The sequence below is a fragment of the Notamacropus eugenii genome, chromosome 6 (assembly GCF_028372415.1).
Source record: "Notamacropus eugenii isolate mMacEug1 chromosome 6, mMacEug1.pri_v2, whole genome shotgun sequence".
Taxonomy (NCBI): domain Eukaryota; kingdom Metazoa; phylum Chordata; class Mammalia; order Diprotodontia; family Macropodidae; genus Notamacropus; species Notamacropus eugenii.
Genome location: NC_092877.1, coordinates 82,140,205 through 82,212,293, shown reverse-complemented (window position 1 = coordinate 82,212,293; position 72,089 = coordinate 82,140,205).

The following is a 72,089-nucleotide window of genomic DNA, read 5'->3' as shown; positions in this document are numbered from 1 at the left end:
AGAAAATTGCAATTATGGTCACAAAGAATCAGACATGACTGAAATGACTGAACAAAAACAACAATAGCATTTTATGGGACACTTTTTTCTCATCTGTAAAATGGGGATAATAATATGTTTACTACCATCCTCTCAGGGTTGTTGTAAGGAAAGAACTTTGTAAACATTTAAAAAATATTTCTAAATATAAATATTGTTTTTCTTAGTTTTAATGCCAAGAATAGTAAAATAACTGAGTTAGAAATAGTGATTTATTTTATTAAACAAGAATAATTACATAACAGTTATAAAAGTAGTAGTAGAATTGATAATTGGATTCATTGAAATGTCATCTTAAATTTAAAGAGATAATGAGAAACACTATCCAGTGTAAACCTCCATCCAACAAATTTGCATGAAGTTGTTAAAGGTTCCCATCTATCACAATAGTAATATGATTAATCTGAAGCAATTATAAAGTGGTATTCTATATTTATTCATTCAGCATCCATATATTATAAACTTAGTTACTGGTATTCTCCCTCCTCACATAATCATACTTTTGCTTATTTCTTTGCATCACGTATAATCCAATAGAATATAAGAATCTTGAAAGAAGGAACTATTTGTTTAATTTTTGTCTTTGTCTCCACAGTGATTAGTATAGTATATTTGCCTAGGAAATGTTTAGGAAATATGTAAGGAAATGTTAGACCTTCTGTGTACAGAACAGCACACTAAGCACTGTTTAGCTCAGATGTGATACTGCCTTTACAGGGTCTGTAGTCTAGGAGAGGAATAAGATACAATTAATGACTAACTCTAATATAGAACACTGAATGGCAAGCTCATTAGAAATTTGCCCCACTCACCCATCCCCCAAGTGATCTATTTGGGTTTTTAAGTGTTCAATTAGTTACATTTTACATTTATTATGTAATATGCTGTAAGATGGTCAGATATTAATTTGCAATGTTAAGTTTCATTTGAAATGAAAACAATGAATATTTCGAAAGCCATAATAGTGAAGATATACAAAGCCATTAGGTAGCTCACGATTTGGCACGGCATGTAAATGACTAACAAAATAGGTTTTATTAGCTATAACATAAAAGACTTAGTGGCACCTTCAACCCTTAGCCACTCTAAACTAACCACTATCTGTGCACTGTCATTGTTGACCCAATTAATCATAATCACCTAACATTTATTAAAAGCTACTGTTGTGTCAGGAACAGTCCTAAATAGTAGAGATATAAATGCAATAAATAAAAGAATCCTTACTCTCCACCAAAAAAAAAGTCAGCTGCTAATAAAGTCTTTGCTTAAACAGCTCTAGTAACTAAGCATTCATTACCTCTTAAATACAGAATTACAAAAGTGGAAGGAACCTCAGAGATCTTTTACTACAATCACTATGTGATCAAGAATCCCCTTTATATCAGCACAATGTGTAATATTAATCATGGAGGCTTTCTTGAAATGAAAATATATTGCTATATATTTTGAATCCTCTCATATGTTCCGCTGTGCACATTACATGCTTTTTTTCTTTTCTTACATTATATTTAATTTTCAACATTTAAGTTAATAATATTTCTTTTTCTTTACCCTATTATTTATTTAAGTTCTGGTGTTTGAGTCTAAAATAAAAATGATAATAATAAAAGAAAAGTCAAGAGAGAAAAATTTAGACCCCTTCGTCCGAGGTGGGACTCACCATACAAATAGGAAATAAAAAGAATCCACTTTATAGCATATCTGGCAATAATTAGAAGATGAATTAGAATATTTATACGTACTTTAAGGTTTGCAAAGCACTTTACATGTGTTAACTCATTTAATTCCCACAACAACATCTCTGTGAGGCAGGTGCTATTACCAACTCTATTGTACAGATGAGAAAACTAAAGCACAAAGAGCTGAAGTTTAGTGACTTTCAGAGGGTCAGCTAGGAAACACTAAGGTCTTCCTGATTCTAAGTCCCATGCTCTCTCCACTTAGTCTCCTAGCTGTAAAATGGTCATTCAGACATTGCTTGAAGACCCAAGGAAACCCATTCCACTTTTGGATACCTCCAATTCTTAGTATCTTTTTCTTACATTCTTTTTTCTTTTTGTAATTGTACTCATTGCTCCTAGATCTGCCTTCTGAAGACAAGAAGAACAATTCCAATCTTTCTTACTTTCTCAAACAACCCTGTACATTCTTAAAGACTGCTATTATATGCCCTCTTCCTCTTGGGTTTTCTCTTGCCTGTTGCCCAGTTCTTTCAAGCAGTCCTGCTATGGTAAGATCCACAGTCTATTTCATGTTTCTGATCATCCTTCTCCAGAGCTGTTTATTGATGTCCATCCTTAGATTAATTGCTCAAATTGACATAATACTCTGGTTTTTTTTTTTTAAGAATAGAAAATAGTGAAACATCATTTCCCTGCCACAGTTTCCTTTCACACTATTTACTTATTAATTCAGCCCAAGATTCCATAGCCATATTTATCATATTTGATATATAATCTGTTAAATTCTAGTCTTTTTCACATAAACTTTCCTTTAACCATATCTACTTTTATAGCTGAATTTTTGAAGCAGTAGTATAAGATCTCAAGTACTTTTCCTAATCCTCTTCCCTCTCGTTTTATCCCAAGAATTAGTGGTCATATGATACTTCTTTCTTTGTCCTCCTTATTGTGTTTATTAGTACCAGTTTCAAGTTATTTTTCTTCATGGATAGAGTGTGGTGTAATGAAAAGGACACATACTTTGAAGCTAGAGGAGATTAGTGCAAAATTTAGCTCCAAATAGAATACCAACCCTGCCACTTATGACCAGAATAGTATTGGGTAATTTTTTTAAAATCATTGTTGACCTCTAATTCTTTATCTATAACCTATGAAAGATGAATCAGATGACCTCTAAACTCCTTTTCAGATTCTCCCTCTTCCTCACATTGCACTGTAAAATCTTCTTGATCACATTATCATCACCTTTTATATATGTCTTTCTTTTTCTAAGGCATACTTTGTACTTCAGTAAGTCCTTCATAAACCATGGTACAGAAAAATAAGCTGTGCTTCTTGACACCATCTACATTACCTACTTCTTTCATTCTGTAGTTTCCTTCCTATATCCCCTTTATTCTCTTTGAAAGTGACAATTTTCACACTAATTACTAAGTGAAATCATTATCCTACTTTCCCCAGGCCTTTAGTTATCTTATTCGTTACCCCAAAGAAACTCAAAATATATTAAGATTCTTTTAATTGTATCATTTGTTCACATGAGCAGTGATCAATGGTTAATGACTTCAGTAGGTTTGATGAATCTTTGCAGATTTTCCATCGTGTCTCAGAAGCCAGAATATCTACTTATGAGGTCACATCGTACCTTTCATGAGGGAGCCACTTGTCTTTAAAACATGTCTTTCATTCATGTGGACAGGAATAGGATTATTTTATTTTACCTTATCTTATCTTTCTATTATATATCTCTTTTAGCATCCCATTGAGGATGGGTTACTGATGCTTGTTCAGAAGACTGGAACTTACCTTTTATGTGTAATAGAGCAATTTCTTCTCATCTTTCCCTTTCTTTGTAGTCTCATTCCTCCATTTTTCAACTGCCTCACATTGGATTTAATTTTTCTCACCCTTGAGTCTTTTCGTTCTTGGCATCCTTCCCATATTATTATGTTTTCTTCTAGCCTGACTAGGAACATTTCATTCCTCTCTAATAAACTGAAAGGTAGAAACTGGTTTTTCAAACCCTTCACAGTAATAAGCAATACATGTTGTTCACTTGTCTTCAAGTGAACTTTTGGTTCAAAATATTATACTGCAATAAAACGGTTCATTGTTTTGATATCTATTTCATATAAGACAAAATATTTTAGACAGTGCTAGATCATGATAACACTGTACTATTTTATATTTTCTCAGTGATTTTTTTTCATTCTGCCCATCAGTATCTCATTTTATATGCTACATTCCCCAAGGAGATATTTATAAAGATAAAATTTTAATGTTCATTTAAAAAGCAACGTTTATAAGCATTCTTGTTACTTTCTGGAGTTATTCTCTATTTTTTAGTTGTTGTTAAAATCAATTAGAGTTTCAAGATTATCTGCTCAGAAATGACAGACCTGGATAGTTCATGAGTAGTGCTTTGTACTAGATGGTAGTACCATCTTGGTTACCAAAAATGCATTTTGTTAGGAAATCTATGATCTTGTACACATTCATAAAGAAAGAAGAAAAGATAATCAAGAAAGAACAGCTTGAAAGTGACTTTACAGTTACCAGTATGGAGGGGAGATACTATTCATCCTTGACTCCTAATCCTCTCTAGAGATAATGACTGTGCTATTTTGGCTTAATTTTTCCTTTCTCAGCAATCAGCTTTTACAAGTCCTTTGTGTGAGTTGCCTAAGAATAGGGGGAAAAAAATCATAGGCTCAATTATACTCCTTGAGTTAGATTTGGTAAAGAAAAAGAAAAAAAAAACAAAAACATAAATTATTCAGTATATTTTCTACCCAGTCTCAGAAAATCTAACAGCCTCTCCCTCAAAGAGGAGGGCTTTCAAATCCATTCAAAAAAAGTATATGTATCCCAGTTAATGCTATGAATTTCACATTGGTAAAAATCTCTCTGTAGCCAAAATTTGGTAAGTTTGGGCCTGAGATGAACTTATGACTCTTTAACAGTTTACATCAAAACATAGTAATTATGCTCGATATTATCCCAGGAGCAAGTCTCCTCCTCTGTTTTCTGTGTATCCTTTCAATAAACCTCATCTTCCATTTATAAACCACAATTCTTTCTCCTGTAATAATTTCCCATTCTCCAGATCAAAATCAGAGAGCTAACTAATGTATCTGGAAAAATTTAATCCATAATTAATTATGATTATCATCAATTATTATCCCTCTTAAAATATTAAGAGAAGCAGTTTCAAATCTACTTTATCTACACTGAGGCAATAAGAAACACACTCAAGCTAGAATTTTAATTTCAGTGGTTTGCACTATCTGAAGCAGATTAGGAAGTCACAGTCACTGAGAGTATAAGCTTCTTGATGGCAGGGACAACGTTTATTTATATCATTATATCAACAGCTTTTAGGTGTCAATCTGCATTGCTTAGTGGATTTTTTTTTCTTTCTAAAAGGTTTCCTTAATGCTCATGAAAACTGCAGATCTAGTCCAAGGAAAAGGACTAAAAGATTAATTTATTCTATGACTTTAAATATGTAAATTAATACGTAATGAAATTAATTGAAAAAATATAATTTGTCATCAGAAGATCATTTTCCAACCTCTCCGTAATATTTCATTTCTATATACGTATACGTGTGTATCTGTTTTATGTATGTATGTATTGGTTAGTCAGGATACAGAATCTACATCCTGAAGGCCACTTGTGACCTTCTAGGTTCTTGGGTGCAGCCTTTTGACAGAGTCCAAGTTTTGCAGAACAGATCCTTTTACTGAGGGGATATGTTCTAGGAAGTTTGAATTCAGTCATAGCCCACACTTGAGAACCTAGAGGCTACATGTGGCCTCAAGTCATCAGGTTCCCCACCTCTGATCAAAGTTGTAAGTTGAACCCACTTCAATAGTTCAGTTGTTTTAGAAATAAACTGTATCTTTCTTTGAAGTACAGACTTTCTCTACCCAATACCACTAGAAAAAAGAGAAATTTATTTTTATTATGTGTATTGAATCCAGTTGAGTTAAGGTTGTGATTGTTATTTCACTATCTGTCTGTACAGGTAAAATTAAATGAAAATCAGTCAATCAACAAATATTTTCTTCCATGTAGATAGCAAACTGTACAGTCCCATACAAAATTATCACATTTTCCATAAGAGAGCTTTTGAGCATATGATAACAGTTCTTTATTTTACTTTTCTTCCATACAACTAGCAGTGAAGACCTCCATGTCCTTCCCTGGGACCCCATACTCTTGATTTCTGAGAATTTACCAGTTCAGTTTTTGTGATTCAGTTGCTTTCACTCTTGTCTATCTCTTTGTGACCCATTTTGAGGTTTTCTTAGCAAAGATATTACAGTGGTTTCCCATTTCCTTCTTCAGCTTATTTTACAAATAAGGAAACTGATGCAACAAGAATTAAGAGATTTGCCCAGGGTGACACATAAAATCTGAAGCCATATCTGAACTCAAGAATATCAGTCTTTCTGACTCCCGAACTGGCACTCTATCCTTTGCATCACCTAGCTGTCCTTAACTGGTCCCTAATGCAACATGGGTATACTCATCATCTTTCAGTCTTCAACATTTCACCCTTAGCCTCTGACTGGGCACTCCAGCTCCCCTCAAGCATTCACTCATGTTGGCAAGAATATAGAATGTTTAGCAGGTGTAGCCTCACGACACTATACTACTTCCACCTTATTTTTGACATGATTCTGATGCATATACATTGGCAGCCTCTCTCCCTGCTGTTGCTCTAGAAATAGTAATCATATTAAATTGCCCTTCCTAGAAAGGGCATGCTAGTACATTTTCCTGTGACTCCCTTGACCATTTCTGAAATCCTTGACATAAACACCTCACACTGACCACTACTCTCCAGTATGTATCTTCTTTCCTGAGTTACTTTTTTCTCGCAGAATATAAGTTCCTTGATGCCAAAGACAATGTTGTTGTCTATATTGATGTTGCCAGAGCTTATCACTGTGATTAACAAGTAGTATGAATTTAATCAATGATTTTTTCACTTATTCAATATTAAGAAGGCCTTCCTTACATTTGAAATAATGCATTATTCATACCTTAGGTAGTATCCCCTCAAGGACTTAAACTCTTGGGTCAGGGCCACAATGGGCAGCTACTACTATATCTCCAAATAGTGCCAATTGACCCTGAAGATTATGGTATCCACTATTGTCATCCAAAGGTCCACACTGGTGTTTTCTATTAATTATCAACCGATAGCCTCAATTAGCATTTTAAGTCAGCTCATCCTCTCCCTTCTGTCTCCTCCTCCCCTTCCTTCTCTTCTCCAAAGGAAGGTAAATTTGGATGGCCAGAGGATGCCCAGTTAACTTGGGGTTTACTGCCTAGATTTCTTTCTTTCTCTCTTTCTTTCTTTTCTTTCCCAAAACCTTAAACCCAGTGCACTCTGAAGTCCATAGATTGGACAACAATGGGTCCCTAACCAAACTCCACTTAATGGCTGTTTTCTGGACCCTCCTGACTTGAGTGATTATCAATAATAACTGTTGCCCTTTATCTTCCAGCTTGGTTTAGTTATATTTTTTTGCTCATTAAAGGGGCCATTCCCTGACTACTTCTTAAAGAAGTTTGTTCACTCTGAGTCCCTGAATAAGCCTTAGCTAAAAAGGACCAAACTCTCCCATTGAATTCTGGGATGTCTCCAGTCATCCTGATGAATAGCTGGTCAATGGAGCCAGATGGCTCAGGAGAAAAAAGTGAGGCTGGTAAGCTTGCACAGCCCTCCCTCACTCAAAACAAAATCAAGTACAAGTCATGTCATCATTTCTCTGAGGTCCTGATCTTCTTTGAAAATGAAGGATGAACACAATAATTAGCATTTAGAAAAGGGCATTTATTCAGGTAGTTGTCTAAGTAGATCTGGAACAAAGTATTTCCCCCAAAACAGGAATATGTTATTTTCCTATATACTTGGGGAGAATAGTCTTAAACTGAAAGACCAAATGTAGTGATACTCCATTCAGTTCTTGAATCTTCTTTCTATGTGGAGTCTTCATGAAGTTATCTTTAGGTGTAAATTCTGTTTTCAGACACTTTCTAGAACAAATAACTTGCATTCTCTCTGCTATGGGAAGAGGGGGAGAATGCTGTATGTCTTGAAATTGCTTCCTCACTCAGGATGCTATTTTTGCAGTTTGTCTTCTCTGTCTTAGTCTCCCTGTGTCTGTCTGTCTCTATCTGTCTTGCTCTAGTTGCTTTATCTCTTCATTGATATTGTTGTTGTGTTTGTCCTTCATTTTCAAAGAGGACCACGACATCAAGATGATGACATGACTTGCAGTTGACTTTGATTTGAATGAGGGAGGGCTGGGTAAAGTCACCAGCCTCATTTTCTTCTCCTAAACCATATGGGTCCAAGGGCAAGATATTCATCAGGACAACTGGAGATGGCCCAGGATGCAATGTGAGACCCTGGCCCTTTCAGGCTAAGGTTTTTTTTTTGTTGTTGTTGTTGTTTTTTGTTTTTTGTTTTTTTTTTTTTACATTCTCATTTTGAGGAGATACACCCATTCAATGAATGGGCTTCTTTAAGTTACTCAAGGGATGGCCCCTTTAATCAAAATCGGACTGGGAGGGGAAGACCCTCAGGGTTCCCGGGTAAAAAGAGAAACAATTACTATTTAGTAATAACTAATAACAAGAGAGATTGGAGAGGGAAACAATGATTCCAATACTAGTTTTTTCTTCCCCTCTTAATCCTCACATTAAGTTTAACCTTGAGAGGAGAATCAAGTGATCCATGTAATGACCTCTAGGCAGAAGAGACTGGGCTCCCATCCCACTTCTGACATTTATCAAACTTGTGAATTTGGACAAGCCAATTAACCTCTGGAAACCCTGGTTTCTTCATCAGCAAAACATACTTAACAATCAGTATGTAATAGTACCTACCTCCCAGGGAGATCGTATGTGTAATGCAACCTGAAAGCAATCCAGAAGTGGCAGTTAGCCTTCAAACAATGGACTATGTTCTCTCTTAATTTCCTTTGTCTTTTTTCAGTGCATTTATCTCCAGGGGATGTACTAGGCATGATACCCACAAGCTTGAAGCATGTTAACACTATGCTGGCATTAACAGCTGCTCCATCTTCCCATTGACACCTTTCAAAGAAGATGAAGTTCAATCAGCCTGTCGATAAACAACTATTAAATGGCTAGTATGGACCAGGCACTGGGGTGCTAGGGAGACAGAAAGGCAGAAGCTAGGGCCTGCCTGCCAGGCAGCTGAGATGCTAGTCATTGATGTGGTCAAGAAAGTGAGTAATAGGGGAGAAAAATAAACTTTCTTCTTTGGAAAAGCAACTCCTTCTCAGGGTCTTGGCTAAAATTAGAATACTAAACATTCAACTACTAGGCAATATCCTTTTGGACAAGGTAAATCCCAAATTCACTGTGTTATCTGAGACTCTCAGAGGGCTAGTTACTTTGTTTCATTAGTAATTCATACGTTTTCTCTTTGGCAACCCGAAATAAAGAGGGCTACCAGAGGAGCAACAACTGGAGTATTTAATTGAGGTAAAGGATTGCAATTTTGGGTCCATGGAACCACAAAGTACTGGAGTGCCTATGAAGTGCCAGAAGGGTTAGTGCTTAAATACATTTCAACAAGGTGGGAGTCTCTTGGAAAGCATAGCCTAGAGAAACAGTTGCATAAGTAGTCTTGTATTACACAAAGATTATAGAGTAGGTTAGGAAAGTTGGGGAGTGGTGACATCTGGTCAGCCTAGCAGCTTCTAAGTGCAGTAACCAGGAGTTTCCATAGATTTCACCAGACTGACTCCAATGGGTTTGGACCTGCTCCAACCATGGAGTTAGGGTCAGATAGCCTTCTGATAGTTGTGTTCAATATCTTCTTGACTCAAGAGATTCATTCATCAGAGTGTAGGCAATCTTTTTTAACTATTATGTCAACTGACTGATTTGTGACTTGATTAAAGGGACACTTTGACCTGATAATATACCATGGGATAGGCATTTTGTTAACTGAGGTATGGGTTAGGTGTAATTTCAATCTTCGTAATTCTAATATTGCTTAAAATAAAGTCAAAATTAACCTAAAAGGTGCATTTATTTTTTTGAACAAACAAGAAAAAATAATTCTAGTTATTTTAAATAAAGTGAAAATGAATCATTAATCTCATTTTAAAGGGATTACAAATCTCTCACAGAACCAATTTATTGTAGTGATGTGGCACTCTAGCTAGATAGATATCTACTTCATCCAAATGCAAAGCAAAAAGAAAAAAAAAAACCTGACTTTCATTATAATTTCATCTAACAAACTTTAAAGTCTATATACTTGTTAGTATTGTTACATATATGTTTGATATTATAATATTTCATTATTTATTCAATTAAATTTTTTTAACAGGAACCTGTTACAAAAAATGAGGTAAACTTGTTTAAATGCTACTAAAGATTTACCTTGTTAATGGTTATAGGTTGTTTTTTTTTTCCTTTAAAAAATGTGTCTGGATAGGGCCCTATGAATTTATATCAAAATAGATGAATATGTTTTACATAGAGGGATATCATAACTAAATTTGACACATGGAAAAAATATACCTGTCATATCTATAAATAATGGAACAATGTATGACCAAATAAAAGATAGAGAGGATCACATGAAGTAAAATGAATAATTTTATTAGAGGAAATTTACAAAGGAAAAGTTTTTCACAAGCAAAACTAATGCACCCAATATTAGAAGGAAAACTATCAACTGGAAAAATATAGCAAACTGCTCTTACAAAGATCTCATTTCTCAAATACAAAGGAGACAATCAAATTTATAATAATAAGCACCATTCTGCAGTTGATAAATGATCAAAGGATATGAATAAGCAGTTTTCAGAAGGAAAAAATCAAAGCTCTCAACAGTCAAATGAAATGCTCTAAATTACTATTGATTAGAAAAATGCAAATTGAAACAACTCTGAGAAACCACCTCATACCTACCATATTAACTAATATGTCAGAAAAGGAAAATGACAAATACTGGAAGGGATGTGGAAAAATAGGGATACTAAGTCACTATTGGTAGAGTTGTCAACTTCTCCAAACATTCTGAAAAATACTTTGGAATTGTGCACAAAGGGCTATAAAATTGTACATACCTTTTGACTTAGCAACATAGAAATATCACCCAAAGAAATCAAAGGAAAGGGAAAACCACATATTTGTACAAAGAATAGTAGTTCCTTTTGTGGTGGCAAAGAATTTTAAATCAAACAGATGGCCATCATTTGGAAAATGACTAACCAAGTTTCACTATATTATTGTGATGGGATAGTATTGTCTATAAGAAATGACAAGATGGACCAGTTCAAAAAAGACTGGGAAGGCATATGAAGTCATGCAAAGTGAGCTTAGGAGACACAGGAGAAGTGTGTATGTATACCATAACTATAGTATTATAAGGATCATCAACTGTGAAAGAAGCAGAAGCTACTCTGATCATGGCAATGATTCAATACAATTCCAACGGACTCATGATGAAAAATTCTATCTCTTTCCAGAGAGAAAGAAAGAACAGATGAATTTTGAGTACACATTGAAGCAGACTTTATTTTTTTCCCTTGTCTTTTGTGTGTGCATTTCCTTTTGCAACATAGCTAATATGAAAGTGTTTTGCGTGAATTCAGATGAATAATCAGTATTATATTCCCTGACTTTTCAAAGGATGGATGACAAGAGAGCATTTGGAACTCAAAATTCTAAAGAATAAATGTTAGTGTTTTGCACGTAATTGGGAAATTATATCAAATACATTTAGATTTTTTTTAATGTACTGGAAACAATATGGCATCTATATATTCATGAAAACTTCTTATTTCAATGTGAGTAACTATGAGTATTTTAAATCTTTAATTATTAAAGATAGTAAAGGAATACTTTTCCAAGTCAAAAGAGGTATAATTAATATTAAATGATAATTTGACAGAAAATGAAAATTCTCTTTTATTATAGAATGATAACCTAATGAAAAAGTATGGAATCTGTAAAGATTGTAAAATTAAAACTAATTAAGGATTAGGACTTAACAACTGTGTTGTTTATATTAAAACAATTAATCTAAAGTATCTACATCACAATAATTTGAAATGTAAAAATCTGGTTTCTTGACAAGCTGCTTATCAATGCCAAGGGAAATCAAATTTCTGACAGCTATGGAATCTTATGTTGTACTGTTAGACATTTTAAAACATCAATTCATTTTCTAAAAATGCTGACAGTTACAGAGGTACACAGAAAAAGGCACATCTTCGATGCTTGCTCAGAATGGTACACTTATATCTCAGTGTCACCACTGATTTAAGTAAGTTGAGTAAAAAAATAAATGAAAAAATTGACTAGGTGATATAGGCCAAGGTAGTAGTGGTAAAAATGACATTTTTTTTTTTTTGCAAAGAAGTTCATTTAATAAAATCACAACAAAATAGAAATCAGAGAAGTAATTCAAAAGAAAACATCATAGAATGTAGGTGTTTTCTTTTTTTAATTATATATATATTTTTTATTTTTAATGTTCTACAATCACTACCATAAAACTTAGATTTTTCACCCCTACCTGCTCCCCAACCCCCTCCCTCCCCAACACGGCACACAATTGTATATAGGATCAACACATACTTTCCTATTGAATACATTTTCACTATAGTCATGTTGTGTAGATGAACTAAAAAAATAATGGAAGAAACCATATAACAAATCAAAACATAATAAACATATATACACACATACACACACACACACACACACACATGATCTGCTACATTCTGCGAATGAATTTCCTATTTCTTTCTCTGAGTGTGGAAGACATTTTGCCTTACAAAACCATTGGATTTTTTTTTTTTTAAGTTCTTGCACTATTACAAAGTTCCAACTCTACCAGAAAAAACTCTTACACACTGTAGTCATTGCTGTTCTTCTGGTTCTGCTCCTTTCACTCAGCATCAGATCATATAAGTCCTTCCAGGCCTCTCTGAAGTCTTCTTGTTCATCATTTCTTATGGCGCAATAGTACTCCATTACATTCATATACCATAATTTATTCAGCTATTCCCCAATTGATGGGCATCTCCTTGATTTCTATTTTTTGGCAACTACAAAGAGTGCTGCTATAAATATTTTTCTACATGTGGGACCCTTTCCCATTTTTATGATTTTTGGCGGAATATAGTCCTAGAAGTGATATTGCTGGGTCAAAGGTATGCACATTTTTGTAGCCCTTTGGGCATAGTTCTAAACTGCTCTCCAGAATGGTTGGATGAGCTCACAGCTCCACCAACAATGAATTAGTGTTCCAACTCTCCCACATCCTTTCCAACACTTATCATTTTCCCATTCTGTCATGTTTGCCAATCTAATAGGTGTGATATGGTACCTCAGAGTTGCTTTGATTTGCATCTCTCTAATCAAAAGTGATTTAGAGCATTTTTTTGTATGATTATAGATATCTTTAATTTCTTCCTCTGAAAATTCCCTGTTCAAATCCTTTGACCATTTATCAATTGCAGAATGACTTTAGTTGTTGTACATTTGGCTCAGTTCTCTATATATTCTAGAAATGAGGCCTTTATCCCCGAGATTAGCTGTAAAAAATATTTTCCAATTTATTACATCCCTCCTAATTTTGGTTGCATTGGGTATGGTTGTGCAAAAACTTTTTAGTTTAATGCAATTAAAATTATCCATCTTGCATTTCATAATGCTTTCTATCTCTTCTGTAGTCAAAACTTCTTTCCTTCTTTGTAGATCTGATAAATACACTATTTCTTGCTCTTCCAGTTTGTCCGTGGTATTAACCTTTATACCTAAATCGTGTACCCATTTGGACTTTATTCTTGTGTACAGTGTTAGGCATGGGTCTATGCCTAGTTTCCTCCACACTGTTATCCAGTTTTCCCAGCAATTTTTGTCCAACAGTGAGTTCTTATCCTAGAAGCTGGGGTCCTTGGGTTTATCTAACAGGAGGTTGCTATATTCCTTGCCTACTGTGCCTTGAGTGCCTAGTCTATTCCATGTGTCTACCCTTCTGTTTCTTAGCCAGTACCAAGTAGTTTTGATAATTGTTGCTTTATAATACAATTTGAGATCTGGTAGCACTGGGTCACCTTCCCTAGCATTTCTTTTCATTAGTCTCTTTGATATTCTGGGCCTTTTTTCCTTCCACATGAATTTTGATATTATTTTATCCAGCTCTAGAAAATAATTATCTGATAATTTAATTGGTATGGCACTGAATAAGTAAATTAATTTGGGTAGAATTGTCATTTTTATTATATTAACACGGCCTACCTATGAGCAATTGATATTTTTCCACTTAATTAGATGTGACTTTATTTGTTCAAAAAAATGTCTTGTAATTGTGTTCATATAGTTCCTGGGTTTGTTTTAGCAGGTTAATTCCCAAGTATTTTATAGTGTCTACCCTAGCTTTAAATGGGATTTCTCTTTCTATCTCTTGCTGTTGGACTTTATTGCTAATATATAGGAATGCAGAAGATTTCTGTGGGTTTATTTTGTAACCTGCAACTTTGCCAAAGTTGTCTATTATTTCAAATAGCTTTTTCCTTAAATATCTGGGATTCTCTAAGTGTATCATCATATCATCTGTAAAGAGTGATAACTTAGTTTCTTCTTTGCCTATTCTTATTCCTTCAATTTCTTTATCTTGTCTAATTGCTACAGCTAACATTTCTAGTACCATATTGAATAATAGTGGTGGTAATGCACATCCTTGTTTCACCTTTGATCTTATTGGAAATGCATCTACCTTATCTCCATTGCATATAATGCTTGCTAAATGTTTTAGGTAGATACTGCTTATTATTTTACGGAAACTTCCCTTTATTCCTATGTACTCCAGCATTTTTAATACGAATGGGTGGTGCATTTTGTTGAAAGCTTTTTCTACATCTATTGAGATAATCATGTGGATTTTGTTAGTTTTGTTGTTGATATGACCAATAATACTAATAGTTTTCCTAATAATGAACCAGCCCTGCATTCCTGGTGTGAATCCTACCTGATAATAATGTATTATTCTTGTGATAGGATGCTGTATTCGTTTTGCTAAAATCTTACTTAAAAGTTTTGCATCTATATTCATTAGAGAAATTGGTCTATAATTTTCTTTCTCTGTTTTGTCTCTTCCTGGTTTAGGTATCAAAACCATATTTGTATCATAGAAAGAATTTTGGAGAACTCCTCCTTCCCCAATTTTCAAAAATAGTCTATATAGTATTGGAATTAACTGTTCTTTAGATGTTTGATAGAATTCACTTGCAAATCCATCTGGCCCTGGGGATTTTTCCCTAGGGAGTTCATTGATGGCTTGTTCAATTTCTTTTTCTGAGATGGGGTTGTTTAAGTATTCAACTTCCTCTTCCGTTAATTTGGGCAATTTGCATTTTTTACAATACTCATCCATCTTATTTACATTATTGAATTTGTGGGCATAAAATTGGGCAAAATAATTTCTAATTATTGTTTTAATTTCCTTTAAATTTGAGTTGAGTTCACCCCTTTCATTTTTAATATTAGTAATTTGATTTTCTTCTTTCTTTTTGTTTAATCAGATTGACCAAAGGTTTATCAATTTTATTAGTTTTTTCATAAAACCAACTATTGGTTTTATTTATTAATTCAATAGTTTTCTTAATTTCAATTTTATTAGTCTCTCCTTTGGTTTTCAGTATTTCTAATATGGTATTTATTTGAGGATTTTCAATTTGTTCTTTTTCTAGCTTTTTCAGCTGCATACCCAAGTCATTGATCTCCTCCTCTATTTTATTTATACAGGCATTTAAAGATATAAAACTTCCCCTGAGAACTGTTTTTGCAGTATCCCATAAGATTTGATAGGTTATTGTTGTCATTATTGACATTCTCTTGAATGAAGTTGTTGATTGTTTCTATGATTTCTTCTTTAACCCACTTCTTCTTTAGGATCAGATTATTTAGTTTCCAGTTGATTTTTGGTTTATCTTTCCATGGCCTTTTATTACATATAATTTTTATTGCATTATGATCTGAGAAGGATGCATTGATTATCTCTACCTTTCTGCACTGGTTGGTGAGGTTTTTACGTCCCAGTACATGGTCAATTTTTGTAAATGTGCCATGTACCACTGAGAAAAAAGGTATATTCCTTTCTATTCCCATTCAATTTTCTCCAGAGATCTATCATATCTACCTTATTCCAGAGTTTTATTTACTTCCTTAACCTCTTTCTTGTTTATTTCATGTGTTTGATATACATGTGTTTTTTCCCCCCATTTACCTTTTTGTGCCTCCCTTGAGACCTGCATTTGAAGATCGAATTTTCTGTTAAGTTCTGATGTTTTTGTCAGGAAGATCTCGAAATCCCTTATTTCATTGAATGACCATCTCCTTGCCAGAAATGTTATGGTGAACTTTGCTGGGTAGTTGATCCTTGGTGGTAGTCCCAACTCCTTTGCCTTATGGAATATTGGATTCCAATTCCTTCAATCTTTTAATGTAGAAGCAGCAAGGTCCTGCACGATCCTGACTGTAGTTCCTTGATATTTGAATGGTTTCTTTCTGGCTGCCTGTAGTATTTTCCCCTTCTCTTGATAGTTCTGGAATTTGGCAACGATATGTCTTGGGGATTTGAGTTTGAGATCTCTTTCGGGAGGTGAATGGTGGAGTCTTTCAATGACTATTTTGCCTTCTAAATCTTGCACTTCTGGGTAGTTTTCCTTGATGACTTCCTGGAAGATGTTGTCCAGACTCTTTCTTCAGCTTTTCCAGGAGAGCTGTTTGTGCATGCTAGCAGTTCATATTCCCTTCTGAAGTTTCAGATGGAAGTACAGTCTCACCACTGACCTCCTTGGTATTTGTGTTTTGGTCTTTGTCCCCATAGAAAGAGTGTATGTTTTTTTCATCCTTCTTTTGCTTTTTCTTGTTCATGATAGTGAATGTGTGTTGTGGCTTCTGGTTCTTTCAGTTAGAAGCTGCAGAACTTGGTGTTGAGCTGATTTGTGTGAAAAACCTAAGAACAGGTTTTTGTTTTGTGTTTCCCCTATCAGCCCTGGGGTTAACTTGTTAAGTGTGGTGGAAAGTCTGGTCATGGGAGATCTCCTCAGCTAAACTGAGGCAAAGGTAAGCTCAGGGGATGGTGATTCAAACTGCCCTATTGTCTTCCCATCTCCCCTGGAGTTCTGAGGCACACCTAGATCCTAGTGTGAGTTTCCACTCCTTGGGCTCCTCTCCTGATGCTGAGGCTTGTCTGGATCCTAGTGCAAGTTTTTCCACCCTGGGTCCCCTTTCCTTCTGGTTTGCCTCCATTACAGTAGGAGGAATCCCCCTTAATTATTTTCCTAGTCTCAGGTGTTATGAGACTATTTGCCCCCTCTGGTATTCCCACTGACCCAGGATTTTTCTGGGGAAATATTTTGTGGTTCTTTCAAGGTCATCAAGGTGGGAGGAGAGAGCATTTTCTGATCACTCTGCTGTCCTGGCTCCTGGAAGTTCAAGTAGGTGACTTACAGACTTTTCATCTGCAGGCTGAAAGTCTCAGGAGCTGTGCTGATATCAGGTGCTCAGCAGCTGTCTCTGGCTCAGCTCTGCTGGTCTCTCATCCTGGGCTAGGGCTCTGCCTGTTCTCCCTGCTGTTGTCTCAGATTTGTGGGGGCCCTCCTGCTCCGCTGTGCTGGATGCACTGTGCTGTGCACTGTGGGCTCACCCCCGCAGAACAGTTCCTTCCTGTGGACCTTCCAGTCTATCCTAGGCTTTGAATCTGCCACAGTCTGTTTCCTATTGGACTCTGCACCTCCAAAATTTGGTCAGATTCTCCTTTTTTCTCTCTTCTTATCTGAAGGAGTTTGTCTAAGAGCTTAGGTGAGTCATTGCTCTCACTGTGCCATCTTGGCTTCACCCCTAAAAATGACATTTTTAAGGTAGTAAATAAGCTAGAAAATGATCTCCATTTCACAGTGAAACTTCAGAATTACTTTTTATTATTACAAATGAAACAAGAGGACCAATGTTACTGTTTCTGAGTATGGCAGTACAACATCTAATGCTCAGGGATATAACTAGGCTATGGGATGGAAAGAATTATACCATTATCCAAGATCTATTTAGCCTATGACATGATAAATATATCAGCGGGCTTCTTCAATGAATGTAGTTTGAAAACTCATTTGCAATTTGTCATCTCAGAGAACTGCCTGGGGTATATGTTAAGAGTATGCAAAGACTGCTCATTTTTTCAGTTAGATGATGTAATATTGATTACCACTTCTGCCACTTATTATATGGGGAACCTTGAAAGGCACTTACAATTTCTGAATCTCAATTTCTTCTTCTATAAAATGAATGTTTTGGGATAGAATAGCTTCATAATTTTTTCCATATCCAAAACTATATTCTATCTATCCTAGGATCTATGAATCTATGTCAGAGGAAAGATTTTAACATAGGTATTTGTGACTCCATGGCCTTTCCCTCACCTATTACTGTCTCTGATATTGCCTCTGCTATCTGTTATACTATGTTTTACTTGGTTGTTTTTATTTTTCTAGCCATAAAGTCAAAGTCATAGTTCAACGATTAAAATTATTAAACAATTCAAACATCCAAACTCTTCCTCCTTTCAAGGTATTTTGAAGGATGTATTTTGAACTGATGTAATTAACCTGAAAATTTTCAGGTAAATTATTTTCTCTTTGAAAATTCATTTTCAAAATTCTTTATTCCAGAGTTAATCAAACAATCAACAACTTTTGGGAAACAGAATATATAGTCCTGTCCATAGGCAGTTTAAAGTCTATATTCAGGTAATTCAAAACATGCTTATGATCTAGAATGTCTTACATTCTACCTTTCAGCTATCAACATTCTATCCACCATTCACAAAGCAGTTTAAGTCCTACTTATTCCACAACTGTTTGTCTTCCTTGATCTTCAACAATAATTATTTTGTGCTACATAAATTTACTTTGTATTTCATTAGTTTCTAGTTGTTTTATAGATTCTTGGCTCCTCTCCTCATCAATCTAATCAGAGTTATATGAAGAAAGAGAGAATTTCTTCTGTATTTGTTCATTGACTAGCACATAGAATTTTTAACATCTGCATTTAAAGCTGGAAACATCTTCAGGTATAATGTAGTCTTACTTCCTAATTTTATAGATGAATAAAATGAAGTCCAGAGAGGAATAGTGATTTGTCTATGGTCCAAAAACAGTGGAGAGAGGATTTAAACTGAGGTCCCTTGATGCCAAATCCATTCATAGCAGAAGTTCAATAACATTGTTTCAAATTGGTTTGAATGACATATATGTATATGAATACACATAGTTATGTATGTATATATGTGTTCACATGTATATACATGGGTAGTTACAATATATTGCATATTCATGTTTATGTGTATAACACATGTGTGTGTGTGTGTGTGCCATGTGTATTATATGTAATGTTGAATCTTGTGGCACAAAGAATTAGAGAATGAATCAGTAGGTAATAAGATGTATTATTTGTTATGGGTAATAAAGCAAAAATAGAGGAGAGATCTGTGTGGGTTGGAGGTTGTATGGAGGACTTAGAAACTAAACAGGATTTGCAGAAGTAGACATGAAAAAGAATTTTCCTAGATAATCTATCTCAGGATCCTTCTTTTCCAAATTCCCTATTGTTTAATAACTTGTTTCCCACAAGATTCATTGGCTAAGAACAGTATCCCCAGAAAACATATTTGCTCAGTTTTACCTTAAGTATGCAGATAAAGTGTTAGGGAATCCAAGGTAAGATTCACAGCTAGTGACAATATCTATGTAATTAAAGTCCTTCACCACCTAGACTCAACTTACCATTTTCTAGTCAAATTACACATTATTACTATTAGTCTACCCAAATTGGCTTTCCTGCTGCTCCTTGTACATGGTGGTCCATTTCTACCATCTGAGTTTTTCATTGATGGGCCACAAACACACACACACACACATGCACACACACACACACACACACACACACACACACACACACACACACACACCCCTGGATTGTACGTCGTCCTCATCTATGCTTCTTAAAATTTTTAGTTTCGGGAGGGGCAGAGCCAAGATGGCAGAGTAGAAAGATGCACATATTCTAGCTCTTCCCCCACAACTCATAAAATACCTGTAAAAAATGACTCTCAACAAATTTTAGAGCACCAGAAGCCACAGAACAACAGAGTGAAAGAGATTTCCAACCCAAGGTAGCCTGGAAGACAAAAGAAAAGGTTTGTCATGGGGGAACTGAGCAGAGAATAGCCCAGCCTTGGTCCTGTGGCACCAGGAGGAACTGAAAAAAAGACTTGGGGGTGGAATCCCCAGCAGCAGTGTCAGTTCTTAAATCCTTCAACCCACAAATGCCAAAGGCTGCTTCAAAGGTCATTGAGAAAGCTTTTTCACCTTGGTGATGAGGAAACAGGGCCCTCCCCAAACCCTAGCCCCGGGTGGTGCTGGCAGCAGCAGCAGCAGCAACTACAGCAGCAGCAGCAGAGTTCATTGCTGGAACACTCAGCATAAAGCCCTTGGGGGAACTGAGCAGTTGATCTGAATCTCAACCCTGAGACCTGCCCTGGAGTGAGGAGGAGTGCTGGCGTTGCAGAGATGGAGGCAGTTGTGGACAGGGAATTCTACTACTTTCAGGTTTTAGACAGAAAAGTTTTTGGTTGCACCCACAGCAGTGTGCAGGGCAGGAGGGGAGTAAACTCTTCTCTCTTGATTGTGCCACCATAGAGGAACTAAGAACTTTTAGTTCCAGAGTATACTCTCCTCTTGAAAAAAGATTCAAAAGTCAAGTAACTGGCTAGGAAAATGCCCCCAAAAAGGGAAATAAATAAGCCTACAGAAACTTTCTTTTTTGGTAAACAGGTATTTTCTTCCATCCTTTTGGATGAGGAAGAACAATGCATACCATCAGAGAAAGTAGAGGTTTCTGCATCCACTACCTCCAAAATAAATATACAATGGTCTCAAGGCAATGGAAGAGCTTGAAAAGTGAGTCAACAGCTTGCTAAAGGAGAACTAAAAAAATGCTGAAGAAAACAATACTTTTAAAAATATACTAACTCAATTGGAAAAAGAGGTCCAAGAAGCCAATGAGGAGAATGCTTTAAAAAGCAGAATTAGTCAAATGGAAAAGGAGATTTAAAAGCTCACTGTAAAAAGTAGTTCTTTAAAAATTAGAATGGAGCAGATGGAAGGTAATGACCTTATGAGAAACCAAGAAATTACAAAACAAAACCAAAAGAATGAAAAAAAATAGAAGAAAATGTAAAATATCTCATTGGAAAAACAACTGACCTGGAAAATACATCCAGGAGAGACAGTTTAAAAATTATGGGACTACCTGAAAGCCATGATCAAAAAAAGAGCCTAGACATCATCTTTCCTGAAATTATCAAGGAAAACTGCCCTGAGATTCTAGAACCAGAGGGCAAAATAAATATTGAAAGAATCCACTGATCACCTCCTGAATGAGATACAAAAAGAGAAACTACTAGGAATATTACAGCCAAATTTCAGAGTCCCAATGTCAAGGAGAAAATATTGCAAACAGTTAGAAATAAACAATTCGAGTATTGCGGAAATAAAATCACGATAACACAAGATCTATAATCTTCTACAGTAAGGGACCAAAGGGCATGGAATATGATGTTCCAGAAGTGAAAGAAATGAGGATTAAAGCCAAGAATCACCTACCCAGCAAAACTGAGTATAATACTTCAGGGGAAAAAATGGCTATTCAATGAAATAGAGTACTTTCAAGGCTTCTTGATGAGAAGATCAGAGCTATAAAGAAAATTTGACTTTCAAACACAAGAATCAAGAGAAGCATGAAAAGGTAAACAGGAAAGAGATACCATAAGGGACTTAGTGAAGTTGAAATGTTTAAATTCCTATATGGGAAGACAATATTTGTAACTCTTGAAACTTTTCTCAGTTTTTGGGTAGTTGGAGGGATTACACACACACACACACACACACACACACAGCACAGAGTGAATTGAATAGTAAGGGATAATATCAAAACAATGAAATTAAGGGGTGAGAGATGAATATATTGGGAGGAGAAGAGGAGAAATGGAATGGGGCAAATTATCTCTCTTAAAAGAGACAAGAAAAAGCTTTTACAAAGGAGCGGAAAAGGAGGGGGAAAAATGAAGCTTACTCTCATCACATCTGGCTCAAGGAAGGAATAACGTGCATTCAATTTGACATTAAAACATATCTTACACTACAGGAAAGTAGGGGAGAAGGGGATAAGCAGTGTGAGAAGGATGATGAAAGGAAGGACAAATGGGGGAAGGGAGCAATTAGAAGTAAACATTCTTGGGGAGGGACAAGATCAAAAGAGAGAATAGAAGAAATGGGGGCAGAATAGGATGGAGGGAAATATAGTTAGTCTTACACAACATGACTATTTTGGAAGTCGTTTGCAAAACTATACATATATAGCCTATATTGAATTGGTGGCCTTCTCAGTGGGGATGGGTTGGGGAGAAAGGAAGAGAAGTTAGAACTCAAAGTTTTAGGAACAAATATTGAGAATTGTTTTTTCATGCAACTAGGAAATAAGAAATACAGGTAATGGAGTATAGAAATTTATCTGGCCCCACAAGACAAGAGAGAAGATGAGAATAAGGGAAAGGAGCAGTTTTAGAAAGGAGAGTAGATTGGTGTAAGGGATAATCAGAGTGTTTGGCATTTTGGGGTGGGAGGAGTGGAGAGATAGGGAGAAAATTTGTAAGTCAAAATTTTGTGGAAATGAATGTTGAAAACTTAAATAAATAAAGAATAAAATTTTTAAAAATTAATAAAAAAAGAATTTTTGTTACCTTTAAGGTTTATCTCAAGTGCCACATTCTAGATTAAGCCTTTTTTTTGTTTTCCCCAGCTGTTAGTGATTACTCCACAAAATAATATTTTATCCATTTTGTATCCATGTTTGTAGGCACATACATATATTAAACACTTCTAAATAGTTACATCTACATGTACACACATACATGCACATACATATGTGGGTGTGTACAAATAAATTCATTTTAATATAAGCTACTTGAAGTAGAGAAAGGATTTGCTTTTATCTTTGCATCTCCAGCTTGCCTAGCATGCTGCCTGGTAGTGTTGTTGCTTAGATTATGGTATTTCATTGATTATCACTTGTTTACATCATTGGTGGGGAACCTGTGGCCTCAAGGCCCTATGTGGCCTTTGAGGTCCTTGGACTTGGCCTTTTGATTGAGTCCAAGTTTTACAGAACAAATCCTTTTATTAAAATGATTTATGCTGTGAAGTTTACATTCAATCAAAGCACTACACTTGAGGACCTAAGGACCACATGTAGCCTGGTTTATATCCTTCACCCAAATAAAGCTAACTTTAACACAGCTCATTGAGTCAAAGTCATGTTAAAAAAGGAACATAATTTGTGCAGAAGTTCATATTGTCATATAGGCAATAATTCAAGTTTTTGAAGTTGAAACCTTCCCTTACTATGGCAAAATAAACTGACTGAGCAACACAAGCAAACAATTTAATGGAATCTTTTGTAGTCTGCTGTGAGCAATTGTTTATGTTAAAGCTCTTGTTAATTGCTTTATAGAATTTTTAAATTTTTAACTTTTTTTCTAAAATGTAAAAGCAAAAAATGCACAAAACGTTACAGTCTATACTGCAATCTCTTGTAACTTGCTAAAGTGTGTGTATGTGTGTGTGTGTGTTAGTCTGTGTGTAAAAAAGTCAATATTGGGCACAAATTCTATTCCCATGCATGGAAACAAATTTAGGGGAAATGTAATTTAGCATAAAGCCCAATTTATAATTAGTACAGAAGAATGAGAAGGAATCAGAACTCTTCTTTTCTTACAAAATAAATTATAACATTCTTTCCTATTGAAATATTGTTATACCTCTTGAAACTCTGACATCTATTCAATCTAACCACCATACTGTTATATTGCCTATATAAGCCCTTATGGTATTTATCAACATCATGACCACACAGGCTATCTTATAATTACTCTTTGAGGAGCACAAATACATAGTATACTTAACCTTGTTTCTACTCTCTTCCCAAAAGCACATAACATACTTCTAGGCAAATAGGTATCAATAAATACCTATTTCTTAACTGTCTGATTTATGAGATTTCTTTCACAATATAAGGCTGCTAAAACATTTTTATTCTTAATAATAAGGATCAAATTTGTTCCAATGGGAATATGGAGTTTCTAGAAGTTTTCTTGGCTTCTTTTATAAAGGCATAGTAATTGCTTTCTCATCATTTCTCTTGCAATATGAACTCTTACTGGTTTAATTAACCAATCACAGAAAAAACCATTAGAAACATATACTGATCAGGTCACATAGTCCCTCTTGAGCCCATTGTTCTCTACATCACATTTGTTTTACTCTCTAAGGCTACATTCTTCCAATAACATGCTTGGATAAATCCATTATCTCCCATGGGAGTTGAACATTAACGAAACACACACCAAGGAGTGTTAGCAAATAATCATTTTAAGAGCCAGAGGGTAAACATAAAATGAACCTTTAGAATCCTACTTTTCTTCCTAGTTCTGCACTGCCATGAGCATAAAACAAAAAGTGGTGCACATATAAAAAGTGTGGAATTGTGCATGTATGTGGGTGTGTGTAAGTTAGTCATGAAGAGTTGATTTAAAACACACACATATTGGTGACTAAAACATTTCTTATTAACACCACTCTGAGTGCCTTGTACAAATCCACTTAGCACTTAGCACGCTCTACATGTTTCACAAATGTAATCTCATTTGATCCTCAAAATAACCCTGGCCAATGGGTGCTATTATAATCCACATTTTATACTTGAGAAAATGAAGGCAGACAGAAATTTAATGACTTGCCTAAAGTCACATAATTTTTAAGTGGTTGAGGTGGGTTTTGAACATAGGTCTTCCTGACTCTGGGACTAATGCTCTATTCACTGAGCAACCAGCTGTTTTCTATAATCTTTACCTGTCCATTGTTGAGGATGTCTCATAATTTGCAAGACTTCTTCATGTTTTCTAGAGATTAGAAGTTTCTCTTATATGTGTAAAGTAATGTGATTTCTGCCACTTTTGATGAATAAAATACTTTGCCTAGGGACAATTTTCACTGGGACAGTATCAATACAATTATGATGAACATCAATGAGAGCATGTGTTTCTTAAAAAAAAAAAACTTTCTTAGAATATATTTATGGTTTAATTGTATATACATATATTGACTTAATGAGAAATATATTTTTCTGCCATATATCAGGGCAGGAGTAATTCCTAATGTTAGAAATGAAAAGACCCTCCTCTGCTTCTGTCATCTAACCTACTTAGAGTATATTTAATAACAACAATAATGAAACACATAGGGCTTTAAGGTTTTAAAGCATATAAGAGCAATTAATTCATTCCCATGAGGAAGAATGGGACATGGGGAAGAGATGGTAAAATAGATCATTTGGTTATAGCCATTAAAAAATCAAAATTTTCATTATTTTCCCCTTTATCTGCTTGCCTCCATCTTAGGTAGGTATAGATTGCCTTAGAATGCTGAAAATACCTGCCAATTGCTAGTACTATGCATTGAAAAGAGATGAATGTTAGTAAATATTGATATATTATTTCTAGTGTGTAACTAAATGAAAATACCTAGGAAAGTCCTGTATAAAGTATTTTTAATAGCTTTTTAATATTTCTTTTCATCCTAATTATTCCCAAAAATAATCTAAACCTTCCCCAAATCAGAGTATGTGCCATGTTCCACACTGTAATTGATGACCTAAACATATAAGCTTTTATTTTCAAAGTAATTTGTTCTTTAAATGGATTAATTAGCACTTAATCATTCTTGAATGTTTTAGCTGCTGACTCAGAGAAAGATCAATATTATTGAAATATTTTTCGAGGAGAGAATTACTCAAAAAGCAAATTTCATATTCTTATTTGGACTCAGGCCTCTTTTTCAATTTGATTATTCTTCTTTAAAAAAATAAAAACCACCAATCATAGGGAAGTTGGGAATACCATAATATTGGGTTTTTCTCATGTCAATATTGGTGAAAGTAATGTAAAACAGTCAATCTAATAAGAAGGAAAAAGGAAAAGATACTATAAAAATAAAGAAGACAAATATATAAAAGACTGGCACCAAATTTTACTTGTGGATATTCTTAGGGAGCCTTGCTTTAAATCAATACCAGTATAAATGTATGTGTTGTAAGGAATCAAAATACTTGAGAAAAGCACAAAATATATTAATCTTTTAATGTCCTTTATAAAATGTTTGCCAATTATCTATCTGTGCAATAATCCTTACTTTAAGGCTCATACTAAGAAGCTATAAAATCTTTTATGCAAACTTCTGCATATCAAGTAGGTTGGAAACATTTTGGGAATAGGGGAGGGTAAATACAAATACTTGACCTGTGCAGAGAGAATGGACCTTTTAAAGCAATACTGTGAATTGGGCAAAATTTAACATTTATGCCTTCAAGTTCAGAAGGCATAAATGTTAAATTTTATGATTTTAAATTTAAATATATACATATATATATATATATATATATATTTCCCTACATAGCTCTCAATACAGGTATGTTGTTTTCCTGATATATTCTCCTCCTCTTAAATTAAAACTTGAAAAGGGAAAATATAAAGTATCATACAAAGTGTTATAATATGATACATTAAGTATCATGGCTCACACTAAAACAAAAACTATGGAAGAAGTATGCTTCTCAGGGTTTAAAAGCATAAGATAAAGCATTTTCTAAGAGTTGAATTTCAGAACACGTTTAATGTGAATGTCTATGTAAAGGCTATATCAGATTGCATGCTTTCTTGGAGAGGGGAGAGAGGGAGAAAATTTGGAACTCAGAAAAGCTTGTGGAACTGAATGTTGTAAACTAAAAATAAATATTTTTTTTAAAAAAGAGTTGAATTTCGAGTATGCTCCAGTATAATAAGGGAAACTGGAAGGGAAGGCATCTTAGCAATGTTCAAATTTTAGTCCTACAGATAATACTGGCCCTGAATGAACTATTAAGGACATTTCAACTCAATTAAATAAACATTTTTACAACCTTGTCCTTGTAGCAAAAAGTGAAATACATGATTAGAATGCTGAGAAACACCAACATCTATGATCTATCTTTATTTCTCAGTGCTTAGGAGAATGCACTGTAGCTGTTTAATTAATTATTGGGGAATTGAGTTGTATGTTCCATAGCTTTGGATACACACACAAACTTCATTGAATTGTCATCAGAATTCCCATGGGATCCAAAGTTTAACAGAGTTTTAATGTTATTGCTGCTGTTGTTTTCTAATAGATAATTCCCTTAAGTTTATTGCTATGTATTAATACTAATAATGATTCATTTAATGAAACTGTAGTTTTAGACTATCATTAAAAAATTGATTCAGACAGTTTTAGGATAATGCTCACGTCATTCTTCTAAGAAAAACATGTAATATTTTGTTTCTGAGAACTCGGAGGTATATTTTCTTATTCTAGACATGTGGTATTAATCGACAACACCTGTATTAAAGTTGGTGTTTCCCAGATTAATCATTTTCAAAGTTTAATCCAATAAATCAGAATAATAATGCTTCATTATTTGTTTCGATTTAGGAAATACTTCAATGTACATCTCTGCTGAGTTTTCACTAAATTTCTTAGTGACAAAGAGAAGTTAAAAATTAGAATCAGGGTCATTGTTACTTAGCTAAGACAGCCGTTAAGAGATAGAGCTGTAGGTGTCTACATGAACAGAATAGAATGATGACCAGTGAGCACCCTTAAAATTGTTAACTCACATGGTCTAAAAGAAAAGGTTGCTAGTTTTTGATGAGTCATACATATATATATTTGGAAAACACAGCTATGTTTCTTCAAACTTGAAGGAAATAGACATTTCCACAGGGACGCAGGACAGTTGATTTTGAGAAACAGAAGGCTTCTACCTTTATCCCTAAAGACTGCATTAGTTCAGGCTCATCCCATTATCAAGCTAACTGAAGTTACTGAATTAAAATGAGAATGATACAGAATTTCTAGTGTGGTGCTGCTAAATCAAGAATTCCAAAACTTGTTTTGTATTGTAGATCCCCTGTTCAGTCTGTTGAAGTCTAAAGATACCTTCTCTGAATAATATTTTTAAACAATTGAAAAAATGATAAATTTCATTTAGAAGGTATTAAAAATAAAGATGTAATTTCCCCCATTCAATTTCATGGACTCCTGACATCTGTCTATAGGCTCTTTGGGAGCTTTGTAGCCCCATCATAAAAAACTCTTTCTTAACTCAAAATTTTAAAAACAAATGTTAAAAATCGTTTTTACTTCCAACTGGGAAATAAGATGTACAGGCAATGGAGTATAGAAATCTATGTTACCCTGCAAGAAGGTGAGGGGGAGGAAGATTGGAGAGGGGATGATACAGGGGAGGCCAGAGCAGAGAAAAGGGTAATCAGAATTCATGCCATCTTGGCACAGGGGGAGAGGAGAGATGGGGAGAAAATTTAGAACTCAAAATCTTGTGAAAATGAATGTTGAAGATTAAAATAAATAATTTTTTTAAAAAAAGAATTCTTTTCCTAAACTGATTCTTACACAGTGGCTACAGAGCTGACTATCTTGATATAGGGATAGAAAAAGAGATGGATGAGACTGCTTTCACAGAATCAAAGAATCACAAAATTTTAGAGTTAAGCTGAACCTGTACAGAAATTTAATCAAATCCATATCCCCAAAATTCACTGATATAACATATCTGACAAATGGCCATCCAGCCTCATCTTAAAGGCCTCCAATATAGAAAACCCACCACCTCTACAAGTTGTCTATTTCATTTTTTTTCCATGACAAGTATCACTTTGCCTCTTTTTACCTTCCATACATTATTCTTGTTTCAGATCCCAGAGACTAAACAGGAAAACAAGCAAATGAGCAACACCAAAAGAAGCATTCCACATTACAGTCATTCAAGTATCTGAAAATATCTATTATGTCTCAACGAAATTTTCTCTACTTTGGGTTAAATATCCGTATATTCTTGAACCAATCATCATATTCCTTGGATTCAATGCCATTGTCCAGTCTGGCTTCCTTCCTATGGATGCTCTCTAGCTTACCATTGTCCACCTTACGCCACGACATCCTCACCTGAGGACAACACAAAAGTGATATGTGACTAGGGCAGAGTACAGAGAAATTGCAGACTTCTCAGTATTGGAAGTTTTATGTTGTTTTATGAAGCCCAAGAACACAGTAGATTTTTTAGATAACATATCATATTACTACTGAGTTTATATTTCAGTAAAACCATTAAATATTTTCAGGCATTCAGCTAACTAACTATAATTCTATATTCTTTGTACTTGTGAATTGGGTGTTTTGAACGCAAGTTTAAGGCTTTCTGGCAGGAGACTATGGTTCTGAGAGGTCTGGTTTTTCGTATGTGTCTTTTCTGTTGTGTTTGGGGTATGTACCCCTTTCTTTTTCTGTCCCTGGAAGAGTCTTATTTACATATAACCTGCCTAAGTTCTTGGATATTAAAGGTAAAAGATGGTGATATCATGTTACAAAATCAGCAAAAGATGACAAACCTTCTATTGTCTATGACATGCCCATGTCACATCATAGGATGTTTAAAGTCAGAGGTAATGTCACCCTGACAAGAGAAGACATAGAAACATAGAATAGGGCAAAAGCCTTAGAAATATGTGATGAGACTCTTTAAAACCTAGTATAGTTTGTTTCAAATCCAAATTGTAATTGTATTATATATGTGGCATAATTGATTATCAATAACCATTTGAGTATCAACTTCATGCAAGATACTTGAAGCATGCAAAAGTGATGTGTAAGTGCGGAAAGTACTAGATAAATTTGTCTTTACAATCATCAGTAACATTGTTGTATTTATTGCAGCTAGGTACTTACTATACAAATGTCATGTAAAAGACACAGCCTTTGCCCTCAAGGGGATTTTTTGGGGAGAATAATATACATATATCAAAGGTATTTTACTCCAGAAATTACTAGGACTTTAAAATCATCTTAATTTTCATAAAACTCTGAAAATTATAATCAGATTTTATTAGCAGATGGTGGATAATATTATCCTTATGTTTCAGATGGGGAAAATTCATCTACAGAGGAGATAAGTGACATTTCTCAAGTTTCATTAGAATAGAAATAGAATTCATACATCCTTATTACTTTTGAGGACCAGTGAGCCTCAAACTGTTTTGAGCATTTCACCTGCATAGAAGTTAAAATTAATTTATGCTAGTTCAATTTTTTCACAAGCCCTAGTGCAGATGAAAAGTTTCCCAAAAAAGAGGTCAGATGTCATTTGAATACATGTTGTAAATGAGAAGATGCAGCTTTGGGAAATAGATATAGTCTCTCCAAATTTTCCTTTTCTCTGCACATATGTACATTTCATAACATACATATTCTTTACATGAAATAACCAATCTCTCTATGTTACTCATGGTACCTACAATATTAATCTTATACATTTCTAAGATTATAAGATAATAGATTTCAAGGGGGAGCAGTGACTATGGAGGTCAGTTGTTGTAATCCTTTCATTTAGTCCCAGGGACTTAGATGCCTTACTAAAAGTCATACAGGTAGCAACAGAGGACACTATCATGGGACAAGGCTCATAAATTGTCCTCAAACATATCCCTTCAACATAGGATGATAAAAATTATATTATTTCCTTATTTTTCAATGTTAAGAGCAGATAGAATATGCCAATTATACATAGGGGAAGTGAAATTCATATTAGAGCACTTAAGGATTGATTTTGAAGTTACCAAAATGAAAGAAGGGTATGAAAGACTTGCAAGAAAATCATGTACTCCTCACAAAAAGGGGATTGAGAAAACATGAATAAGTATTATGTCTACCTTCCTATCACTATAAAAATTATGAAAAGAAATTCCACACATGATTCTAGGACATTCTTGATGCAGCTATGAGAAAGATACAGGCAAACTTTCATTTTTGTGCTTTTTTTTCTTAAGATTCACCCTAATTTTTTTTTGTATATATCTTATGTGTACATAGTTGTTTGAATATATCATCCCCGTTAGACAGTGAATGAGCTGCTCCAGAGAAGGGATTTGTTAATTTTTCCTCTACTTGTATTCTCAGTACTTATCATAGGGCCTGAAACCTATTGTTGTTGTTCAGTCATTTTTCAGTCATTTCTAAGTCTTCATGACCCCATTTGGAGTTGATTTGGCAAGGTATCATAGAGGATTATCATTTCCTCTCCAAGTCATTTTACAGATGAGGAACTGAGGCAAACAGGGTTATATGACTTGCCCAGGATCACACAGCTAGTTAGTGTGTGGGGCTGGATTTGAAATCACAAAGAGTAGTCTTCTTGACTCTAGGGAAAGAAAAATAAAGATTTTAAAAATATTTCTGATTTTGAAACTAAGAGATCATTGATATAATAAGATAGCTTCATATGAGTGGTGGAGTAAATAGTAGGTTGCAAGTGGATGAAAAATAAGAGTAGAAGAAGTAGAAATGATGAACTTTTCAGCCTATAGTCTGCTTTTCATAGTTTAGCCAACAAATGGAAAAGGCTTAATTAATTATCCCCTTTCACCTTGAAAAGGCACTCAAATGTACTTTCTAGAACATTAAAAGGAATAGCCCAGAAGTCTTCTTTTTTTCTGTGATAATTGTATTTTGAGTTCCTCAATTGTCTCTTTAGGAGAATGATAGCTAAGAGAGTTTATTCAGATATGGTAACACTATCAATAATATTATTAGTGTTGATGGTTAATTGTAATGTAACACATTTAATTTTTAAAATCACCTTCATTTTTCATATTCCAGGTTATATTGAGAGCTACAATATGTTGGAGTTGGGTGATTTTTATTCTTTTTTACAGAATAACACAGAGGTTAAATGTCCTGGTTTATCCCTCAGTTATTTGGTGACAGAATCATCATAAGGAATTATATCTTCTAGGAAAGTTAGTTAACAATTGACGGACAAATATTAGTAGTTCATATATTTAACAATAAGCACCCTAACATACACAAGGGGCCTGCTACCACAGGTTCTTAGATCTGTATTCATAAAAGGAAAGGCAACTTTTGAAGGATTAACAATCATTTTAATCAAGTATATGTATCATTTAACCAAGCACGTATATCATTCACTTACTTCAGGGGAGTCAACACCCTGAACTTCAAAGAAAATACAGAGAAATCAAAGATCAACAGAAATGACTTCCTTTGCTTGACCATCACCAGGCAGGTCCAACTGTCTGACCATAGTTACCAGAGAGGGAAGCACTGACATCTAGGTTTTCCAAGGAGGGTGGGCTTCTTAGCAGCTTCCCAGAGTCCTCATCTGATCAAACAAACACTTCCAGTAATCCCCAAAGCAAAACCTCACCCTCAGAGTACTTATACCTTATTTAGAGCCAGAGGGCATCCCAACCCTTGAGAACCATTGCCTCATTAATAAAAGATTTGGGCCTTCCTACAAATCTTCCCTAATCAAACTCCCCTTAATGGGCAGACTCATTAATGGGTGGGGAAGATCTTTAATCATATTAAAATAATTAACAGTACTAATACCTATACTGTTTCTCGTTAAAGAAACTCTTGTTTCTGTACTTTACTCCTAGTAAATACGCTTGATTGATAAAGGCAAAATTCAATCAAGGCACTTGATTATACTAAAACAAAATCAGCAAAAGACCTCATTTTGCTTGCCATCACAATAGAGAAAGAGACTGAGTATGAAAGTCCCCTTTGTATGCAGTTGAAGTCCTTCAGACCTGATAGATATCTTAAGATCTCTATCCCCATTCTTACCTTGCCTTGGAGATTCATTTCCATATGGAGATGATACAGAATTAGTTTATTTGTGCTATGTGCTATTTTTTTCTTCTTGAATGTATTTTCTGTCTTAAGGCCAAGAAAATATCATTTTGTTAACCGTACAATGACCTGCAAGTATGCATTTCATCCCATCACTACTCCAAGAAGTATAACAGCTAAGAAATAAAAATCTGTAACTGTCCAAGGTCTGCAGTGAACCATCTTTATGTTACATCATACAAAAGAGTACTTTAATTTTCTCCAAGTGGAATAGACAAGGATAACCTCCAAATGCTCCATTCATCTTTCAAAATTCTTCTTATTTTCTAATATTCTTTGTTATTTTCATTGGAATAATAGCACACTGCTTCTTTCAAATTTCAAAGGGGCCAAGTAATATGTTACTTTCATTGTACAATAGTATCCATATTCATTGAGAAGAATATGTAATCAGGTTCTTCCCCCTTCAAGAATCATGGATTGCATAGTGACTATCATATCATATTGTAACAGTTGTAGATAGATTTAACTCAACCTTTCTTCTATAATCATAGTACAATATTGTCCAAATGAAAGTAGGAAGATTGGCTCTTACCAGACCCTCAGTGGGTGGCAAGATAGTATTAGTATGTGAAATCTCCATCTTTCTTTCAAAAGTAGAAAGAGAAAAGCTTTTCAAAGGTAAAAATGGAGGATGGTGGGGTGATGAGATAAGCACTAGTTCTTATTCTATCTGAATAAGTTCTATAGAATGAAAAGTAGAAGAGGAATCAAAGATTCTTATTCAACTTGTGATTGTTCAAGGTTATGTTCAAAATGAATCAGAAGACACAAATTTAGCCTGAGCTAAAAAAGTAAAATCTCTGTCTACTTTCTCTCCCTTTTTACTATATAAAGGTTGTCATGCCATCCAAGTCACTAATTTTTTTCTGTTCAGCACTTCGAAAGTATGTTCCTTTTCTCTCTATATTCACCTTTTCAAAACTGTTCTTGGTATATGAAATTGCTTGCCAAGATTGTTAAATATATATATATATATACATATATATATATATATATATATTCTTTTCTAAATTTTATCCAAATTTCTACTCTTGGAATTATTTATTCATATAATGATATGTTGTTTCTGAGGTGTTTTTGTTTTGTCTTTTGTTTTGTTTTGTTCTTAGTCATATCTAACTCATTTTGGTATCATTTGGGGTTTTCTGGAAAAGGTATTGGATTGCTTTCTTATTTCCTTCCTCAACTCATTTTATGCATGAGGAACTGAGACAAACAGGTTTAAGTGACTTGCCCAGGATCACACAGCTAGCAAGCGTCTGAGGCAGGATTTGAATTCACGAGGATGAGTCTTCCTGTTTCCAAGACAAGTTCTGTTCTCTATGCCAACTAGCTGCCCCTGTGATGACACAGCTTTCCCTTAAATAAACATCCTCTTTTCTCTCCTGATCATCCAGAATCATCTAGAAAGCAATGGTGACTTAACTTCCTTTCCCAGAGGCCAAAATTCAGATTTGTTGGAGGTATTAGTTAAGCTAGAGCTATTTTGCTGATGGGCACTGCAAGATACAAAATAAATATTGTTGATAATCTTAATAAATGGCCATTGGTTATTAGTATCAGTGATATATTTCTGTTAATATATTTGAGTGGTTCTATTGATCATAAAAGGGAAAAATTAATCCAAGAAGCTATCCAGTGTTAAAATACATTTATATTTTGAATTATTGTGATGATTCAGATTATTATTAGCATTAAATATTATTTTAATTAAATTATATATTAAAATAGTAATAGACTGAGAACAATTTTATTTCCTTTTTCTCAAACTACCAATTATTGAAATACCAGCATATGGTTCCTATAAAGAACAAATCACTAAAAAATATGCATTTAAGTACAATAATTTCCCATTTGCTGTGAAACAAAAAGCAAAGTAAATAGATGATTTCATTCTGCCTGTGTTTCTTGTCTCAGATTATGGCAGCTGGTTGATTTGTGAAGTTCAAATCTACTTATTTCATTGGAAAAATCATTAGGGCAAGTTTGTGACATAATTCACATTTACTATGGCCTTCATTATAATTCCTTTTCCAATAACCTTGATGATGTGGAAGTAAACTTGGATTATCTAAGAATTTTGAAGTAAAATTAAGGTCTAGCAGGACCTACCATGGCAGAAATGCTTCAAATGGTGAAGTTATATTGATAGACACTGTTTGATGTCTGAAGATGAGCCTAGCAAAGGACAGAGAGAACTATCATCAGGCTGATCACTAAGAGATTATTGATTTCTACAAAAGAAGAATAGGTCATTTTTAGAAGGTCCTTTTAAGATTCACAGAGATAATGGTAAAGTAGTAGAAAAGAGCTAAACTATTTGACACAAATAAGAGTTTAAAAAAGAAGCAGAATTCAAGATGGTGGGGTAAGAGTAAATATTAAACTACAGCACTGAAAGCTTGCAGGTACTGTGAAAGCAGGAGAAAAAAATGTGAGGATATGGAAGGTCATTCTATATAGCACCACCTCCAGAAATATGCAAAGTCTAGAACCAACATCAAGTAGGCAGAAAGAATGAACAAACAAAGAACCTGACCTCAAAGTGTTAAAATGTCTACAGAGAAGCTCAAGACTTAAAAGAATCAAGATATTGCCTTAATCAGTTAATGGTTCACCTTCTTAATACAGACATGCTGGGAAAGTGCAACATATATACGTGTCTGTGCATATATATGTAGCTAGCCAAGTAGGTCAGTTATTACTGATTAATAATGATGACTTTTGAGCAAAATTTGGCATAAATGGTAATATCTAAGAGGTGTGTTCTCAACAAAAGAAGTGCGAAGAATTAAAAAGAAAAAGTTAGGGTTAACTCTCTGACTGCCTGACACCTCAATTGGTTTACATAAAATATCAAAAGACATCAAGGAAGAACTCTAGCATATTGGGTAGGAATGGACACATCATTTTTGGGAGGATATGGACAAAAAAATGCACAGGGGTAGAAGATTCAAATGGACAGATATGTCTGCACATCTAGAAGCAGTACTCAAAGCCATGTACCCATTGACATGTTGAAACATTGGACACACGCAGATTTTTTTCCCTTCTATTTATTTCAACTACTTTTTTTTTTTAGTATACTGTCATGTTACATGCAAAGAATAAAACCTTTGTTTCCTCGAATGCCTATTCTTATTCCTTCAATTTCTTTTTTCTGTTTCTTATTTATTCTGCTTATTAATAGCAAACACTATACTATTACAGTATTGGATAATAATGGTGATAATGAACATCCTTGCTTCACCTCTGGCATTGCTGAATTTATCTTCTAGCTTATCTTCATCATAGATAATGCTTGCTCTTGACTTTAGATAGGTAATACATTTTTTAAAAAATTTTGTAAAAGTTCTATTTATTGCTAGGCTTTCTTGTGTTGTTTTAATAGAAATGAGAGTTACATTTTGTTAAGAACTTTTTTCTGCATCTCTGGATAGAATCATATGATTTTTGTGCTTTGTGTTACTAGTATGATCAATTACACTTACATAATTGTAAGCATGCATATATTACATACACTTGCTAATACTTAATCAGTCCTGAACTCCTGATAAAAATCCCACATTATGATCTCATGAGCAGTTTTAATCATCAAAATTATTGTCATCAATATCATTATCTGCAAACATTTGTTAAGTACTATACCAGGTATTTTGCTGTTTACTGAAGATAATAAATATAATGAATGAAATAATTCCTGCTTATAAAAAGGTTATATTCTAATGGAAGATCCAACCATGTAATAAATAAGCAGAGGAAGAAGTACATTATAGTTATGGGGAAGAATAACTGAAAAGCCACAGAAATGGAAAGACTTTTACATATGAGGAACAGAGAGAACGCCAGGTTAGTGGTATCCAAAAATGCAACTACACAATGATTCTGGAAGGACAGCTTGGGACAAAGTAGTGAAAGGCTTTGAATACTAAACAGAGGACCATAGAAGCAAGAGTGTCACTGTTACTAATTGGGTTAGCAAGTAGTAAGGTGAGATCTGATCTTAAGGAAAATGTTTTGGCAGCAGCATGGAGGAAGTACTAGAGTGTGGAAAGACTTGAGGGAAGAAAATCAGTGAAGAGAAAGTTGTAATAATCTATGTCACATATAATGTCAGTGAGAGGTAAGGTGAAGGGTAAGAAAGTAGATGGAAAGTGTCAGATACAAGAGATGTTAAGGTGCAAATGGCAAATTGTGGCAAAAAACGGGCTATGTAGGGTGATGGAGAGTGAAAACATGATGGTGCTGAGGTTAAGTACTAGGGACTTTGTAAGAAAGGTAACACTTTCAATAGTAATAGGAATGTTTGAAGGAAGGTGCATTTGAAGAGACCAACAAGGCCAGTTTGAGTTTGAGATGTTTCCAGGACATTCAATTTGAAAAGCGATTGATTGGTGATACAGGATTAAAGTTCAGGGGAGACATCGAGCTTGAATGCATATTCATAGAAGGGATGGCTATTAAACTCATCTTGACTGACAAGCTTACTGAGGGAAAAATATAGATAAAAATGAAAAGAGCCTTGGAAAACTCACAAAATAAGGGGATTGGTAAAGAATTTGAATTAGCACAGGATACTGAAGATTGCTTAGACAGGTAAGGATAGAATTAGCAAAGAATAGTGTCATGTCAGCCAAAGGAGGAGAGACTATTGAGAAAGCTATGAATCATGGCAAAACACAGTCTCCAAATAATGAAAATTGGGAGTGATTCAACAGACAACAAAGAGAAAGGTAGATGGCATAAGAGCCAATGGAGTTGACTAAAGCAAATTAAGTGGAGAAGTATAAGGACTGCAAAAGGATTTAGTAATTAAGATATCATGGATATTTTTGAATAGAGAATTTTTAATGGAATGTTGAGGTCAGAAGCTGGATCATAGGGAGTTAAAAAGTGAGAGGAGAGGAAATAGAGGAAGCAAGTATTAATTTTTGTAGGAGTTTGGTTGAAAAAAGAAGACTTGAAATAGGATAATAGTTGTAGGAGATGTTAGTATCTAGTGAGTTTATTCTTTTAAGAATGGAGGAGATTGATATTTTTAAAGAATGTAGGGAAAAAACAGTAGATAAGTAGTGGTTGAAAGTCACATGGGAGAGAGGTGGGGATGCTATTGAAGTCGTATCCACTGGGGATTGTAGGAGGCAATAATATTAATGGCAAAAGAAGAGAACTTTAATATTAATTTTAAATTTTTCCCTCAAGGTCAAGAAAGGAAAAGGACAGAAAAAGTTGAGATACATCACAGGGCTGGCTTTTGCTATATTACTGAGCGCAGTGGCTGGGGAGACATAAGTTGGCATCAGAAACTTGAGTAAGATTTGACTTTTGTTTCCTGTAGTTTCCATTTTGTTCCCTATAAATTTATTATTCCCCTCATAGAATCATTAAATCTTAAAGTTGACCTAAAGAGATCTACTCTCTAATGAAGAATTTCTTATACAACATACTCCTGCTCCATAGATGGAGTGATGTTCTTGGAATATAACATAACATAACATAACATAACATAACATAACATAACATAACATAACATAACATAACATAACATAACATAACATCTTGGAGACATAAGACCAGAGTTCTGACATTATCTTACATACTTACTAACTCTGTGACCCTGGAATATATCACTCAGTCTCTTCAAGCCTCAGTTTCTTCATCTGTCACTACCTACTTGTGAGGATCAAAGGAAATAAAATAGAAAAATAAAACCAATTGGCTTATAAGTTGATCTATCAATGTTAGCATTTTATTAGCTTTATCATTTGAGTTAGGATTTTTATTATCTTTTCTCTTTCTTACACATCTCTCACCCTCAGATGAATATATGGTCAATGCACGGCTTGAAAACTACTTTGCCAGCATTCTTTTTTGGGTTATACTTTTCAGAGGAATAACAATGCCACACAACTTGCTGCCTTCCATCATTAGACTAAGGAAAGGAAAGCAGATAGACAGATAGAGACAGATAGATGACAGATAGATAGATAGATAGATAGATAGATGGATGGATGGATGGATGGATGGATGGATGGATGGATGGATGGATGGATGGATGGGTGGATGGGTGGGTGGATGGATGGATGGATAGATGGATAGATAGATAAATAGATAGATAGATAGATAGATAGATAGATAGATAGATAGATGATAGATAGATAGATAGATAGATAGATAGATAGATAGATAGATAGATAAGATAGTTTCAACCATGAAAAATATAGATAAGCCCTTTTGGTTCAAGATAAAATGAGATTTGATCCCTAAGACATACAGTAGCTTTCTTACTGAAAGTGGTGATTTCAACAGATCTACTAATGGATGTGTAGACAAAGACTAGATCTGGTGGGTTTATTTTAGCATTGAACACATTATAAATGCTGAAAAATGTTGCATGTTATTTTAAGCAACATTAGGACATATTCAAGAAAGATAACAATATAACTGATAATTCAGAAAATTTTGCTCAACATAATTTAGTGATGTCACTGTTGTTGTGAAATCACATTTCCATTGTGCAATTGGTAAATTGGCAATAATATAACTAATTATTAGCTAAGGATCACTATTCTTTCTTAGTGAGGAACTTTTCTATCCTAATAGGATATTACAGACATTGCTCTGAAAGAGCATCTTGAATAAGGATACAAGGTTTATCTCAAAACAAAACTTGGTCAATCATTTTCTTCAAGTTTACCACTTCAGCCCTTTGAATTTATATCCATCAATTTATGAGACCCAAGGACAAGCCGTATTAAGCTTGTGTCTCATCTTACAGGTATTTTTTTAAAAAATTCAAGAAACTGTATATCAAATTCTGAATATTCTCTAGACAAGACTGAAACAGTAGAGTGGCCCCAGTGGACTCAGTAGGTAAAGACAGATAGAGTTGAGTGTCATTGGCATAACAGTGATGAATCAGTCTGTTCTGTTGGAAAATTGAAGCCTGTGATAGATAAATGGTAAGGAATCAGTTTTATGAGCAGGCAATCTCTCATGAAAAGCAGATTTCCCAGTCATACACAGTAAACATTTAAGGATATTTCAGATCTTAAATCTCTGTCTTATCTGGTCACTCAATGATTTCATGACTAAAAACAATTTTCATAAATAAATTTTATGTGCCAGTGAGTCCAAAGAGTTAATAAAGCACAATGGACACTTAAAAAAACCCAACCAATCCTTACCCTCTACTTCTACAGCTTCTACTGAGGATCACTTTCTGCCTAATTAAATACCAAGTATGTGCAATTTAGTGTATACCATAAATCATCACAGAAGCACAGATAATTTACTTAGATGGTATGCTCACAGTTTTTATAGACAACCACAATCACAAAGGCTACGTCTCCTTCCCTTGTGGCAATGTACTTCCAAACATTGACATAAACAACTGACTTTGGCTTTTTATAAATTAGTGGTCGTTGCAAACCTATGGATTTATCCTTAATGAAAGGAATGAATGCTTTTCCACCTTTCCAAAGTAAAGATGAAGCTTTTAGGTCCCAGAAACCACAGAACTTCACTGGATGACAGCCATTCCCAGAGTCTTTGAAACTCAAAATCTAGGCCAATATGGATTAAAGTTTATGAAAAAAAGAGTTTTAGTCAGGCATTCCTAGACCACATAATATCTGATCATTCTATTCAGAATAACACAGTCAAATGCTGATGACAGCAGCAGCAATAACAGTAGGCCCCTTAATGTTCAACATATCATCCATACCGTAGAGGAGGCAGGGCAGGAGGAAGGGAAAAGCAAAGGAAGGGAAGACTAGTCAGGGTGATACATATATGTATATATGTATATACATAGATAGATATAGATATAGATAGATATAGATATAGACAGATATAGATATATACATATATGTATATATCTATATATACACACATATATATGTATATGCATATGTATGTGTATGTGCATATATGTATGTATATGTATCTATGTATATGTGTATGTATGTATTTATGTATGTATATGTATATATACATACGTGTGTACATATGCATATATCTGTGTGCATTGTATATGTATACGTATATGTATATACATATATATATATGTATATACATACACACATACATATATACATATATATATGTCCGGGTGTCCCCCATAATTTTAGAGTTGTTGTAAAGAGCTCACAGGGAGCAGAAAAACACTAGCATATAAGACTGAAAATATCAGTGATTATATTATGATTGGCCAGCAAGAGGACATTGTTCCTAAGAGTCAAAGAACTCAAGGAGGCAATTTATATTTGCGACCAAGTCAACTTGACATAGAGGATAAAGGTGCAAATGGATCTCCATGTTCTGATACTGCAAAAAGGAAAAATATATCAAAACAAATCATAAAACAAAAACAAAACAAAAAGCACAAAGGCCTACATTATAGAAATGCTTTTTTGCAGATGGCACTGAAGTCAATAAAACAGAAGTGTGCATTAAAAGAAATGCTTTTATAGCTTAATTGTGCATGTATGTATGGTATCATACCAAATAGGAATCAGATTTTGCCAGTTATTGGCAAAGACTTTGGAGTGCTTTTGTCAGTTACCTTCAACTCTAAGTCATGAAACAATACACTGCCAACTTGGTAAAGTAATTATGAGGAATAGTGTTATTCTTTATGCTAGATTACTTTAAATAAAAAATGAAATTGAAGATTTAGTAAGACCTGAACAGACAAAAATTTGAAGAACCAATGATTATAGAAAATCTTAACACAACCTACATAAATTATACCTAAAAATAGAATGGGTAACAAAAATGACATTGATTTTTTTTTTTTTAAGAGCTAGGCATATTTGAACTGGAAAATCAAAAAAGCCACTTTTTTGAATCTCATAATATGAATTCAATGAGCAGACCAATTGTTTTTTAAAAGATTAATTGAAAAGAGCTAACATTTATATCCACCATGAATGAATCAAATCTTCTATAGTATGTCACAGAAAGTACAAAGAAGAAAAAGAACATTTCAGGACCTCTACATGTGGTACCTATTCCCACAATAAGTTTCATAGACAGAATAGTGGAGCAATGACAGAAAACACATCTAAACAGACACTGCATACCATCACTGTAGTATTGACTTGAGAGAGGTATTGAGTTGAAGCAGCTAGGTGATAGGAGGGAGAAATGGACCTCGAGTCAGAAAAATTTGAATTCAAATCCAGCCTCAGACATGCTAATTAGTTGTGACTCTGGGAAAGTCATTTTTCCCTCTGATTGTTTCTCTTTCCTCATCTTTAAAATAAGGACAATGGTATCATTGTTGAGGTTTAAGGGTACTCAGGACCCCAAAATGCCAACATGCTGGGTCCTGACCAAAGGCAAAGAAAAACAAAGTTTATTTATGATCCACCATATTGGCCAGACTCTTAAGAAATCTGAGCACTTGTAATATACATATCAATAAGCGGGTCAGGTAGAATTTGAACTAAATTGAATCTGAGCATTTTCGTGGAGGCAAGATGGATCTTATATACAAAGAGATTGTGGGAGGCATCTAGGGTTAGCCAAGTAGTCTGTGGTAAATAGAGGAAGGGTTTAGGGAGGTTCTTGATGGGAGCAACCAGTAGCTGAGGTTCCCAGAGGTCAGACAATGGAAGTTCTTAAGTAGAAGCATAGTAATTCTTTGACCTGCAGGGAGCAAGGTGAACAAACCCTGTTGGGAATAGGCTGACTAACCCCAATGTAGTAGACATTAGAGTTTCCAGTACTCTGCAGTTATACAAGCAGCAGTGTGGACAGTCCAAAAGAGTCCTTTTTTCCTTGTTATATTTTTGATAATTCCTTGCTCCCCACCTGCCTGTGCTGTCCAGATGAAGTTATGAGGATTATCATGGAAGCTGAAAATGGTGACCCTCTAGAACAGATGTGTCAAAGATGTAGCCCACAACACTTCCTGAATGCAACCTAAATCAGATTAAAAGATAATTGGGAATTAAACATAATAAATAATTATAGAAAATATGAATAATATTATGTTTTCAAACTATCACTGTGGTCTGTTGGCATTCCTACATCTGAATCAATTATCTCATTTGTATTGGAATTTGGCATCACTCCCTAGATCACTAGAAGCCAGGGCTTAAAGATTAAAGTTGTGTAAACTAGCACACCATAATGCAGATTCAGCAAAGTCAGAGTTTACTAGTGGATGGGACACCAGTAGATTGATTTGAAAGTCCCTAAGAGGTACTTATTAAAATAATTTAAGGAAGACTTTTACTTTGGGCCCTCTGGGCTATTTTTTTTGGGTGGGGAAGGTGGGCTGTGGAGAAGAAGGTTACCTGACACTTCTGGGTTTAAGACAAATTTACTGAAGCTGTGTTCAATTCTGCCTCTACTTAGAAAAGCAATAGTTTAACTGCATTCTTTGGCTTTAAATAGTCCGTTGGTCCAGATAAGGAATCCTTTACAGAGAGACATTGATATTTAAAGTCTGAGTCTTCTTTTTTCACAGAAACTGAATAATCTGAGGCTATTTAAGGCTGATCCTACTGATTGTTTGCCTCAAGAAAATGAGCTAGAGTAAAAAAGGCAAACCACTCCAATATTTTTGCCACGAAAACCCCAAAAGGGGTCATGAAGAGTCAGGCACAACTGAAAAAAAATGACTAAGCAACAAAAATTGATTGGAGGAGAATTTTGAACAGCGCTATTTTTATGACTTGGGAAGCAAGCAGTCTTTAAACAGCCCCTGTGATGTCCAATATAAGGGCTCAATTTATTTGTGTCAGACATGGTTCACTTCCTGATGGACTTAACTCATGGAAGCTCATAACTCCAAGCTCTGGAGAGCTCCCAGCCTTAGCTTTAGGCAGGATACCATTATTTTCCAAAGCAGTCCATGGACCTTTGAAATAGCTAAAATGTTTAGGAAGCTTTTCTTTCAGTTTAAATTTGCTCCTCCTTAACTTCTTTGGTCCAAACCAGGTAAGTCTTTTTTTTTTTTTAATTTAATTTAATTTTATTATTATTTTTTTTAATGTTTAACCATCACTGCCATAAAATTGAGATTTTATCCCCCCCACCTACCCCCCACTACCCCCCTCCCTCCCCACGACTGCATACAATTCTGTATAGGTTCTACATATACTTTCCTATTGAGTATATTTTCACTATAGTCATGCTATGTAGTCAGACTAAAATAAATGAAAGAAATCGTATAACAAATCAGAACATGATACACAAACACATACACATACACAAACATGATCTGCTACAATATGTGAGTGACTTCCATATTTCTTTCTCTGAGTGTGGAAGGCATTTTGCCTTGAGAACCACCTTTGGGATTTTATTTTTTTTATAAGAAGTTTTGCGTTATTATAAAATTCCAAGTCTACCAGAAAAAACTCTCACACACTGTGGTCATTGCTGTGCACAAAGTTCTCCTGGTTCTGCTCCTTTCACTCAGCATCAGGTCATATAAGTCCTTCCCGGCCTCTCTGAAGTCTTCTTGTTCATCATTTCTTATGGCACAATAGTACTCCATTACATTCATATACCATAATTTATTCAGCCATTCCCCAATTGATGGACATCCCCTTGACTTCCAGTTTTTGGCAACTACATAGAGTGCTGCTATAAATATTTTTGTACATGTGGGACCCTTTCCCATTTTTATGATCTCTTGGGGATATTAAACCAGGTAAGCCTTCTTCTCTAAAATGACAAACCTTCTGATACTGGACCCAGCGCCTTCTCAGTATCTCCATTTCTAAAGTCTTCACACTTCTCGTCTCATGTAGTCACTATAACTTCATCCTCAATATCTCTCTCTTCTAAATGTTCCAATAGCAAAATGAGTTGGAAGAGACTTGTGAAATCAAGTACAAATGATATTTGATAGAGACTCCCTTTATGACATCCTCAGTTGATTATCTGCACTTCCTATGCAGTTTAACTTTTTATCTAAATTTTATTTTAGACTCAAAAACCAGAACACAAATACAGAATAGAGAAAAGAATATATATATATATATACATATATATATGTATATATATATATATACATATATATATCATAATCTTAAACACTGGAACTTAAATACAAAGTAAGGGAGAAAAAAGCACGTCATGTGCATAGTGTTAGAAATAACTATCTTACCAAGAATTCTACCTGGTCATGAGTGAATTGAGAAAAAAAAAAAAAGATTTTTATTTCATGTCATTATCTGACAGGTGACTTGGCATTAAACCTTTTGTGAAAAAGGGTCTCTTCATCCATGCAAGCACACTCTAAGATAGTTACAAAAAGCCTTTTATAATTCATCCAGATTTGAATTTCTTGCCTTGAATTCCATAGGCCAGCATTTCAGAGTTCACTAAATCCCACCCCCTAATTACATCTTATTTTTACATTAGAGTTCCCCTCTTTTCACCTTTTTATATGTTATTCTTTATAAAAGGAAGTGCTAAGCCAAAAATACTCTTAGTCTCCTCCCACTTTGCATCAGATAGTATGAGAAAGGTTTTCCTCAGTTACTAAGAGATTTGACAAAAGCAGTGAGTTTGAAGATTGGAACCTAGGATATCAATGATAAAAGTCCCATTATCTAAGACCCATCTGAAGGTAATGGACCTCATCCTCATCCTTTGTGAATGAGACCTGGTCTGGTAATTCTTTTTACATACAGGAAAAGGTCTTTTCAGAACAAATTATAGTAGAAGATATGCTGATTTTCAGGCTGCCAACATCCCCCACTGCTCCCTACAAACAGTTTTGTCTCTGATATTAGCCACCAATATGACTTCAAATCATGTCTCATAATTTCTGTGGAAACAAAATTCAATCATACCTTAAAATAGCACAGCATCAGACAGGACTCAACATATGAAGCTAAATTTTCATTTCAAGAAAGCCTGAATGATAAATACTAATAATAAATGCTAATAATACTAATATTGTGTTGAGAGCTATCCATCTTTTTTTTTAATTTCCTTGTAAGTTTTCCTTTACTGTTAGCTGTGCATTTTTTATTTTGATCTTTTTTTGCCTTTTCTCCCCTCCCCCAAATGTCCCCTGCTGAAATTAAGTGTGGACATATTTATACAGAGATACATACATACATATATACATACATATATAGATAAATACTTTCCCTAACAAATTCTACTCCTGATCTTTGCTTTTATGTTTGTGCATATATTTCCTATGCCTCCTGACTCCTCTACTTCTACCTGATACTTTGACCTCCTATTACTTAGCTGACACCCCTCATATATGTATGTATGCATGCATGTATATGTTTTGTTCCCTCTTAAACCCATTCCTGAAGAAAGCATGTTACCAGAACTACCAGCCCTCCTTCCCCATCTAATTCCTCTGTATCGGTTCTTCCTCTTGAACTTCATTTTTATAAAATAATTACCATTTTTAGCTTTTCTTAAATGGTTTCAACTTTTAAAATCATATTCAGATCTACCCCAATCTTTCTTATAAACTACCCAATTACCAATGGCAATCTGAGACATACATTTTACATGTATAAAAAGTAAGTGATTTGTTCTTATTGAATCCCTTGTAATCAGTCTTTCACATGTACCTTATGTTTCTCTTGGCTTCTGCATGTCAAATCTTCTATTAAGTTCAGTTTTTTTAAAATAAAATTTTGAAAGTCTGAGAGTTGATCAAATGAAAATTTTATTTTTATTCTGGATTATGCTTAACTTTACTGGATATGATATTTTTGGCTGAGGTACAGCTCATTTTGCTTTTTGACATATAATGCTCTAAGACCTGAGGTCCTTTAGTGTCACCACTGCTAGGTTTTGTGTGATTCTAATTGAGGCACCATCACATTGAATTTTTTTCTTGTTGCTTTTAATATTTTATCCTTGAACTAGCAGTTTCAGAATTTAACTATAATATTCCTATGAATTTTCCTCATAGGACATCTTTCAGGTGGTGATAGGTGAATTTTCTTTTATTTCTATTCCTCCTCCTAGTTCTGCATCAGAACATTATTCTCTAATTATTTCTTTTATTATTGTATCAGGATTTTTTTGATCATAACTTTCATTCTTATGTTTTCTCTTCTTGATCTTTGCTCCAGATCAGTTGTTTTTCTTATGTTTCATTTTCTCGCTTTATATTTTCTTTAATTATTTCTTGATTTCTTATACCTTTGTCTTTCCCAATTCTAATTTTCAAAGTGTCATTCTCTCCCTCAAGATTCTGGATCTTCTTTTCTAATTAGCGACTTTTTTTCATGATCTTTTTTTTTTTTCTTGAATTATTGTTTTTTTTTTTTTTTTTTTTTTTTTTTAGTTTTTCCTCTATCTCTCTCATTTGATTTTTAAAGTCTTTTATAGTTCTTTTCTGAATTTTATTAGGGGAAGGGGACAGGTGATCATTTGATGTTACTCTTTGAAGTAGACGAGAGGTTTTTTGCTTCAATAACTTCATCTATGGCTGGATTCTTTTTCCTTTGCCTGTGCTTTTTTTTTTTTTTTTTGTAATAATAGATTAATTTTGTAATCACCTCAAGACCTGGGGTATGGGAGATGGTACCTCTTACCCCAGATCTTGCATTCTCCCCTCCAACCTGGAACCAAAGCCAAGCCTCCAACCTCCTGTAAGTACCCACAGACAGGGGCATTCTGCCCTGCTGCATTGGCACTCACTGTGAATGTGCTGGTTCCTTCTCAGCCCCGCAGCTCCCGGCAGCAAAGCCAGGTCTGCTGATACTTGTCAGCAGAGGCTCCCTAGATCCTCCCCTCTTCAGATGTTCTACTCCCCTCACTAAAAACAAAAATTTCTGTGGCTGGGGCTGAGGCGGTCTCCCAAACTAACTAATCTCAGGGCTTGCTGCTTTTTGTGTAAGTCCCTTGTGTTGTAGTCAAATGGGATTGTTGTCTGGAGGTGTTTATTCTTCACAGTGTCCAAATCTGGTCCTAGGATCATACTTCTGTCTTCTCATATTGTCCCCTGAAGATGTCTGTTGTGCCCCTGTTATTATTTATCTCCCCCCCCCCCCACACACACAACACACACTTTGTTTGTTCTAAGGTGCTATTTCATCTCTTTTGTAGGGGGAAATCTTGAGTTTGACATTTTCTGACCTACTCCATCATCTTCCCAGAATCCTCTCTTTCAGTTTATCACTTTTATGAATGATATAAAGGACAGATTGCATGCTCATTTAATGTGCAGATGACAATATTCTGGGAGGGATAAAGAAGATAATGGAAGACAAGATAAGGATCCATAAAGATCTTGACAGGCTAGTGCAATGGGCTGAATACAATAAATTGAAATTTATTGCAATAAATAATAAAAACACAATAATGTAACAAAATAGAATTCAATGGAGATAAAAGTAAAATCATATTGGCTGAATTTGGTAAAATGAAACTTAGTAAGATCCATGCAGTCTTGGGGACAAGTGCTCAATGAGTACAAGATCAAAGAGGAGTGGTTATATGGAAGAACAACCATGAAAACAGTTTAGGGAATTCAGTGGGCTGAAAGTTTAAATTTAGTCAATAGTATAATTTCCCAGAACCCTGCCACCCTGTCCCCCATAAAAAACCAACTAATTATTGTGATCTTGATATGCTTTTAGAAAATAAAAGATTATAGAATCATGTTGGTTACTCCTGTTTGTACTCCATTTTAGTAGACCACATCTTTAGTAATCTGTCTAATTTAGGTAGGATGCTGACATGTCCACAAAAGAAAGAAAAAAATAGAATTGTGGAGAGCTTGAACAGACTGCACTAAGAAATTTTACACTATTTTGCACTATTTCAATTAATAATTATATACATATATAATATGCTAATTGATTCTAACCAATGGTGTTTTGATTTCTGGGGGGAAAATTGCTTTGAAGGCTGAATGAATCTTGCCAAGTATTGATGTTATTAGTAACAACAATAATAGTCGAATGATGCTATTAGTAGACTATTTGAATGAAGAATCAAACCCCTTATCATTTTTAAAGACTTCTCTGTGAAATCAGTAGGCTATCAAAGCTGAGAAACTATAGCAAATTTCTCAGAAGAATGTTAGAAACAACAAGAAAATAGAATATCGATATGAAAATTTGTAGCTTTCCAAGCATAAGGAAAATCAACACAGTGTTCTAGTCTTTTTCCACACACACACACACACACACACACACACACACACACACACACCAAAACCCGCTGAACTTATTCATTTTAAGTGATTGATTCAAAAACTCTCTTTCATTTGATATTGAAAAACTCCCAGTGGAACTAAAAGAAAATGAAGTAACTCAGCTTTACATCAGTTTGAATGGCTTGACTGTATTTCCTAAAACTATAGATCTTTTTCTTTCCCCCAGCACACATAATTGACAAGGTGCAGCTGCATTTTGAATCTAGCACTTAATCACTAGATGATTGGTTAAGAATATTTTCCTCTTGGAAATAAGTAAAGCAAGGAGGCATTTTTGATAGCAATACTGAGATGGTTTAAAAGAGCAGAGATTCTTTCACTTGTCATTTGTCTCCCTATAAACCTCATCACCTCTCCTCCTCCATCCAGTTAATGGAAGAGAAAAAAAAAAAGATTCACAGAGAACAGTTGGGGGTAAAAGTGCTTTGGTAAATTGTACCACATAAAAATCAACAATTTGCCTTTGTTTTTCTAAAGGGATGAATAATTATCCATACAGTGACATTGATTCTGAAGGGATTTTTTTTTCTTTTTAAACATAGAAAAAAAGAAAATATTTTAAAAAGCATAGGATGTAATTAAGATGAAGTATAGTATATTCATTTCACATATAACATTAATTCCATGCAGGTTAGTTAAACATTAACCCAACTATGAATACCATTGTCCATTTAATAACCAGATTATTATAATTATAAGATGTTTATTTTCTTACAAATAAAACTTGTGAAATGGAAACTATAAATTTGAACTGATCATTTCAAATTGTAATCTCTGAGGTTAAATGGTATTAAGGGCTGTGACATTAGCTTTACCAAAAAGAATCATTCAAACTTAAGAAATGAGGTGTAAAATATTCTGTGAAGCTTTCTTTGAGAATATTCTTGCATATCCATATGAAAAGATGGAATTCATGTACAACTTGTGAATTCTAAATCAGCCACCAAAAAGTTTTCACGTTTGCTTAGTAGAACACTACAATTAATTAGTATGTTATGATATCATAACATTGTAAAAGAGTCATGTAATCAGATTTTATGAGTTGACACTAACCAGAAAACTCAATGCTATTTTAAAATTCCATTCATTGATTCAATTAAATACAAGTCAATAAACATTAAGCACATACTATATGGTAGGCTCTAATGATGAAAAAATGAATAAGTTTATACTCATCTTTAAGGACCTTATTCTAGGCATATAGCTAGGTTTAATGACGTAGTACACAATAATCCTCACATATTGATAGAAGTTTAAGGTTCACAAAGTACTTTGCATATATTATCTTTTTTTACCAACTTTCTGAGGTAATAGGTATTATCCCTATTTTATAAAAGTGGATCAGAGAAGCTAAGTGAATTTCCTGGGGTCATACAGCTAAAACGGTATCCATATTTCCCTGACTGTAAAAGCATGCTACTTTACTTGTTCCACCAAAAATATGTCAAGAAAACCATATCTGTTTCTACCCTCAAGGAATTTAAGAGCTAGATTTTGGATAATAAAGTAACTCTATAAATGTTGGTATGCAACTGCCTAAAATAGTGAACTTTTTTAGGTTCTTTTTTTGTTTGTTTATTTTAGTCTGATTTAATGTTTCAGTTATTTACCTTGAAATGTAAGTCCCTTGCAAAGGTATTTGTAAAAACCATCACATTAATAGTATTGTTGTTTATATATAACCAGACTTGGCCACACCCAAGGTCATTGCTATGAAAATTTAGGATTGACTGCTTCCCCTAAAGAAACTACCCAGAGTTCCTCAAGATCAGAGCATTTTTGGGATAGTATTTGAGTAGAGATATACCTAAAGGAAGGTGCTTGCATTTCACCTTCCACAGATTCCTGAAAACTGGGGAGAACTGAAGGGGCAAGGTACTGAGTGTTGGGCAAAACAAGGAGGAGAAACAGATGAACAGTGAATGCAATTGGAGAGAAAGGAAAGACAATTAGGAACTTAATTGTTATTACCAGGTGGGGGCTACAAAGAGATGAGTTACTCTTACTCCTCCTGTCTTCTGTAAGAAGTCAATTTCCACTGTTATTTGATCAATTCCTTCATTGTGTTTCTGTGTTTCTTTGTCCCTTCTAATGGGCTTCATATGGCGGGAGTTTCAATTTCCTTATTTAATTTTATGATTATAGTTTTTAAATACTTATTTTAATTTTTTAAAATTGGATGAATGTCAGTCCTGAGCTTTTTGTGTTAGTTATTAATGGTGTAAATGGTGGAGAGATAAAGAGAGAGAAAGGAAGAGCCATTTTTCTTTAAAGACTGGGAGACAGTTTTCAATTCAGTGAAAGTTGGGAGTGGGAGATGGTGTTTGCTATTTTCATAATCTCTCAGATTAATTTCATTCATTCCTACCCTATACTCACGAATTTTGTGGTTTGTCCTTCTTCTTGACAAGGACCATGACATCAGGGACATGATGACATAACTTGCAATTGAATTGGATTTGAGTGAGGGAAAGCTGTGTAGTCCCCAGCCTCACTTTCTCCTCCAGAACCATCTGGGTCCAGTAGCCAGATATTAATCTAGATGACTGGAGATGTTTCAGGATTCAGTGGGAAACCTTGGCATTTTTAAGCTAGTCTTTTCAAGTTTTCACTTTGAAAATAGGCCTCTTTAAGAAATGAGTCAAGAGATGGCCGTGTGTGTGTGTGTTTGTGTGTGTGTGTGTGTGTGTGTGTGTGCACATAAACTGAGAGGGAGAAGAGATCCTCAGAGTTGTTGGCCAAAAGAAAAACAGTTGTAATTTACATTTACTTTGATCTAGGAAGCCCAGAAATAATCATTAACTGGTGCTTTGGCAGGAACCTATTTTTGTTCAACCAATGAGATCCAGAGTGAATTAGGTTGAAGGCATGGTCTTTGCAAAAGACATCTAGCCAGTAAAACCCAAGTTAACTAGATAGGACTCAGTCATCAAAATTTACCTTCCTTCGGGGAGAATGCCTTCAGGTAAGGGCATGATACAGAAAAGAGGAGATGAAGGGGAGAAGAGAAGGAAGAGGAGCTGAATTGCCCAACTGGAACTGGCCAACTGAGTCCCCATTCTGGCATCTCAGACTACTCATGAGTTGTGGTTTGTAGTTCTTGAAGAGGACCATGACATCAGGTAGATAATGACATGATTTACAATTGAACTGGATTTGAGAGAGGGAGGGTTGTGTAAAGTTACCAACCTCACTTTCTCCTCCAGAACCATCTGGATCCAGTGACCAGATATTGATCAGGATGACTGAAGATGCCCTAAGATCCACAAATACAATCAAATCAAATAGAAGCCCAGGTTGATTGGTGTTATTGCCACTGCTGTCTCAGGTACCTGTAAGAATAGCTCTTGCCACTCTAGCCTGTGGCAACTGGCCTAAAGTTACTTGGGAGGTTTTCTACTAGTAATATTAGTATTGACAGCCCTGACAGTTTCTGGAACATATACTCCCATGGAGCACTTCATATTTTTGGGGCAATCCACACTTTCCTGGACTATTGCAAGTTTCTTCTTATTTATTTTCAGATCTCATATTTTAGAATTTTGGTCTCTGGATCAAAATTCCAAATTAAATATTCCAATGGCATTTGCTAGACTGTCATCTTGATGAGGATGGGGGTGGAGGTAAGAGGATGGGAAGGGAACTCAAGAAAAGAAAAAGTGATAACACCCACATGGGAAACGTGGTTGAGATGTAGCAGCCCGTGAATGCCTCAAAGTTTATAGGAACCTATATATTATAAAACAATCCTTTAGGGCCAGAAATGGTAAATCCTCTAGCTCAGCATAACCCCAGTGAAGATTCTGGACTGTTAGATGTAGGCCATTCTTTTGTTCTTTTTCTCAGCAGTTATCCTCACTGATATAGTCAGTGTTTCATCTCAGCATGAAATAACATCAGATAACATTGCACTCTGAGAAAGTGGATAAAATGAGGACTCCAAAAATGAGAATGAATTAGAAATGTCCCCATAGTAGCAGCTAGGAGTTAAAAACAAGAAACTGACAAATGTGCCTGTTGAGGGGCTATACAGAGAGTCTCTCAGTTCAATTACTTATTCTTCACTGTGAATATTGGTACTGAAAGTGTCAGACAGCAAATGATAAAGCTGGTCATGACAGATTTATGATTTGCAGCAGAGCCAACTGTCTAAGACAAGTGATATCCACTTCTATGACAGCTTTTAAATGTTAAAAAAAAGAAAAAAGAGCCAATTTCTTTACATTGATGACTAAAAAGGATATGTTCATAGAGAGTATAAATGTCTCTACTTCTGGGCTGTTATATGATATTGAGAGTCTCTAAAAGGGAAAACAAGTTTTTTATATAGCTAATAGAAAGGATTCCAGATAATTATGTATGTATATGTGTACACACACAAATATATATATATATGTATATATTCACGTGTATATACATACATACATATATATACATACATATATATACATACATACATACATACATACATATATATATATATATATATATATATATATATATATATATATATATATATATATATATATATATATATATAGCCTTGCTTTCTTCTCCCCTCCTTTAGTTGCCATATAATTATTCTCTGGCTGATTTACAATTTGTTCCAGGTCCCCTTTGAAAACTTTCTCAAACTTCTGAAACTTCAACTCAGCCCTCTCTGCCTATTAGGAAATAGAAGGAGAAAACAACATTTGAAAAGCAAAGAGTTTTTTTTTCTGCTTTCTTTCTAGAAATCTCCTTTAGAGCTTTTTGTTTTTCTTTCTGACAGCAGAGCTGTTATTCTTTGCTGACTGTTTTGACATTTCCAAAAGCTGTAAACAGAATTCTTCAGTTGGTCTAAGGCATATTAGTGTAAAGAATTTTTTTCACAAGCAAAATTATTTAAACTAGTGATGGAATTGTTGTTTGGTAGATTGTTGATATTGTCTTTCCAGATGGGAGAAGTAAAATTTAGGACATTTTAGTTTATCATTAAAAACATGAGTGGCATGCTGGTGTGGTGAATAGAAGGTGTCTTCGAGTCAGAGAGACCTGTTCTATTTTTCCAGAAACAATTGGCAAGGGTCAGCAGCGTTTGATTATGTTGCAGTGGAGAAAAATAGTGATTGGTTTGACCAAAATTTGTAGTAGACACAAGTTTCAGTTTGGTTCTGTCGTTACATGTGTAAGCACAGCCTTGGTATCCTTGATTCTGAAATCAAATAATCACAGGAATGTCAATGTTGAAAGAGAGCTTAGAAAGCTATCTTGTTCAGCTTCTATAGCTTTTACTGGTTGAGCTTTAATTAGAAGGAATAGACATAATTAGAAAAAAAAATAGAAACTTGAGTTCAAATCCCAGCTTTAACATGTGTTGATTTTGTGATCACAGGCAATCTCTGAGCCTGAAATTTTTCTGTCTACGTAGACAGAATTCGATTATAGTCTGTAAATGAGGAAGTATCAATTAGTGATTCTCCTTCAGTGTGGGAATGTATTTTTATTGACTATTATGCAGGGTAATTGTAATGGATGTAATGTATGAAGCACATTTTTGAGTCTGAGTTTTAAAATGAAAAGGAAGGTCCAAGAAGTTCATAGAGATAATTAGTCTCATTCCTATTCCTTTGTTATTGGCATTAGTCAGACATATATTTTAGCTTCTAGGTTGCTTAAGTCATATTCTATGTCAGCATTAGGGTTGAAGAGATATATGAAAGTATAGTCCTAAAGTCAATATCATGTCCTAGCAGTTGTGATCATGGCAATCTTTGTAAAGTTTTCAAGCCTCAGTTTAGACAAATTGATCATTAGTTGACTGTGTATCCAACTTCTGTTTCATTGGCTTCAGGGGTAGATCCCTCTCCTAATCCTGTGATCCAACTTTGGCCAGAAGTGGTATTTCATCTGGAATACGTGGATGTCAAGTTGAAATGTGATCTTTTCTAACTGATGAGGCTGGTCCTATTATTTCATGAAAGATGCAGTATTTGTTACATTTGAATCGATGATTGTAATTTTACTATTTTTATTTAATTTTAACCTAATTAAATTGCTTACTTTAGTATCCATCCTTATTACAGAGACTTTTTGATTTCCAGCCTCCTAGGAAGAAGAGGAAGTGATAATGAGACCCCTTGAAGAACAAACATTTTAATGAGATGGAGGACAATGAGAATCACCGTTGGGATAGTCAAGGAAATTAATTGCATGACCTGTAATGTGCTGAGGTCTTATGTTATTTTGCTCTGACTTAGTACATCAACACCATAATTTTTTTTATGTCCACCAATTTAGGACTTGAATGAAGATGTTTTTGATGAACCACACCAAAGCCAGGATCACAGCCCCATATACAACACAATTTATTTATAGGGCTAGGACTGTAGAGACCAGTCTTACACCTTAAGGACCCTGCCTAGGCTTAGTGCTTCAGAGTCAAGATCTTTTACCATCTTGACCTTGCAGAGTCTCTAACAACAGAAATAATTTCCTCTTTTCCTCTGGTTGTCAGGATGGGTGAGTGTATTGCATGGTCCACTACATCTAACTAGTCCCAGCCATGCCTCACATTTCATCCTATCCATCTTCTGATTTTCTGCCTTGTCACTGTGTATAGCCTATCTACCACCACCACCATTCTGTGGCCATCCCCTACTTTTATTTTCCATTTTGGATATCATAATTTAATCAGTAATGGCATTTCTATGGGAAAGGGAGGGTATTGACCAAATATCATTGGTTGTCACTCATAGCCCTCTGGTTCCTAAAGAGAACTTTCACCAAAGAGGGAAGCAGAGGTAGAGGGAGGGAGCTGCAAGACATGGTAAGAGGTAGAGAGCATAGTAGTAGCAGCAGTGCTATCTAGGTAACATAAAAATAAGATGACAAAATCATGGCACGGTGGGCCTGAGGCTCCTTGATATGGTGAATTTTTTCCTTACTACACACTGCAAGACTTGATGGACCTTCTTTCATGTCCTACAATTGCTACATTTGACCAAGAAGTAGGGGCTGACTGTTCCTAAATTCAGAATTCTGGCTCCTAATTTCATACCTAGAATGTACCCTCTTTTTACCTCTCCATTTTAAAGTCATTCACTTTCTTCAGAACTCAGCTCCTATGCCATTTCATTTGGATGCCTTTCCTGATGTCCTAATTTTCAGTGTTATCTTCATCTTCATAACATCATAAGCATAATTGTCTCTTTAGTGCTCTCGAAAGAAGTAGAAGTAGAAGACTGTTTTTTCACTTACTTCTTTGTATTTCTGGTGTCCAGCACAGGGAGTGGAGCTTAATAAATGTGTGTTGGGTTGGATTGCATATTAAAATTTGGCAGTTATAACTCGAAAGAACTCTATACTAATTTAGTCTGACAAATTACAACTCAGCTTTGCTTGTCAAAAATGAACCCATAAGGTAGTTAAGCCTAGAAGTTTGATTGATTGTTCAAGAAATTTCCTTTAGGACAGCAAAGTAAAGATAGGGAATCAAGGTTCAAAGTGATCCTTGATAACTTGAGGTTTTCATGCTTGCTTGATTACTTGATAAATGCTGTTTTCCACAGTGAAGTTAAATTAGTATGGCAGAGATTATACTAATTAAGCATTACTCTAATTTCACTTAAGTGGTAAGGAATGCATTTGTACTATATTTATTTCACTGTAGCTCTCACCAAAGTCTCACTGTTATATACATTCTTTTCATATACACACATGTACATAGAGTGTGTGTTATAAATACTGCAAGGGTGGTAGCAAGCCCTTGGGCTACCAAATCCAAAGGAGAGGAAATTTAAGAATTGCCTGAAGGTTAAGCTCTAAAATCTGAAACCTCTAGAAAGTTTTTAGGGGTTCTTAGAAGAGTTTCATCATTATGTTCAAGATTCCAACCTCTGTATCCGAAAACAACATTTCTAATGAACTCAGATAAGCCAATGAAACTGAACTAGAAAAAGAGATGACTATTTCATAGCAGATAAATTTCCCAATGCCCTTAAATAATGCCTCACTCAAGAAGCCTTTTATTTATAATCATTTAAAAATGAATTGATATGAAATTCAAAATGGCTGAGTGCATTGTATAAGAACATTACAAGTCTGAAGGGATTAAAGAGTTCACAAACACCTTCTGATAGTTCTCTAAAGCCACAGTGAGAAGGGGAAAAATATCTAGTTCATTAGAATGAATTACTGTTTGACATTTTAGCCAATAAAACCTCATGGAGCTGACATGAGTTTATTGCAACTGAGAAGCACACATAAACCACTTCTTTGGGCACACTGCTGGGCAAACAGCTTTAGACGACATTTTCTCTCTCAAATTTGCAGTAAAAAAACAGTCGCAACAGTACCATAGAGACATCTGAAAAAAAAAAACTGCTTATGTTTACATGGCGATGTTATAGTCTTTAAGATGAATATATGCACATATAAATACACATGTTTCATGTTTGTATATATGTGCATGTATATTGTCCTTAATTTCTTCTTTGTGGGGTCCTTCCAAGGTGGACATTCTCTGTAGGTGCAAAGATCAGTATCCTATATGCAACTTATATATAGTCTTAGACACTTAAAGCTCCAAGAGATAAAATAATATATCCATGACATACAAGTTGAGTATGTCAAAGGCAGGATTTGGACCTCGTTCTTCCCAGTTTCAGGAACAGCTTTCCAGGCCTTTTCTCCAAAGATCATTCAGTAAGTATATATCAGAGGCAGGTTTTAAGCCCACTTCTTCTTGACTCTAGGGCCAGCCTTCTCTTCACTGCACCATACTGCTCTTGTTCAGTTATTTCAGTCATGCCCAACTTTTCATGAACCCAAGATTCTGAATGGTTTGCTATTTCCTTCTCTAGCTCATTTTACAGAGGAGTAATTGAGGTAAACAAGGTTAGGTGACCTGTCCAGGGTCACAGAGGTATTAAGTGTTCAAGGCTGGATTTGAACTTGGAAAGATGAGTCATCCTGACTTCAGGCCTGCCACTCTATCCATTGTGCTGCCTAGCTACCTAAAGTTTTTCTATGTATTTTACATATTTCTAATATTGTGGCAAGTGAAAGATGAAATGAATGAGGAAACAATGGTTTGAGCTTATGAGCCTATCAATTTATTAAGTAATACATGCCAATTGCCCAACAAATCAGGACCAATCCTGCACTTTGGCACTGGAATGCAAATACAGGGGGAGACAGGCATTTATAAATTAAAAATAATTCATCAAATAAGTAGAATTAACTAAAATAACAAGTAAACAGGATATAAAAATATATAATATGATTTCTAATTGGAGGAAAGATTAGGGACATTTCAAGTTGGGAGGGACAGAGTGAACAGGTACAATTCCCTGAAATTAGAAAAAAAGAGGTTTCCTACTTGCCCCAAGTATCTGTAAACAATCAAAGGAACATGAAAATAGTAACCAATCAACCAGTATAGGGTCAGTTTTCAGATAAGACCTATGGATTGCTTGAGATGCATAATTGTGAAAAAAAACTCCGCATCAATCTTTGGGTCTGACTGGGTTTCTGCTCAGCATAACCTATGTCCTTAATTAAGCATCTCTAAATAACAGGTACAGGTGGTCTAAATTCCCAGCCAATTAGAGTTAAGTTCAAACAATGAGATGGGGTTTTCCCCAAATTCTAACAATTGAATAAAGTTTTCTCACAAGACAGAAGTTGGGTCTAACCAAGTAACTGGATAGAAAAGGAACCTCCAGAACTGAGTCACAAGATCGAGTCAGTGTGGTTCATTCAAATTCTCATAAATAACCACTTGTTGTCCTAATCCCCTTAATTCCCTCACTACCTCTCTGACTTACAGCATGCTTAAAGGCTGAGTATAGACTAGATAGAGAAACTGGAATGCCTATCATTAGAGACTGAAAGTCAAAGTAATATTCAAATTATTTTAATTGAGAATACAGTTGGTAGTATTAGAAAGTCAGAATGACATAAACATATCTCCACTTTAACAAATTCTTGTGATTGTGATGGATTGGTTCTGAATAGTGTAGTCTAGTATTAGATTAAAAAAATGACAATATGATGTATAAAACGAGAGTAAACATATATTAGCAAGAAAATTTCTGTGAAAATTCCTGTGGAATGGATGGCATTAACAAATCAATAAATCATTTCACATAGTCTTTTTCTCTGAATACTTTAAGACATAAGAATGGAGTCATTGTGGATCATTAATATACATTAATTGCCATTTGTAATAACTTGCATCATACATCTTGCAGTTTGATTAGTGTTTTCAATATCTACGTTTTTCATTACGCAAATGACCCCACATTGGGTTATAATAACTTTATCTCTAATCCTGTCTTTGTATTTAGTACAAACTACTGCATAATTCTTTTATCTTCAGAAAATAAATTGTTTTTTCTAAACATCTCATTTTAGTAAAGACACAATATTTCCTACCTTCACTGGCAGTATATACTGTATTGCATTAACTTTTCAGGAAATAAAATGTTTTGTAATGTTTTTGGATACTTTTAGATTGTGATTTGAACAGAAAATATACCTAGATATACCTATTGTAAAGGCAGCATGACTCGAGGCAAACAAATATAAATATATATTTAATATCGCATATACCCACTAACAATAAGCACAGTTTCAAATTATATTATTTCAATTGAACTCACATTGCTACCTTACTCTGTGAGTAACAACTAGATCAAGGAAAGCGAACTGACCTAGACTCTGAAATATAGAAAGGTGCCACCTCATAGCCCAGCATGTAGCAATAGACAATCAAAGTAGTAATATCAAATGGAAAAACAGGCTACTACTAAAGATTTTATCCTATTTCCCAATCCACTTGCCTAACATGGGAAGGTCTTTGTCCTGGTTGATCCCATCTTCATCTGTACTGAATGACCTTTCCTCTGGTTGGTTGTGTCTTCTTCATGGAATACCCTTAAGATCTTTGTCTTTATTCCTCCATTCTAGCAGCATATTTCAAATAACATCCCATTCACAAACTGCTTTCTCAGCAGAACTTTCTGAAGGCAAAACCATGCCCTTAAAGTTTCTACTTTAAAGTTTACAGTCACAATCACATCTCACATTTATATAGGGTTTAAGGTTTTCAAAAAGACTTTAAATGCATTAGCTCATTTGTTTTTCTGGCTGGATGAATCGGGGAAGAATTTTTGAGATGTGACAACCATTCTCATTACAGAGCAATCTTTGTTTTATCTCCTAGCAATTCTTAGCCAAAAACTCAGGTTTCTGTTGCTAATATGATTTCTTCCAATTCCCAACATATAAGCTTAAAAGGAAGGGTAGGGTAAGGGGGAAAGAGATTGCCAGAAGAGCTTCAGAAGCTTCAATATCATGAATCGGGGAGCCACCAAAAATAACGGAGTTGCCAAAGGAGTCAGGTGGAGGATTGAGGAAACCAAGGGAGTTGAAAACTGGGGCAAAAACTGTGCTCCCAGCTACAAACTACTGCATTCCACTCATCCAGTATCTATAGCAATTATTTACATTCATTTTCTATAGCTTGCCCCCCCCCCCCCATCTAGATGATATTGCCTCTTTCCTGAATCAGTGCCCTTCAACCTACAGTGTTTACTACAAGCATCCAAGGGTCAAGAAAGATGCCTGCTCACCATGCCTTCTAACACAGACTTAGGTTGTTGATGGATCCTTATCTAAATCCCTCTCAGCCTTACAGAAATTTAGAATTTTCTTACTTGTTAACACAGGCTTTAAGAATGCAGGAATCCATACACACTATTATAATGCATTAGAGTAAAACTTTTGTGGATATAATTTTTTTATTGTCTAACAAGGAATTGTAGGCAGTTCTCAGTTATTCACACTGAAATAAGGAACAAGAAAAAAATATATGTATCATCCTATCAAATCATTTTCCCTCTAGAGAATGAGGGAAAGGAGTAGATATAAAAAAAATCTCTTCACCATAAAGTGAACAGTTAGACTGGACTTCCTGAGGAATGCACTACGTGTTTTGTTTTTTTGGTTTGTTTGTTTGTTTTTGTTTTTTGATTTTTTGGTACCACGTCATAAGTGACTCACATTCCAACTGACTTTTTTCACTGGTTTACTTCATCAAGCTCTTATCAAAGAGACCTCATAGTTTTTTCTTGTGGGTCCCACTTAATTCCCCAACTTTTACCCAGATACTAAATGACCTAGTTAATATTATTCCCCTACAAGAACTAAACTATTAGAAAAACCTGAAGCAATAAGTGTATGTCTAGTATTATTTGATCTACTTTGTAATTTCTGCTATTATTTCTTACTCTGTACTACCAACATTAACCTTAGTTACTCCTAATATATGGCCTCTGGCTAATGACATTTAAGATAATACACTCCCAGAGGAACCAAACCACATCTCTATTGTCATTCTCAACATGAATTAAACTAAAATGCATGAATAAAGTTGAATCTAAATGGAGGGTGGTTCACAGGTCATCATTCTGATGAAAACCTCTTAAAAAAAACAAAAGGGGGCAGAGCCAAGATGGCAGACTAGAAAGACACATTTACGCAGGGTCCTCCCCACAGCCCATAAAATACTTGTAGAGAGGGACTCTCAACAAATTTTGGAGCAGCAGAAGTGGAGAACAACAGAGTGGAGGAGATTTTCAGCCCACAGTGACCTGAAAGGCCCATGGAAATGTCAGTTGCACCTGACACGTAGCCCAACGCAGAGCCCAGCCCAGCTTTGGCCACGCAGCACGGTGCAACAAGACTCTGGGAGGAGGACACTTTGGGGGCAGAATCTCCAGTCCGAGTAGCGGGGCCTCAGATCCCTTGGCTCACAGGCGCCAAAGGTCAGTGATGGGGTTTAATCAGCTGGCCAGGAAGGGAGAGGGGATTTCCCATAGCTCCAGGAGTAGGCAGTGACCACAGAGCCAGCACAGCAGCCCTACTGAAGCTCCATTGTTGGAGTGTAAAAACCCCTGGGGGCATTGAAGAGCTGAGTCTTACCTCAGCCCAGGGTGGAGGCCCTGGCCAAACTGGTCTTTGTCTCAAACTGAATGGTGGCCCTGCCCATCCAGCTTATCTGAAAATCAGCTCCCAGTGCTGACTTGGGAACTGGAGGCTGGTTGGCTGTGGAGAGGTAACTGCTAAAATTCTGGGCATAAAAATCCCTCTCTGCATCCAGACCAGTACATGCTTGATTGTGCCACCTTGGAGGAACTGACAGATTCCCAGAGGATACCCTACTCTTGACAAAGGACCCAAAAGTCAAGTAATTGGTTGGGAAAATGCCAAAAAAAAGGGAAAAAAAATAAAAACATAGAAGGTTACTTTCTTGGTGAACAGATATCTCTTCCCATCCTTTCGGATCAGGGAAAGACATAGAAGGCAAGGCTTCTGTATCCCAAACATCCAAAATAAATATTCCAGAGTTCCCTGGTCAAGGAGAAAATATTGCAAGCAGCTAGAAAGAAACAATTCAAGTATTGTGGAAATATAAACAAGATAACACAAGATCTAGCAGCTTCTACATTGAGGGATCAAAGGGCATAGAATATGATATTCCAGAAGTCAAAGGAACTAGGACTAAAACCAAGAATCACCTTCCCAGAAAAATTGAGTATATTACTTCAGGGGAAAAACATGGTCTTTCAAAGAAATCAAGGACTTTCAAGCAATCTTGATGAAAATACCAGAGCTGAAAAGAAAATTTGACCTTCAAACACAAGAATGAAGAGAAGCATGAAAGGGTAAACAGCAAAGAGAAATCATAAGGGACTTACTAAAGTTGAACTGTTTACATTCCTACATGGAAAGACAATATTTGTAACTCTTGAAACTTTTCAGTATCTGGGTAGTTGGTGGGATTACACACACACACACACACACACACACACACACACACACAGAGCACAGAGCGAATTGAATAGGATGGGATAATATCTTAAAAAATGAATTTAAGGAGTGAGAGAGAAATATATTGGGAGGAGAAAGGGAGAAATGGAATGGGGCAAATTATCTCTCATAAAAGAGGCAAGCAAAAGTCTTTTTCAGTGTAGGGGAAAAGAGGGGAGGTGAGAGAAAAACATGAAGCTTACTCTCATCACATTCAACTAAAGGAAGGAATAAAATGCACACTCATTTTGGTATGAAAACCTATCTTACAATACAGGAAAGTGGGGGAGAAAAGGATAAGCAGGGTAGGGGGGATGATGGAAGGGAGAGCAGTGGGAGGAGGGAGCAATTTGAAGTCAACACTCTTGGGGAGGGACAGGATCAAAAGAGAGAATAGAAGCAATGGGGGGCAGGATAGGATGGAGGGAAATATAGTTAGTCTTACACAGCAGGACTATTCTGGAAGTCATTTGCAAAACTACAGAGATGTGGCCTATATTGAATTGCTTACCTTCCCAAAGGGAATGGATGGGGAGGGAGGGATGAAGAGAAGTTGGAACTCAAAGTTTTGGGAACAACTGTCGAGTATTGTTCTTACTACTAGGAAATAAGAAATACAGGTAATGGGGCATAGAAAGTTATCTGGTCCTACAGGACAAAAGAGAAGATAGGGACAAGGGAAAGGAGGGATGTTAGAAGAGAGGGCAGATTGTTGATAGGGGTAATTAGAATGCTTGGCATTTTGGAGTAGGGGGAGGGAAGAAATGGGGAAATAATTTGGAACCTAAAATTTTGTGAAAATGAATGTTAAAAGTTAAATAAATAAATTTAAAAAAAGTAAAAGAAAAAAAAGAAAAAAATTACTATAATTTATTTTATGGTGTACCTCATAGGCAACAGGAAACATCACTTTACAAAAAAGTTGGGTCTCTTTGCAGTGTTCACAAAGAGAATAAACACACAAACTGCCATATAAACAAAATTATAAAAGAAAAATACCTCTGAAAGAGGGTGAATACATCGAAAAAAAATTAAGAACAATCTGATAATATCTTCTAAATTAAGTTAATAGTTCTTAAAATTTAGCGCCTTCTCTATGAAAGTGGACAGAGAAGGAAACAGCCAAAACAATGACGATGTTAACCAACATTTTATGAAACTGTTTATGGAAAAATTCGAAGTTAGAAGCTATTTAGAAGCTTTGTGCCTGTACAATAAATGTTTTCTTCAAAAAGAGATTAGAAAGCTTCACTTATGACAAGTGTTGAATACCATGAATAAGAAGGAAATGAACTATATCTTCATGGAGAAAAATCCATTTCCTTTAAGAATCTCATGTACAGTCAGATCAGCATCCAATCAGAGCAATAATAAATTTGAATACCAAATAAGAAAAACTGTGTGCTATTATAGCAGCTCCAACCTTTAAGTAAGGTAAGAACTAGAAAAAATGAAAACAGATGAAAGTAAAGAGTATTATCCTATTTTTGACCATTTATTTAATAAAAGAAATGGACAAAAATGGTCACTAGGGCAAAAATATCTAAATAACAAAGAAACAATCTAAGCAAAAAAAAAAAATACAGCATCTTTATCACATAGAGAAAGAAGACAGAATAACTTGAGGGTAAATGCTTCCTTAGAAGATGTCACAGACTGACTAAATAAATTGCATGACATGAATAATATGTTACAGAAATATCACTTGAAATCAAATGTTTAGTTAATTTACTAAGTATTAGATACTTAATGTTTAAAAGTTGGATATGAAGAATAAATGCAGACAAAATGTGAAGATTTTTATAATTATTTTGTGGAAGAATTACAGTTTTTTTACATTATTTTAACTATTCAAATCTTAGTGTGAAACCCTTGTCCTATAAATAAAGAGTTGATATAATCCTTGAGTAAGTGGATTATATAAATATTGACATTCTCATTATAAAGCCAAAAAGAAACAAGTGCTTACTATGTGGTAGCCACTGTGCTCAATGCTTCACATATATTATCTCATTGGATTGTTAGAATAACCTTAGGAGATAGGTACTATATATTTTCCCCAGTTTAGAACTGAGGAAACTAAAACAAACAAACAAACCAAAAAGGCTGATTTGTTCACATCATATAAGCAACTAATATCAAATTTGAACTCAGATCATGTTTTTAGGCCTGCCACTCTATTCACTGTACAACCTAGATGACTCAATGAGTAAAACTAGAAATATTTTAAATTATTACTGAATATAATGATGGCCACTGGTCCTCTGTGGAAAATATAAAATAAAGGAATCAGTGGAGTTGGTTCCATAATGCACCCAACAACAAAGAAAAATAATCCCATGAGATACTTAATTATGACATCTTGCAATACTCATAAAAAATAAGCAAAACAAATAACTATCATAAGGACAATTGAAACATATGTGCCAATATCTGTTGATGAAGGGAAGTAAATAATGTGGTGATATTTTAAATACCCTTAAAATAAAACCAACCTAAAAGAGAAAAGGATTTCAGAAAATATGGCTTAAGATCAAGGAATGAAAAATTACTTATAGAATAAAAGGAAATTCCCTGCATATACATGTTGAATATTTTTAAAGAAGATATTCTGGAAGTATTGCACATGGTGAGCACTGAACAATACCACTTCACTTTCACCCAAGATAAATGGATTACATCCTATAGTAAAGAAATACAAACTTTCTATTATTCAAACATTATTTCAAATTTACTGTGTGTAGATTCAAACAAATCAAAATAAATCAAAATAAAAACTATTTTAAAAATGTCTTCCAATGAAAAGAATATGACATATAATTAAAACAAAACAAAGGAAAAGAAACTTCAAATATGTTCCATAAAATAGAAACTGATTAACGAAGTAGACATAGATATTGACCCTGCCATCCCTTAAATATTTTACTGTTGAAAAAGAAAATGCCATAAAGAAAAAGAGAGAAGCTAGAAACTGTCTTGGGTACTAAATTTGTTGCCAAGTAGAGGTGCGTGGAAGTCAAAGGTAACACTTCTTTTGAATATAAACTCATTGTTAAACACCATGGAAGAGAAGGTGAGATATGTAATCATGCTGACATTTTTAGGGATATTTCAGTCTTCACTTTTACAGAAGGTATGTTAACACTCTATAGAAAACAAGGTATACTTCTAAACATGACACTACCGTTATTCAGTCACTGATCATGATTATTCATAGAAGCTCCCTCAATTTCTCCAAGTTCATATCCCTACATGCCATCAAAAGGTAAATCAGCCTGCATTATGCAGTCTATTAAATATGAGCTAAATCTCTAGTATTATAAATTATTAATAATCTTGACTCTCCAGCATAAGGTTAAATTCATGATTGACTAGTGAAGTGTTATCAGCTTTAGTAATAGAAATCTAGAACTTTTGTTTCTGAGCAATGTCTCTTAAAACTTATTAACAGATAGGCAACAGAGGAGTTGGACTGTCCTCAAGATTCATGCATGTACAATATGTACACTATAAATCAGCATTGCATTGAGTTAAATTGTTATGGGTCAAGAAATCAAAAATAGTGTCACAGTCCCAAAATAGATCAATAAGCAACATCAACCCTACAAGCTTTTATGAAATTCTCGTCTTTGAATAAATGCCACTATGAAGGGATCATATCTCACTTTTATGGGCTATGGTAAGGTTCTAATGGTATTTTAACTCAAGGAATGTTGTACAGTCTATGCATATCTTTGCAGTCTTTTATTATCTCCTGTTTTCTCCTAGATTAAGGAACAGATAAAATTTTATTTTGATTCACAACAAAACTACTTAATGATCATAATTTAGATGGTGGTATAAGGCAATAACTATTTATACAAATTATTACCCTAAACACCTGCTCTAATTTTCCATGTATTATGCTAACAATGTTTTTGTCTTAATTAAAATGGTAATTAGCCATGATATAGATAACAAAAGACCTTGTAACATATGCACGCGAATTGCACAATATATGTATTTCTTTCCTCCCCAAAAATGGTGAAATATGAATTAAAGTATTCAAAACATGAATAGACTCACATTTCTAACTGAATCTGAAGCTATTCACTTAACATCAGGTCACTTTAACATGATTTTCTAGTATTTCCCCCTACCATCCATTTGGATTTTTGCCTAATTAATGCACATATATGCAATTTTTAGATAGTATTCATTGAAATACATGGTCTGTTGAATTCCTAAAATAGAAATCCAGTGTGTCTTTTCATCATAAATATTCTATTATCACACCCCAAACAAATTCCTAAAACACTTCAAAATTATAGTTTAGTTTGATTGGAGACAACAAGACATCATTTGTAATCCTGGCTCTACCATACATTAACTGTGAAACCATGGGCAGGTTCCATCAGGACCCTGAAAAATAATTTCCTCACTGACATAATGGTGACATTTGTGGCTAGAATGCCATTATGAAAAAAGCAAAGTTATTCGTCCTGATGTGCAGAGCCAGCGGAGGGTCCTGCAATCTCCTCATGATCAGATGTCTGACCCTCACATTGTGTGTGAGGTGAAAGTTCCTTAAGCTGAGGGTACAGCAGTCTCTATAGTATCTAACCAGAGGTATTTACACTTCAAACAGGTCAAACCACCATGCTGAGAGGTTGGGACTTTCCGCAAGTCCTTCCAAATTGTCTTATAGGAACAACTGCTTTACCTCTACTTTTAATTATTTTTGCTGCTCAAAGTTCACTTTGAGTCATTATTTTATATTACTTGTAGGGGAATTTAGGAGAGCCAGGTAATTTCCTGTATTATTCTGCCATCTTCCTAGTATCCTCTGCATGTTTCTTTATCAAACAATTTTAAAACATAAAAGGAAACAATGTATAGCAATGAAATTAAAGAATGACAAAGATTTTATTAAAAGATATTTACTATTTACATTTATACACATACATACACAAGTGCATGCGCATGCATACACCATCTCCAGTTCTTAGTGCAATGTAAGGTACTTAGTAGGTTTTTAATACAAAATCTTTGATTGATATATGAATTATTAATAGTGTAGATAATAATAATAATTATAAAGCACCAGTGGTAGCTGTAGTGGTAGCATCAAATGTGGATGACATTTTAACCCCAGGTATTTATGAGTTCAAATACAGAAATAACAACAAAAACACCAACAATATCTATGTGGCATTTTGCCATTTACAAAAATTAAGTGTATCTGGAAAAGCAAGTGTCAAAAATATCAAAGGAATTAATTTTTTAAACATGTAAAGGAAAGAGATTTGGCAGTACCAGATCTTAAACTATATTGAAAAGTGGTATTTTTCAAACTATCTGATACTGGCTTAAAAAACAGAAAAGTGGATCAGTGGAAAAGAATAGACATACAACACACAGTAACAAATGATTATAGTAACCTTGCATTGACAAATGTAAAGATTTAATTTTTTAGGATAAGAATATACTATTTGGTAAAAAAAAAAAAAAGTTGGAAAAACTGTAATCTGGAAAAAATTGGGTATAGAAATTGGGTACCAAGAGAAGGTCAAAATGGATATATGACCTAGACATAAAGGGAGATACCATCAGACAACTAGAAGAACATGGAACATATTACCTATCAGACTTATGGATAGAAGATGAATTTTTGAATAAACAAGAGATAGAGAACATTGTGAGATGTAAAATTGCTCATTTTAATTACATTAAAAAAGTTATATATACATATATTCCTATGTGTATGTGTATATCTATCTATATATACATATATGTATATATACACATGTACATCTATATGTATATCTCTGTCATCTATCTATCTATCTATCTATCTGTCTATCTATCTATCTATCTATCTATCTATCTATCTATCTATCTATCTATCTATCTATCAATGTAGCCAAAACAGATGAAAAGCAGAACGTTAAGAAAAAAATTTGCAGATAGCTTCATGGACAAAGGTCTCATATTTCAAATATATATACAGAGAAACCTTTATCACATTTATAAGAATATGAGTGATTCCCCAACTGATAAATGGTCAAACAATATAAATAGGCAGCTTTTCAACGAAGAAATCAAAACTAAATGCAGTCATATAAAATATTCCAAATCATTATTTATTAGAGAATTAAAATTATAATAACTGAGATAATATGTTACACCTATCACACTGGATAAAATAATGGAAGGGCAAAATAAGCAATGTCAGAAGTAATGTAGAAAAATTGGGACACTAATATGTTGTTGGTGGAACTGTGTATTAATCCAACCACTCTGAAGAACTATCTAGAATTATGTCAAAAGAGTTTTAAAACTGCCAGAAATACCACTATTTGGTTTCCCAAAATGATCGGGAGAAAAGGAAAAGAATGTATATTTTCTAAAATATTTATAGTAGCTCTCTTTATGGTGGCAAAGAACTGGAAACTGAGGGGATGTCATTAAATTGAGGAATGCATAAAAAAATTGTAGTATATGATTATGCTGGAATGGGACTATGCTGTAAGAAATGATGAGCTAGTTAGTTTTAAGAAAAAAAAACATGGAGAGACTTGCATGAAATAATAAAAAGTGAAATGAACAGAAGCAAAAGAATGTTGTATATGGTAACAGCAATATTGTTCAAAGAATAATTGTGAATAACCAACTTTTTATGAGTACTGTACATATTCAAATCATCTATAAAAGACCTCTGAAGGAACGTGCTATCACCTTTCAGAGAAAGAATAATAAATAAAAGTACACATAGTATGGTTGTACATATATCTATAAATCTGTGTCAGATGGTGATCTTTTATAGTACAGGGTGGGAAGAAAATGACGGAGACAGTTCAGAACATAAAATGTAACAACATTAAATACAATTAAATTCCAAAGAAAAAAGAAATATGCAAGCTATAGATCAACAAGTTGAGTTGAGTGGAGTTCAGTTGCTTCTACAAAGTTAAGGATGAAGGAAGCCCAAGTTCCCTTTCGGAGGAAGGAATAAATCTGTGAAGAAATCTTGAGCTCTTATTATGGAATTAGAAATCTATGGGGAGGAAAGAGAAGACTAAATGAATATTTTCTATTTTTATGATCTCTACCATAGAAGAATTGATGGTAGTTTATATTTTATGGCACTATATATGAAAATACAGCAGAATCTCAACTTTCTCTTATCTTTCCCTCTCTCATTTCCTCTATATAGACAAATGATATTATTCTATTGCCCCCTTTATCAATTCTTTTGGACACATGGAAATATAAATGAACATGTATGTATGATGAAAGAACTGAGATTACAGTCCTTAGAGCTTATTTGAATTTACCCTCTTTGATATGTTATACAAAACATATATTCTCTGTCTACTGCCAACCCAATAAAAGAACCCCAGAAACTGGTTTGGGCTATTCTGATTCATTGTTAATACTATGTCATTACTATTCTAATTCTCCTCTGAGTAATAAGTAATGAGCAAACCAGCTATCCACCTTCATAGTAGAGTCCTAGGGAACAATAGAAGCCTACAGCACAGAAAATACCTGCAAATAGCAGTAGACAGTCTCTCAGGAAAGGATCAGCTTTGGGGATCCTGCCCCTCAGTTGTTAAAGAGGTTGGAATAAACATTAGCTTCAGACGTTGACTCTAGGATGTCTGTGGGGGCTAACTGTCTTTCCTGATATCTCAGTTTTCTTTCACAATTGAATGTTCCTTTCCCTTTCTCCTTCTACTTCAAATAGACTAAACTTTCTAGCTCTGTTCATAAATTTCTGGAAGGGGCTGGGAGCATTGTCTTACCATTACTACTTCTCAGTCCATGTCAGACAGACTGTGTGTCTTTTTAACATTTTAAGAGTACCATCAATGACTCAAGTCTGCCTTCAAGTTGAAATATCTCTAGAGTCCTAAATTTCCCTCAGGGCTAAGAAGGAGTGCTGCTCCCTCTAAATGACAAATCTCATGAATTCAGTCAATTCATAAATCACTAATATCTATATGCATCTATATAAAAATATATAGTTACCTACATGGAGAAAGTCACACAGAGACAAATAGAGACAGAGACAGATAAGTACAGAGAGATAGTGGCATAGAGAGAAAGAGAAAGACAGGGATATAAAGAAACAGAGAAAGAGACAGAGAAAAAATAAATCGCCATCACAACCATCAAGAAGAGGGTTTGAAAACGATAGAAAGTGATTTATAGTAGAAAGAGCATTGACCTCAAGGTCAGAAGCCTTGGGCTAAACTTCGTCAGTTATTTCCTATGGACAAGTCACTTTATTTCTTTAAGACTAGTTTCTTCATCTGTAAAATGGAGATAATATTAACATGGACAATAGCACCACAGGATTTTTATGAGGAAAGCACTCTATGCTACTGCATATGTGTCACATAAATGAGAGTTACTATTGGATCCTCCAGTCTTTTCTTCCCTCCCAAGTGATTTCTACTTTCAAAGTTCTAATTAACCACTGCCTTGGAAGTGGGAAGAGGGAAGGGACATGGAGAAAATTTTAAACTTATAGAAGTGAATGTTGAAAACAAAAATTAAATTAAATAATTAAAAATATCATAACAAGTGTATGGACAGGACAGCTAGGTGGCACAGTGGATACAGTGCTGGGTCCGGAGTCAAAATGATTTGCCTTTGTGAGTTCAAATCCAACCTCAGACACTAGCTATGTGGCTGTGGGCAAGTCACTGTATTCTATATTCCTCAGTTTCCTCATCATAAAAATGAGCTAGAGAAAAAATGGCAGATCCCTCTGGTATCTTTGCCAAGAAAACTCAAATGGGGTTAACTAAGAGTCGGACACAGCTCAACAATAACAACATGTACACATATGCATCCATTAATCAGTTACTACGTGCAAGAAAATATTAAACATTGCCATTGGTAACAGAAAGACAGATATAATTCCTTCATGAAAAGAGACCATATTCATGTTTCCTACTTTTTCATTTCTTTCCAAGTCCAATCTCTGTCATTTCTATCTGGATATCCTCCCATCACTGAAAATATATAAATTTTAAATAATCATTTTTCTGCCAAACCTCAATCTCTTTCTAGATTTCTTTATATCTGTAAAAAGGTACTGCTACTTTTCAAAAGTAAAACAATGTTCTTTGCTTCACATTTTCCTTCCCCAATGGAATGGTATAAAGAGATTCAGTTATAATATTCTGTTTGCCTTTTTTTTGTAGAAGGGGAACTTTTGTGTACTATTTTTTGTCTTATAATCACTATCCTACTTTATTTAGGTCTCCATCATGATAAACTTAGACTACTACATTATTTCTCCTGTTACATGTCTATCATCTTGTTCTGTTTGCTATTTGCTTTCTT